The sequence below is a fragment of the Symphalangus syndactylus genome, chromosome 12, assembly GCF_028878055.3.
Source record: "Symphalangus syndactylus isolate Jambi chromosome 12, NHGRI_mSymSyn1-v2.1_pri, whole genome shotgun sequence".
NCBI lineage: Eukaryota > Metazoa > Chordata > Mammalia > Primates > Hylobatidae > Symphalangus > Symphalangus syndactylus.
Genome location: NC_072441.2, coordinates 40,172,827 through 40,238,357, shown reverse-complemented (window position 1 = coordinate 40,238,357; position 65,531 = coordinate 40,172,827). Strand labels below are relative to the sequence as shown.

Here is a 65,531-nt window from a genome sequence, read left to right as displayed (position 1 = left end):
CATTCCCCAGGCTCTGGCCTATGCTGGGCCCTAACAGTCATAAGTAGCATAGCTGGGATCCTAGTAGTGAGCTATTGCTGTCTGTATTGTTGTGGGATATGGATTCAGGTCTCCACCCTATGGTCAAGTATCCCTGCCTGGAGGAGGCCCTCAGCCTAGGGGGTGGAGTGTAAGCGATACAGCTTTAGTCAGGAGTAGGCTGAAGTGGCCTTCCGGTGCAGCATGATTCAGTGGGTTTGGAGTGCAGGTGCACAACCCCACACATTATGTAACCATGCCACATGAGGCACATTAGGGCTCAGAGCCAGTTGTCTGAAAAAGGTATAATTACCCTGCTAACGCTGTACATATGGTTCACTCATGCCCAGAGAGAGAGTAAAGCCATGTTGAAACTGTCTATGATTCCTCGAGTGTTTTTCTAGCTACCTGCCACTCACCCACTGACTCCCCTCATAAGCTGGTATGTTTTAAGGCATTCTTTTACCTCTAACTCGATTTCCAGCTATATTTGAGGGCCTCATAAACCACAATGTAGAAAGCTGTTCAGAAAGGATCAGGAAATACAATGGTCAAGCATGTTTTAAAGTTTAACCTAGGCCCAGCACATCCTCGTCAATTGCTCAGATGGCAAGCTGAGGCAATTAATTGAAGGGAGTAGTGCGAGGGTCCACTTGGGGGTGGTCACTGATGAAAAACACAAGCAGTATCAGATCCACTGTTTTCAGGAAATCCCTGGAAGCCTTGTTGCTGGTTTCCTACATTATTACCAGCAGGAGGGATGTGCCCCCATGATCCAACACTTCCAACACAAGGCCCCACCTCCAACACTGGGGATTACATTTCAACACGAGATTTGGAGAGGACAAACATGCAAACTATATCAACTACTCAGCCCCCCCGACCCCCAAAAAAGAACAAACTACTAAAATATGCAACAACATGGATGAATCTCAATCTCTCTCTCTCGCTATATATATGTATATATATATTCATTCAAATATGTGGGTGTGTATATATATGTATATGTATATACACATATATACATATATACACACACACATGCATATTTGAATGAAAGAAGTCAGACTAGAAGGAATATATATTGTGTGATTCCATTTATATGAACACCAAGAATAGGCAACATTAACCTCTAGTCATATAAATTAGAAAGTAGTAGTCTCTCTGTGTGTGGGCTAGGGGAGAAGGGAGAGGCATGAGGGTAGTTTTGGTGAACTGACAAGCTACAGATACAAATAAACACTTTGGGCTGACATAAATGTTCTAAATTTTGTTTTAGGTATTATTTTCATGAGTGTGTATAATTATATAATTGGCAAAAGTCATACTCTGAACATTTAATACATATGTACTTTATTGAATATAAATTATACAACCATTTAAAAGTGGCCTGTAATCCTCAGGAATTAAGTAGTCACTGAAGGCACACCTTGGTTGGGAATGGCAGGAATGAAGAATACAAAGATTGTGGGGTGATTTTTCTATTTATGACTGTACTAGGATGCTTAAAGAAAAATGTGATAAGCTCAGAGGCCCAGAGAACTTCTATGATTACCTTAAAACTTTATTAATTGCTGGGATGACACATCCAAATCAAGTATCAACGCTGTGAAGAGCTAAATTACAAGGTAAGTTGAATAAACAGACTCCTCAGCTCTCTTATGTAAGAAATTAAGGCATTGATTGGGAAGGAGTTGGATCTTTAGAGTTGTGATAGAGAGGGTGGGTGAATTCGGATAGCTCTATTATCTTAATACACAGACACTACAGAGCTTTTTTCTTTCTGAAGAACTCCTCCCTTCCTGTCTATAGGGCTGGTCTTGTACTCCTTGAAAATTCTGAAGTAACTTAATCTGAGGAATTTACCTTGTGAATCAATTGAGAAGAACTGATTGTTCTCAAAACTCAACTGTTATCACTTCTTTATACCTCTAGACTACATCACCTAGTAGAAATATAATGTGAGCCACATACGTAATTCAAAATCTTCTACTAGCTACTTTTAAAATAGTGAAAAAGAAATAGTTATAGTTAAATTTTGGTAATATATTTTATTTAACTCAACATATACAAAATATCATTTCTGGTGGCATTGGTGGTATAGTGGTGAGTATAGCTGCCTTCCAAAATATCATTTCAACGTAATCAGTATGAAAATCAAGATATTTTATGTTCTTTTTCATATGCAAAATGTGTGTATTTTGCATTTACAACATGTCTCAATTCAGAATCATCACATTTCAACTGTTTGAAATAGCTATAGGTGGCTGGTGGCCTTTGTATTCTCCATATTGGACCAGGGTTTCTTAATGTCAGCACTGTTGACATTTTGTTGTGGAGGATGTCCCATGCATTGTAGGATGTTTAACAGCATCTCTAGCCTCTACTCACTAGATGCCAGTAGGACACTTGCCCCTTCCCCTTTGGCTGTGGCAAAAAAAAGTCAAGAACCACTGGTCTAGATCTAAAGTTAGATCCTAACATGTTCCAGGGTATAATAAAAGATCTGACCTGGGAGAAGGCTTTCATACCAAAAAAGTGCAAGATTTTGCTTATTTATATTGGCAGAAGACTATAGAAAATGATAATGAATTCCAAGTGTGGCAGACCAGGGATGAAGGAATATTTTTGATGAGACCAAGATATTAATATGAATACATTTAGCAGAGACCATAATTCACTGTACTTGCTTTGAACATGTGGGAGTGGCTGTCAAGGTTTGCTCAGTTGGTTGATTGAAACTAAATAAAGTTGAGATGTTAGAAATCTCTTGATTTTAGAGGATGGAATTAAAAGACTTAGGGAAGCAGGTAATGAAGAGAGGTTGATTAATGAGTGCAGACATACAGTTAGAAGAAATAAGACCCAGTGTTTGACAGATAAGTAGGGTGACTATAGTTAACGATAATCTATTGTATATTTCAAAATAACTAGAAGAGAACAATTTGAATGTTCATAGCATAAAGATAAATATTTAAAGTGATGGATATCCTGACTATTCTGATTTGATCTTTACACATTACACATTCATATAAATGTGTCCAATTATCACATGTACCCTGAAAATATGTTCATCTAGTATGTATAATTTTTAAAGAAGACTTAGGGAATAGTACTGTAGGAATGGATTTATCATATGTTACCCAGTCATCTCCTTTCAAAGGTGTTCTGAGAGGGCCAAAGGACCTTCTTTTTACTAAAGCATTGAGAAAATATAGGGAATGCCAGAATCCTTTAAAAGCTCTGTAGCTGCTATTCTATAAGCCTGGGGATAAAGATGCTGCCATTGCATGAAATCCCTAATTCCCTAATGGAAATAGTAAGATCCCAAAGTGATAGAGGCCAAGTGATACCATTGAGCCATCAGAGATGAGATATCTGTTGTTACCATGATACCAGCAGGACGTATCATATTGTTTGACTAAGGGGGATTTTTGGGAGTTCATAATTAATCACTGCCCCTATAATTGAAATGGATAGTCTGCTAAGATTCTATTTAATTTGTACAGCAAAAAATTTACCAGAACCAATAAAGAGACCTGAATGTCATAACCTTAAAGGAGATTTACAGCATCTTGTCATTGGCTTTTTGACTCATGGCTATTGTAATAGGAAGACAAAGTGGAAGCCTTTGGAACTGCCCTTTTCTACTAAAAGATTAAACCAAAGGCAATACCATAGTCCTAGGGGAATTCCAGTGATTAGTGGCACTATTAAAGAGTGCAAAGATGTAAAGGTGGTGATTCTCCATCACACTTTCATTTAACCTTCTGTTTGTCCTCTGCAAACAGAAGGTTATCTAAAACGTTGCTTTTTAATTTTGAAGTATTATTTGTATTCACGTATCTTTATTCTATTTCATTGTCTGCTATTTTTACATTCTAGTCCCTATTTGTTGCCATGAAGGTAGAAATCACAATTTCTACCCAACACTGTAGTGTTGCATCCTACACACAAATGTACTTTAGTGAGCTGATATGTTTATGTTTATGTATCATCTATGGCTTTTCTTGGTACGACAATGGCAGAGTTAAATAGTATCACAGAGACCATATGACCTGCCGAACCTATTAATAAAATACTATCTGGCTGTATGAGCCCATTTTCATACTGCTATAAAGAATTGCCTGAGACTGGGTAATTTATAAAGGAAAGGGGTTTAAGTGACTCACAGTTCAGCGTCGCTGGGGAGGCCTCAGGAAACTTACAATTATGACGGAAGGTGAAGGGGAAGCAGGACACCTTCTTCGTTAAGGAGAAGTGCCCAGTGGAGGGGGAAGAGCCCCTTACAAAACCATCAGATCCCTTGAGAACTCACTAGCATTGGGATAAACTGCCCCCATGATTCAATTACCTTCACCTGGTCGCTCTTTTGACACGTGGGGATTATGGAACTGCCACCATGATTCAATTACCTTCACCTGGTCTCTCTCTTGACACGTGGGGATTATGGGGATTACAATTCAAGATGGGATGTGGTTGGAGACTCAGAGCCTAACCGTATCACTGGCCCTTTACTGAAAATGTATTAATTCTGTCTCCCACTTTAAATTATGAAAGGGACAATTACAGTACTGGTGGAAAAACATTGCTGGAGTGCTTTAGTGAAACCAATTATTTAGGTAGCAGCATGCCACGGTTACGGCTTAGTTGACAGTTACTCTACTTGTGAACTTCATAGGTTGGTGTACGATTCTTAACATGAATATTAAGTAGAGGCATTGAATGAAGATAATTTTCCGATTATAATCTTGCTTTGCTTCTCCAGGACTTTATAAACCAGACCAGCTGGCTGTAGCACAGATACGAAAGACTTTGAGACCTTGAAGGCACCTTGAAGAACATCCTCAGGCTTCCTCATTTAACAGGAAAAAACCTGAGGCCCAGGGAGGCATCTCAGCTAAAAATACAACTATCCATTTAAAAGGAGGTTTCTTCCGGTCGCAGTTGCCTTCACGTTTTCAAATCTTCTCTTTAAAAAGCAAAAGCAGGGCACATCCAGGCCAAGCGCCAGAAAACTCGGAATTGGCTTTATTTCCTTTTTTTCTGGTTGGGCTCGGTTATGATTTTCGGTAACGTACACAAGTGCTGTCCTTTTCCATAAACAAACGCTTAAAACAAATTTTACCCGAGAAACAAGGATAGACACGAAGCTGCCCTCCCTGACCCGTTCCTCACCCTCGCCAATAGCGACAGGCGCTGCCCGCCGTCCCTAACCCGGACCAATCAGCAGCCTGCTGCGGGCCTGACGGGAAGGGCGGGGCCGCCGTTGCCAGAGAAGCCACTAGCCGGTTACTAGCTGCGCTTTTGTTCCACTTGAGCGGGCACTCTTCCGCGGCAAGCAGGTCTAGGAATTCGCCTGCTTCCCACCTCGCGTCCCTTGCCTTCCTTCCTTCCTAGTCTACCCACTGTAGTGCCCCCTGCATCCCGCTCCCTCCTAGCCGACCCAGAGCACAAGAAGAATTGCCAGGGTTTCCATTGCAGCAGCCCTGGTGCCGCTGACCCTTTTTTTATAGCGCGGCGATGGCGGGCTGACGTCACGAAGACGTGCGGACGCAGCAGCGGGGGCGTAAGTACGCCTTTTGGGTTGGGGACGACTTTGTGGGGAGCCTAGCTGCTGCTGAGCGTTTACCGCGGGAGCCGTTAGAGGTCTGGAGGTGAGGCAGTGGTGGGTCCCGGAAGTAACAGGCCCTCGCGCCTACCCAGCCCCCTCCGCGCAAACCCTCCACCTCCCTCAGGCTGACTACCTGGCCTGGGAAAAGGGCGGCGAGACTCACTCTTAGGAAGGTTGTGGTCCCTGGGACATCAGGGCAGATGTTAGCGTGAGGTGGGCTTGTCCAGAACGAAGTCCTGACCGGGCTGTTCCTGGATATGGTTGCGTTTCTTTCAGAAATAGTGACCTCTTAATCATTGGGCTGGCTTTTAAGCGCCCACCATGTGATATATCAGATTGTAGGAAGCCCTGGGGGCTTCGTAAGTGAGGTATATTACAGGAATCCTCAGGAAATAATTCCCTCTCCAGGATTCCTCTAGGTCCCAGCCCCTGTAGGCGACCCCTGTAGTGCGGGATTGACCTAGGGTCGTGGAGAGTACTAAAGGCCGACTTGTGTTCAGTCCCAGCTCTGCCACTGAACCCGCTGTGTGGCCTTGTCTAGGTCACTGAACCTTCCTGGCTTCCTTACTGACAACTGTAAAATGGAGACAATAATCATCACTTTGGGGTGGTTGTAATACGAGATTAAGTAAACGCAGGGCCATTAAGGTGGCACCGAATGTAGGTGGTTAGTGAGTGGTGGTGCTTGTTATTTACTGAGAATAACCATACTGGGGCTGCTGTTGGGGATAAAATCTATTTCGAAGACAGTTTCCTCATCACGCAACGCATAGTACGGTTTCAAGTGTTTTTGAATGAATGAGGTTCTTGGAGTTTTAAGTGCAACTTAGTTATGGTTAAAGAAACAAACCGGGCTGGGCACGGTGGCGCACACCTGTAATCCCAGCACGTTGGGAGGCTGAGGTGGGCGGATCACAGGGTCAGGAGATCGAGACCATCCTGGCCAACACGGTGAAACCCCGTTTCTACTAAAACAAATACAAAAAATTAGCTGGGCGTGGTGGCGGGCGCCTGTAGTCTCAGCTACTCGGGAGGCTGAGGCAGGAGATGGCGTGAACCCAGGAGGCGGAGCTTGCAGTGAGCCGAGATCGCGCCACTGCACTCCAGCCTGGGTGACAGCGAGACTCTGTCTCAAAAAACAAAAAAAAAAGCAGAAAACCTGTCTGCTTTTGAAATTAGTTTGATATTTTGCTTATAGTAAGAATGTCATGATCATGTTTATGATCTGCTTTTTGCTTCTGTTTTTCATCTTCTTATTTCACAATGGATGTGTATTTATAGTGTAGTTTTTCTATCCCAAAAGTTCCTTGTGACAGACTTTAGAACAATGGAATTTAGTGATCTGGTCAGGGTCTGCTCTCTCTCTTTAGAATTGTAGTCTGTGCTTTTAGGTAGCTCAATCTTATTCATTACTCATTTCCTTGTCCAGAACAGTTTTAATCTTTTGAATCTAAATTGAATTTATAAGTATTAAAACCTGACTGAATAAAGGCAAGTTTGTGGGGTACTTTTTGCTTTGTAGATTTTTATATTTATGTTTTCGTATCATGGCCTTTTTTTTTTTTTTTTTTTTTTTTTGAGATGGAGTCTCGCTCTGTCGCAGTGGAGTGCAGTGGCGCGATCTCGGCTCACTGCAACCTCCGCCTCCCAGGTTCAAGCGATTCTCCTGCCTCAGCCTCTCTCGAGTAGCCGGGACTACAGGCACCCACCACCATGCCTGGCTAATTTTTGTATTTTTAGTAGAGACGGGGTTTCACCATCTCATGGCTTTTAATTCAAAACTGAGTTCCACCAATTCCTTACTTGTAATCTTGGACAAGCTGTTTAACTCTTCTAAGATTTAATTTCCTTATTTATAGCTTTTTAGTAGCAACCTTATGAAGCTTTTGTGAGATGATGTTTATAAGGTCAGTCAGTGCTCTGCTCAGTAAATGGCAACAGCTGTCATGTTGAAGGAAAGGAATATGCTTTATGTTTATCTGGTACAGGATGGTGACTTTATTTGGGATTAGACAATATTCTGAACATCTTTGGCCCAGTCTTTTTCCGAGTAATTGGGCTCTATATGGACACTCAAAAGTGTCCGAGTTTAAACAATAAATAATTTAGTCACCCTAACTTATATTTGAGAACCTAATCTATGCTCCCCACTGTGTTAGGTAATTTTTTAGGGCACAGAGTGATGCGTATATTTGTCCTCACAGTTAATGGCAAGTTTAAAAGAAAACTAAAATATGAGCATTTATGGAGCAATTAAATTCTACACTATATGATTCTGAAAATACTTTTGTTTAGAGTTATTGGTGGGCTGGAGAAATCAGGGCAATACTTTGAGAAGGAAATGGGATGTTGGCTTTGAAGTACATGCCGTATTTACAGACCAGTCACTCTTGCTGTCAACTCTTCTGCCTATATTATCCAATCTGCAGCCCATCTTTTAAATATACATCCTTCTTTATTCATTGGAGAGAGGCATTAGCCATTAGTTATCTAAGCTAATCTCTCTGTATCAGAAAATGTTTTTTCCATTTTGGTAGCTTTTACCTATAAAATTTATTTTCCAGCTTTTTGCCATTTTCCAAACTTCCTATACTTTTTTTTTTTCATACAGTTACCTCTCTAGTGAACTTTTGACTAGTGTCCAGAATAGTAGGGGGAAAAAAAGAGCATTCCTACATCTACTTTGTGTTCCTTGCTGAATATTTCATGGTGACTTTTTTCAGTAGAAGCTGTGTTTGAAGCCAGTGGAAGTTAGTTTTCTAAGAATTCATGTTTGGGAAAACAAAATGTGCAGGTTTCATATGCTATTCTCTTCAGAGAGATTATTTTAAAATACGTATTCTTCTGAAGTTAGTTAATTCACTTAGTCTGATCTGCCATGGACCATGATTTTCCTTTTTCTCTGACCATGGCTGGCATCATGATCCCTGAACAGTTATCCCCAAATGCTTGCTGTTGGCCACAATGGAACATAGTTTAGTGAATGTAACTGGATCAGCATAGCCTACAAGCACTCCTGGAAAAAGCTTTAAGTACATGTCCTCTTGGCAGTAGACTGGCAAAATTGTCTCTGTATAGGAAATTTAAATCTTTAAACATTTTAAAATATTTTAAAATTGCTCATCTTTAAGGATTTTTAAATGGTTTTTTAAAATTTTTTATTTCCATAGGTTTTTGGGGAACAGGTAGTATTTGGTTACATGAGTGAGTTCTTGAGTGGTGATTTGTGAGATTTTGGTGCACCCATCCCTGAGCAGTGTACACTGAATCCAATTGATAGTCTTTTATCACTCACCCCCTTTCTTCCCTTTCACCCTGAATCTCCAAAGTCCACTGATTCATTCTTATGCCTTTGCGTCCTCATAGCTTAGCTCCCACTTATGAGTGAGAACATATGATGTTTGGTTTTCTATTGCTGAGTTACTTCACTAAGAGTAATAGTCTCCAATTCCATCCATGTTGCTGTGGATGCCATTAATTTATTCCTTGTTATGGCTGAGTAGTATTTTATCATATATATTATATATATGTATATCACAGTTTTTTTACTCCTTGTTTGATGGACATTGTGTTGATATAAACATGCATGTGCAAGTATCTTTTCTATATAATGACTTTTTTCTTCTGGGTAGATGGCTAGTAGTGGGATTGCTGGATCAAATGGTAGCTCTACTATTAGTTCTTTAAGGAATCTCCACACTGTTTTCCATAGCGGTTGTACTAGTTTATATTCCCACCAACAGTGTAGAAGTGTTCTCTTTTCACTGCATCCATGCCAACATCTATTATTTTTTTTGATTATGGCTGTGCTTGCAGGAGTAAGGTGGTATCACATTGTGGTTTTGATTTGCATTTCCCTGATCATTAGTGATGTTGAGCATTTTTTCATGTTTGTTGGCCATTTGTATATATTCTTTTGAGAATTGTCTATTTATGTCCTTAGCCCACTATTTGATGGGATTGTTTTTTTCTTGCTAATTTGAGTTCATTGTAGGTTTTGGATATTAATCTTTTGTCAGATGTATAGATTGTGAAGATTTTCTCCCACTCTGTGGGTTGTCTGTTTACTCTGCTGACTATTCCTTTTGCCATGCAAAAGCTCTTTAGTTTAATTAAGTCCCAGCTATTTATCTTTATTTTTATTGCATTTATTTTTGGGTTCTTGGTCATGAAATCCTTGCCTAAGCCAATATCTAGAAGGGTTTTTCTGATGTTATCTTCCAGAATTTTTATAGTTTCAGGTCTTAGATTTAAGTCTTTGATCCATCTTGTGTTGATTTTTGTGTAAAGTGAGAGATGAGGATCCAATTTTATTCTCCTACATGTGGCTTGCCAATTATCCCAGCACCATTTGTTGAATAGGGTGTCTTTTCCCCACTTTATGTTTTTGCTTGCTTTGTCAAGTATCAGTTGGCTGTAAGTATTTGGGTTTATATCTGGGTTCTCTATTCTGTTCCATTGGTCCGTGTGCCTATTTCTATACCAGTACCATGCTGTTTTGGTGACTGTGGCCTTAGAGTATAGTTTGAAGTTGGGTAATGTGATGTCTTTTCACCTAGTCTTGCTTTGGCTATGTGGGCTCTTTTTTGGTTCCAAGTGAATTTCAGGATTGTTTTTTCTAGTTCTGTGAAGAGTGGTGATGGTATTTTTATGCGAATTGCATTGAAATTTTAGGTTGCTTTTGGCATTATGGCCCTTTTCACAATATTGATTTGACCCATCCATGAGCATGGGATGTGTTTCCATTTGTTTGTGTCATCTACGATTTCTTTCAGCAGTGTTTTATAGTTTTCCTTGTAGAGGTCTTTCATCTCCTTGGTTAGGTATATTCCTAAGTATTTTGTTTTATTTTGTTTTGTTTTTGCAGCTATTGTAAAAGTGCTTGAGTTCTTGATTTGATTATCAGCTTGGTCACTGTTGGTGTATTGCAGTGCTACTGATTTGTGTACATTAATTTTGTATCTTGAAACTGCTGAATTTATCAGTTCTGGGAGCTTTTTGGAGGAGTCTTTAGGATTCTCTAGGTATAGAGTCATACCATCAGCAAACAGCAACGGTTTGACTTCCTCTTTACCTATTTGGATGCCCTTTATTTCTTTCTCTTCTCTGATTGCTCTGGCTAGGACTTCCATTACTATGTTGAATACAGATGATGAGAGTGGGCATCTTTGTCTTGTTTCAGTTCTCAGAGGGAATGCTTTCAACTTTTCCCCATTCAGTATTATGTTGGCTATGGGTTTGTTATAGATGGCTTTTATTACATTGAGGTATGTCCCTTGTATGCCGATTTTGCTGGGGGTTTTAATCATAAAGGGATGCTCGATTTTGTCAAATGCTTTTTCTGCATCTATTGAGATGATCGCTTGATTTTTTTTAATTCTGTTTATGTGGTGTATCACATTTATTGACTTGTGGATGTTAAACCATCCCTGCATCCCTGGTATGAAACCCACTTGATCATGGTGGATTATCTTTTTGATACGTTGTTGAATTCAGTTAGCTAGTATTTTGTTAATATTTTTTTTTTTTTTTTTTTTTTTTTTTTGAGACGGAGTCTCACTCTGTTGCCAGGCTGGAGTGTAGTGGCATGGTCTTGGCTTACTGCAACCTCCGCCTCCTGGGTTCAAGCATTTCTCTGCCTCAGCCTCCGGAGTAGCTGGGATTACAGGCGCCTGCCACGATGCCCAGCTAATTTTTGTATTTTTAGTAGAGACAGGGTTTCACCATCTTGGCCAGGCTGGTCTTGAACTCCTGACCTCGTGATCCACCTGCCTCAGCCTCCCAAAGTGCTGGGATTACAGGTGTGAGCCACTACGCCCGGCCTTTTAAGAATTCTTGCATCTATGTTCATCAGGGATATTGGTCTATAGTTTTTTTTTTTTTGGTTATGTCCTTTCCTGCTTTTGGTATTAGGGTGATACTGGTTTCATAGAATGATTTAGGGAGGATTCTCTCTTTCTGTATCTTGTAGAGTAGTGTCAATAGGATTGGTACCAGTTGTTCTTTGAACGTCTGGTAGAATTCAGCTGTGAATCTGTCTGGTCCTGGATTTTTGTTGTTGTTGTTGGTAATTTTTAAAATACTATTGCAGTCTCACTGCTTGTTATCGGTCTGTTCAGGGTTTCTCATTCTTCCTGATTTAAGCTAGGAGGGTTGTATCCAGGAATTTATCCATCTCTTCTAGGATTTCTAGTTTATGTGTGTAAAGGTGTTCATAGTAGCCTGAGTGATCTTTTGTATTTCTGTGGTGTCAGTTGTAATATCTCCTGTTTCATTTCTAATTGAGCTTATTTGAATCTTTTCTCTTCTTGATTAATCTTGCTAATGGTCTATCAATTTTATTTATCTTTTCAAAGGACCAGCTTCTTGTTTCATTTATCTTTTGTATTTTTTTTTTTCAGTTTCATTTTGTTCTGCTCTGATCTTGGTTATTTCCTGCCTTCTGTTGGGTTTGGGTTTGTTTTGTTCTTGTTTCTCTAGTTTCTTGAGATGTGACCTTACATTGTCTGTTTGTGTTCTTTCAGACTTTTCAATGTAGGCATTTAAGGCTATGAATCTTTCTCTTAGCACCCAGAGGTTTTGATAGATAGTGTCACTCTTATCATTCAGTTTGAAGAATTTAAAGTTATCTTTAAAATGATTTGATCATTAAACATGTATACAGAATATGTGTCTTTGTTTCACCCACCACTGACAAGTTGTACAAAAGTATATTTGTCAGTTAACAGTATATTCCACATTACTGAAAACATTTTATTGTGAAATGTCTGCTTTTCTATGCAAGAATACATTTGGTCCAATAAAATGATAGCATTTCTTATAAAGTAGGACTTTTTATGCTAAATAAAATTATTACATTTTTGTTCAACACATATTTTTTGTTACACAATTATCACAACACAAAAGCAGTGGAGTGCCTTGGAATCTCTGAACAATATTTATCCTGGAGAAGATGACTGTCGATAATTTTCATGGAAATTCCTGAGACATATAGTTCTCTTCCTTGTGTGTTGAGAAATCAGTAATGTAATGTAGATTCCATTTTAGAATGTTAGGTAGAAAGTCATTCTGAATTCCTAGTTTTACAGTGTATTGATTTTATTTATTTGTTTACCCTTTAAGATAAATGGCAGTTACCAATTATATGTGATGAAGCAGAAAAATTTTATGACTTTATCTTATGATAAAACTTTTAGAAAAGTTGTGTATAAAATACCAATACCAAACTAGTCTTATCTTGTAAAATATTTTCTACAAATTGAAAATTTCTGTCTTCTTACATTGTTTTTTAAACTTTTATTCCAAATATAGAAACCATTTGTCTTTTAATGATCCCTGAAAAGACAAATCAAGGGGTGAATTTAAAAAAAAAGGTAAACAGTCTTTAGTCATTATATTCTTTAAAAGCTCTAAGCCTTATGTGTTTTCCTTCCATTATTGCTTAGCTTTTACGAGGCTTGTAGGTGCTGAGGATTCAAATATAAAAAAGACATTCTTTCTTGAGATTCCAGTCCACAGAGAGACAAATATGACAAATATTTAAACAAGTAAAGGGTTGGTACCAGTTGCTCTCTGTATGGGATAGCTATTGCAACTGAACGAATTAGTAGATGATGGTTCTCTTGATTGCAGTGACTTATCCCGAACATATTCTTCTTAACTTTCAGGTTTGGTTTTTTATTTTATTTTGTTGTAATTACTTGTAATTCTTCTAGTCTATAAATAGCTCAAAATATTGTTATACCATTGTAATAGATGTTGCATATTTGCAGCGTTCAAGGGAATCATCTTAGACTATCTGTTGGTTACTTAGCAGTTCTTTTTGGACTTCACCTTCTGGTATTTAAAAAATATGACCATACTTCTTTGGCCTGTTTCCTAAATATTTGTCTCTATAGTATATAGAACATTCAGATAAAATGTATACATTTTATGGACACTTTGGAAGGTTTCTGAATGGCTAATTTAAATAATCTTCAACCTGTAATTTCACTTCTACTCTAAGTGTTAAAAATTCCTGAATGTAATATGTTTTGTAATACAGACATATAAAACTAAATTACAAGGAGGTAAATATCCAAAAAAAATGTAGAAAACCTTAAATATAACCTTTGATTTTGTGTAAACATAAAATGAAGTCAGGGAACACATTACCACGTATTGTTAGAGTTGGGAAAACAGAGCCTTAATGGTTGCCAGAGCTCTAACTCATTACTTAAATTGGAGTAGTTTTGAAGAAATTAATAAATATTCACATTTTTAAAGTGACATCTACAGGTGTGAGTAAAAACAATTAGTAACATTTGGAAGTAATGTCATCTGTCTGGTCTTTTCATTATCAACAATAATATTCTAGATTGAGTTGGGAATAGGAGTAAGTGAATTTAATTTTGAAAAGTCTACTTGCAATTGAGTATCCTATCCTTTGTAGCTATTGTTGCCAAGTACTTTGGAAAGTTGAATTTCTGCAGATTTAGGCATAAATAACATATATTTCTTATGGCATGGGCCTAATAAGACAGACTATAGGTAACCCATGGTTTTTATATTTGTTTTATAGTCCTGCTGGGTTCAAATATTGTAATACTTCAAGAAATAGACTAATAAAGATTTTTACACTCTTGTGATTATTTAGGAATTATCAGGCCTTTTGAAACAGTGTATGGAAATTGGGAATTGTTGAGTGGTTGTGCTATGCAATTTTGATACAATTTTGAATTAGTATAACAATGAGTAGCAGTTATACCTCTTATTTTGTCTTTGAAATGTTATCCTTTTACACATTCTTATAACCTTTATTTTTTATGAGAGTAATGACAAAAAATCTCTATTGAAATAAATTTAATAACTAAAATATTTCCTAGCTTTCAGCTTATGTGGAGAAGTCTCTGTGAAGCCACCTATAAATCCATTTACTGAATTTATGGAGAAGGCTGTAAATGATGGAAGTCATTCTGAAGAACTCTTTTCCCATCTTAAAACTATATCAGAGAAAGAAGATTTACCACGGTGTACCAGTGAAAGTCATCTCAGCTGGTATTCTCATCAGTATCAGGGGAAATCTAAATTTCTGATTCCAGGATTTCCTGTTTTGTCTATAATATAAATTATTTGAATCAAATACAGCATTCTTTTAAGAATATCTTTTCCAAATCTAGTATTTATTTATTAAAATATATTTAATCTGATTACAAAGGTACTCATCTAGCAGAATTCAGCTAGTTTTTTTTGAATCTTAATGAAAGCAATTAAAAATGAAAACCTGGCCGGGCGCAATGGATCATGCCTGTAATCCTAGCACTTTGGGAGGATGAGGCAGGTGGATCACTTGAGGTCAGGAGTTCAAGATCAGCCTGGCCAACATGGTGAAACCCCATCTCTACTGAAAAAATGCAAAAATTATCCAGATGTAGCATGTGCCTGTTGTCCCAGCTACTCGGAAGGCTGCGGTAGAAGAATCACTTGAACCCGGGAGGCGAAGGTCGCAGTGAGCCGAGATAACGCCACTGTACTCCTGGGTGACAGAGCCTGGGTGACAGAGCGAGACTCCATCTCGAAAAAGAAAAAAAAGTGAAAACCTCATCTGTTAAGAATTTGTAAAATAAAGCTATTTAAGATAAATGAAAATATAATATATGATATTAGAAATGTAGTTAATGAATGTGAAATCACTGTCATTTGGTATATTACTATATAGCAAATACTTGTCATACTTCTTTAGAGTGGGGAATACACTTGTTATTTACATGGAATATTGCCCCCCGTCAAATGGCAATCTTAGTATACCATTACTGCCAGTATGGATAGCTTAGTCCAGCTTCTGGTTTAACTTGTTATGAATGAAAATAATATTTTATCATCTATAATCACACTTGACTTTCTGCCCATGGTTTTTAATAAGGGACAGGTGTCATTTATAGATAGAATGTTCTTAGGCTCATTACTTTAAGCCAGTTGTGCTTAAGAACACAGATATTTTTGACATAGCCTGTAAGATGCCGTCAGTTGTTAATGAGCCGTTATGTTTTACAAAGAAAGAGAAAAGCTGCCAATTAAAGAGTTTCCATATCACTTGGAATTTTATTTATAAATATTGAAAATGCTCCTTCAAACTTAACTATACGCACATCTTTAATCCAAATAACTTTTGTGATTACATACAAGTAAAATATAAGTAAAATATTCTTAAAATTTGCTTACACTCAAAGTACAAGTTTCGAGCTACTTTTGAACTAAAAGTTGTCCTTGCTATTAAGAGTACTGTATAGGTGATATGGCATTTCTGAGGAGCATCTTTAAATGAAGTGGATTTAACTTAAATTTTGTATGTGCATTTGTAATTAGCCTGAAGCAGGACATTCTAAATGAAAAGACTGAATTGGAAGCAACACTTAAGGAAGCGGAGTTGGTAACTCGTTCTATAGAATTGCTTTTGCCACTGTTTAAGGACACCATTGAAAAGATTAATTTTGAAAATGTGAGTGACTTCTGAATATATAATAAAATGAAAAGCTAGTATAATACTCAGAATGCATTAACTGAGGTCTCATATCTTATATAGGTATGCTCACATATGAGTATTTAATACCAAAAATGAGGGTTTATCAGAATTCTTTATTCCCGTGTCATTAACTACAATTCTTTTCCTGAAAGATAATCTCAGCATACACCTGATAAGAGGCTAAGCTAGAAACAATATATTTTGGATGTTTGAATTACCTGGAGTTCAACTAGAAAATCAGCTTTTCTTAAGAGTGAATTTTAAACTAAAATCTTCTGAGAGATGAAATATATGTTTCTATAGTATTATTTGGAGTAGAGAACTATTTTTAAGTTTCAGCATATTAAAGTTTAAATTAGGGACAAACAATAGATTATCTTCTATAACTTTTATTTAAATAAAAGCCTAAAATGCTTTTAAAATTTAAGCTCTTATTTTGATTTCATTTTATTTTAATGTACTGTATAACAGATCCAATTTACTATTAACAAATTTTGTAACATTTATTATTACTATGCACAAAAGAATGATTTTGTTTAGTAGGAAAAAATGTCGTTTGATAATATCATATTTTAGAGGGTTTTACTTAATGCTGTCTTAAAATGTGTATGTGGTTCTTATAATTTGTCAGGTGAATCTTTCTGCATCGAATTTGAAGATTTCCGAACAGAAGGAAATATTAACAAAAGAATTAGACACCTTCAAAAGTGTAAAACTAGCTTTAGAACATCTTCTTAGAAAGAGAGACTACAAACAAGTAAGGCATCAACACTAAGCACTCATTTTAATAGTGATAGTTCTCATTTGAAGGATACATTATTTTTAAACTGTAGAAATTATTGGTATATTTGAAATGGAAATAATTATTTGAATTTTGTCAGTCATTAATCCATACCTTTAATGTTTCTTAAGTAGTTGTATATGAAAACCACGTTTTTATAGAAAATGTATTTTCATTTTTCATCTCAAAAACTTTGTTATACTTAGCTGATTCGAATAAAATACACACTTTTTGAGTTTAAGCTCTTTGTACGTTATATTTATACATATCTATATATTCTTCATCTGGTAAAAGCTTTATTGAAATAGAATTCACATACCATACAGTTCTTGCATTTAAATTATAAAATTCAGTGGTTTTCATTGTATTCACAGAGTTGTGCAGCCATCACCACAGTCAATTTTAAAGCATTTTTATCACTCCAAAAAGAAAGCTTATACCCTTTAAATCACCTAAATTATTCTTCTGACTCCCTTTTGGCTTTTTCCTATGATAAAAATTATTTCAGAATTATAAAAACTATCTAATATTAGGTAATAGCTTTTGTAATTAAAAGGTTACATGCTGATAGAAAATTGTGATAAGCAGAGAAATATTCTCTTGATCTCAGCACTTAGCGAAACATCACTATTAAGGACTGTTAATTTTATGTTGTGTACGTTTTGCAGTATTTTGTTTCTTTATGTTATGTGTGCATATATACGTGGTGTTTTAGAAAAATGGAGTAAAACTACTATCTTTGTTTTGTAATTGGACTTTTATACTTAACACTGTATCATCAATATTTTCTCATGTATTGAATATTTTTTGAATAGAAAGGAATCTTAACTCGAGCTCTTTGGACACTTATGGATCCAAGAATGGCCTTTATGAAATCCATGAGCCCTGTGAAATTCCGTGTACAATTTTGCATTATATGTACATATATATGTGGTTTTGGGTGAAAAGAATTGATAGCTTTTTCACATTCTAAAGCAGAAGTATGACTCTCAAAAATGAATAAATAGTCGTCTATGGTCTCATTTAAAATGGCTATATAGAATTCTGTTACTGATTTGCTGTAATTCTTTAAGAGATTTCTTATTGCTAGAATTTAGATTGTTGATAATTTTTGCCTATTTGTAAACAGCACTGTGTTGCATTCTATACTCTATACAAACTCTGTACCAACTTCTTTTGTATAGAGGGTTTTTGTGATTTTAGTGTCATTGGCCTATACTTTCTGAGGCATTCTTTTGAGATCAATTTAGTAAATTAACTAATTTCATAAATTGCAGACCAAAAATAATTTGGAATACTTGGGCAAAAATCTTTTCAATGGTTAACTCTTTTAAAAATCTGAATTAAAAGTCATATTAATTTATTGAGTAATGCTTATTTCACTTCCTACTTTTTATATAGAGAAATATAATTTGCGATCACTGATTTATAACATTCTTTTCTCAGACAGGAGACAATTTACCCAGCATGTTGCTAGAAAATCTAACTGATAATGAAAGTGAAAATACTGTAAGTCTTTCCACACTTACTTTGTGTCCATTCTTCCTGTCATTGTTATTTGCATGCTGCTTGGTTTTATAAATTAGCCAGTATTATCCAAGTTGTGAAATTTCTAATTCTTATTTTATATTTGCTCAAGAATCTTAAGAAGAAGGTATTTGAAAAGGAGGCCCACATCCAAGAACTTTCTTGTTTGTTTCAGAGTGAAAAGGTAAGCAAAATTTGAGCTTTTGAGCTGAATTCATTATATTAATATTGACCCCCTTTTTTTTCTCACCCTGGCTTCAACTCCTCAGAAATAAACACAGAAAAGTGTTTTGAAATTCTAGATTATTTGGATATTTTACAGGTTTTACCTATCAAATATAACATCTTAATTTTATTAAGTATTTTTAGAGTTTTACGGTGTTAGGATACTTGGCATAAATCACTTCATATAGGAACTGTTTTAAATTTGTATTGTATTTCAATTGGGGGACAAATTAAGGAATTTTAGTGTTTGTAGGAGCATTTTAGGTATATCCATACCTTTATTTAGAAAGATAGATGAGAATTTTAAAAAAGAGATGATTATCAGGAGCCATTAAATAAAAAAGGTTGGGGAAAAAAACTTAGCCCTGGTTGGGCATGAAATACATTTGTAATAGGGGCGGCAGTTTATGTAAAGTAGTGCTTTGCTTTTTATCAGCTGTTTAGATTGTGCCTCAATCAGGGTAAAATTAAAGATATTGGGCTGGGGATACAGCAAATAATATGGATTTTTTTTTGGTTTTCTCTTTCTCTTTGTTACAGACAAACACTTTGAAAGCAAACCGTTTTTCCCAATCAGTACAAGTAGTACATGAACGACTACAGATTCAAATTCATAAAAAGGAAGCCGAGAACGATAAGTTGAAAGAATATGTAAAGGTTATATATAAATATGTATCCATTTTTATAGCTTAAGTGATAAAAGTAATGAAAGGCTATAAAGCCTTCCTTAGTTCTAGAATTTGGTGGTTTTAAAATACACAATTGTTGACATGGGAAATACATATTTAAAGTAAATCTTAATATTTGTGGCCTAACTAAAGGTTTGGGTCCAAATTTCAATATAAGAATGCTGTCTCTGTTTAATACCGATCTAGGAAGGATTTATGGAATTGAATTACTTTAAAAATCATTTCTACTTTATAGTTAATTTATATTTACTGTGGAAAATTTATAGAAAATAAATTTAAATACACCAAAATCGTTGTTAACATTTCGGTGTACATTATTTCAATCTTTTTTCTCCGTCTATACATATATACATACATACTTTCACATGTTTAACAGTCAATACAATGTTTGTTTTTTGTTACTAATCGTAATAATTTTAAAATCAGCCCAACTTTGGTGTTCACAAAATTAAGTAATTCCCTTATTAAACAACTTTGTAGAAGTATAATTAAGGGGAATTTTTTTGGTTTAATTATTCTTTTGGAGCCAAAGTCACTTTGAGATAAGAATTTGAGGTGGCATATCATACAATATAAGGTAACTCTTTTTTTTTCCGTCAAAGGCAAAGAAGCAATATTCCCACCTTGAGAGGTTACAGAGACTCAAACTCCATTGAGTGTGAGGACTTCTGAGTTAGATTTCTGTTTGGTTTTGCACTCCTGAATCATAGCAGATGTCTGCAACCTGTAGCATGTTTCAAAACCATACTCGAGTTTGTGTGTGTGTGTGTGTGTGTGTGTATGTGTGTTCCTTTAAAGGGACATTAAGCGGGTTTATGGGGGATATAAATTTTGTATGCTAGGGCACTGCAGATGAACTGGACTTGGTATTGCAGTGGTCTGTCATAGTAAATACAGGAGAACACGTGATTGAATACATCTGATGTGTGATTGAACATATTAGATAATCATCTTTCCCAATTTATCTTAAAGCATAGTGGTTATTTTTTATAACCATGATAATTTGGAGAAAGAACGTAAGGCTAAAATCCTAAAATTTTGCTGTGAAATTCTACTATAATTTGAATTCAAATTCTTTTACCAAAATGCTACTGTTAAGAAATGATTAAAAGAAACTGAGTCTACGGATTTTTCTACATTTTCTCTCACACACTTTTGGATTTAAGCCATTAAGTAATTAAGCGGTTCAGAATTTAGTTCTTTTTGACTTAGGTTTGACAGTGTTTTTTTTGTTTTGTTGTTGTGTTTTTTTTTTTTAAAGAGTATGAATCCAGTGAACTCAATTTGGCAACATCAATCTCAACTTTTTAGCGTTGAGTAATTTGTTTTATTGGGTCTTTTAAAAATTTACATTGTAAATCTCTGGGAACTATCCCACAGATGCCTTGCACCAATTTTTCTTTCTAGATCTTTGTGATGTAGCAATTAGAACATTTTCATATTTTCAGAAGAGACTGAGAATAATTGTCTGTATAAAATGTAACATGTATATACAGACACTGCTTTGAAGATAGAAAAAGAAGATAATCAGCTTTATGTGTTCATTTGGCAAATGACTTGAGAGGTTATTTTGAAATTATAAAAATAATTTGTCGTTTCAGTATACTCCTTGATAGTGCGTAAGTGTGGGATTTGATAAATCTGGTGAGAAAATCGTGTCTGGAACCGTGTTCAAAAAGAAAATTTAGTTTCTATGTTTAGAAGTTTTTTAACCTAAGACAGCAACTATTCATGGTGTGATGATGACACCGTGTGGACTTTTAGAGGAATGACAGCAGTGTTTCCTGTGGGATGTTCCTTTGTCTTATGTCGACTTACTGTACTGCTGTTTTTCCCCAGCTACTTATGTTTTATGAGATTTTGTTTTTTAAAAACAATTTAAGAATGTATTGCTCCTTCTCTTAGTTTATTTAGTCACTCTTCAAAGAAATCAAATCTAAATCTTAATATATACTTCTTAATCTCAATTTTAGAGGCAGTTAAGAAGCTTAGATTTTGATGATTGTAGAGTTAAGTTGAAAAGTCCTAGGTTTAGCTTTTACTGTGACTCCTTTGCAATTTTTAAAAATTAAAATGGCTGTCTAAGGAATGGAAGACTAAAACTTAAATTCTGTAATAATTTCGGCCGGGCGCGGTGGCTCACGCTTGTAATCCCAGCACTTTGGGAGGCCGAGGCGGGCGGATCACGAGGTCAGGAGATCGAGACCACGGTGAAACCCCGTCTCTACTAAAAATACAAAAAAATTAGCCGGGCGTGGTGGCAGGCGCCTGTAGTCCCAGCTACTCGGAGAGGCTGAGGCAGGAGAATAGCGTGAACCCGGGAGGCGGAGCTTGCAGTGAGCTGAGATTGCGCCACTGCACTCCAGCCTGGGTGACAGAGCGAGACTCTGTCTCAAAAAAAAAAAAAAAAAAAAAAAAAAATTCTGTAATAATTTCACATTCATTTCAATATTACACAGGTTTCAAAAATGTAAAAACATTAAAATCATAAGTCTTTAAATTAATAGATACTTAATACTCAAATACTTTAAATACACAGTCTTAAAATAATTTGAAATAAAAGCATTTGAGTTATCACATTAAATCACATCCGTCATCTAGCCAGCCTAATATTCTGTCTCTCATCATGTCACGAAGAGGTATGCCAAAGAGATAGTCATGCCAATTAGTTACAATCACATTTAATGATAGAAACATGTCCTCAATAATACTAATCTTATGACTCTTATAGTCATTAATTTATCTAAACCTGTGTTTGGTCTTGGAATAATGACTTCCATAAATTTACTTTATTGGGTAAAGAAGTATTTTATTATCTTTAATGTAACTCTAGTGTCAGGGCATGCCCCCTAATTCTAGTAAATTAAAATTTGGTAAATAAATCTGTTTATCTCATCTATAGCCTTCTTAAAGATTATAATCATATCTTTAAGATTTTATCTTTCAAAGTGAAGAGTCCTAATATATTTGGGGAGCTACCAATTCCTTTGAACATTGGTACATATTTGGATTGTTTTTAGCTCAATTATGTTTTTTTAAACTAGTTTTTAAAAGTAGTATGATGTATAATGTTCTAGATGTGAACTAAAAAACTATTTGAGTTAATCACAGAAGTTTTAAGGAAGTTAGTGTTTGTACTGTAATCACTAATATTAGTATCTTTAATAATGGGAGCATTAGTTTGATATAGGATTATATGTTTTAAATTTGCATCCTTTAACAGGTTATAGAGAAGCATTGGTCCCCAATGTGTAGAGGATTATTGTATTAGGCCACTTTAACATTGTTATAAAGAAATACCTGAGACTGCATAGTTTATAAAGAAAAGAAGTTTAATTGGCCCACAGTTCCACAGGCTGTATAGGAAGCATGATTCTAGCATCTGCTCAGCTTCTGGGGAGGCCTCAGGAAACTTACAATTATGGTGGAAGACAAGCGGGGAGTGAGGCATCTCACATGGTGGGAGCAGAAGCAAGAGAGAGAGCAAGTAGGGAGGTGCTGCACACTTTTAAACAACCTGATTTCGCAAGAACTCACTCACTATCAGGAGAACAGCACCAAGAAGATGCTGTAAACCATTCATAAGAAACAACCCCCATGATCCAACCACCTCCCACCAGGCCCCAGCTCCAACACGGGGGGTTACAGTTTGACATGAAATTTGGGTAGGGACACAGATCCTAAAGGATATAGTTTGGCTGTGTCCCCACCCAAATCTCATCTTGAATTGTAATCTTCAGAATCCCCATGTGTCTAGGGAGAGATCTGGTGGGAGGTGATTGGATCATGGGGGTGGGTCCCCCATCCTGTTCTCATGATAGTGAGTGAGATCTGATGGTTTTATAAGGGGCTTTGCCCCTTGGCTCTTCACTCTTTTCCTTCCTGCTGCCACATGAAGAAGTTCCCTGCTTCCCCGTCACCTTCTGCCATGATTGAAGTTTCCTGAGGCCTCCCTAGCCATGTGGAACTGTGAGTCAATTAAAACTTGTCCCTTTGTAAATCACCCAGTCTCAGGTATTTCTTTATAGCAGCATGAGAATGGACTAATACAGTTAATTGCTACTGCAGAGAGTGGGGTATTGCTATAAAGATACCTGAAAATGTGGAAGTGACTTTGGAACTAAGTAATGGGCAGAGATTAGAACAGTTTGGACAGCTCAGAAGAAGACAGGAAGATGTGGGGAAGCTTGGAACTTCCTAGAGGCTTGTTGAATGGTGTTGAGCAAAATGCTGATAGTGATATGGACAATGAAGTCCTGGCTGAGGTAGTCTCAGACAGAGATGAGGAACTTCTTGGGAACTGGAATAAAGGTTACTCTTGCTATGCTTTAGCAAAGAGACTGACGGTATTTTGCCCCTGCCCTAGAGATCTGTGAACTTTGAACTTGAGAGAGATGATTTAGGGTATCTGGTAGAAGAAATTTCTAAGCAGAAAAACATTCAAGATATGACCTGGTTGATTCTGAAAGCTTTCACTTTTATGCATTCACAGAGAGATGGTTTGAAATTGGAACATACGTTTAAAAGGGAAACAGACCATAAAAGTTTGGAAAATTTGCAGCCTGACCATGCGATAGAAAAGAAACACCCATTTCCTGGGGAGAAATTCAAGCAGTTTGCAGAAATTGGCATAAATAATGAGAAGCCAAATATTAATGGGGAAAATGTTTCTGGGGCATGTCAGAGGTCTTCATGGCAGTCCCTCCCATCATAGGCCCAGAGGCCTAGGAGGAAAAAGTGGTTTTATGGGCTGGGCCCAGAGCCTTGCTGCTTTGTACAGTCTTGGGACTTGGTGCCCTGCATTCTAGTTGTGGCTAAAAGGGGCCAATGCATAGCTCAGGCCATTTCTTCAGAGGGTTGATGCCCCAAGCCTTGGTGACTTCCATGTGGTGTTGGGCCTGCAGATGCACACAAGTCAAGAATTGAGGCTTGGGAACCTCTGCCTAGATTTCAGGGGTTGTGTGGAAGTACCTGGATGTCCAGGCAGAAGTTTGCTCTGGGGGTGGAGCCCTTATGGGGAACCTCTGCTGGGGCAGTGTGGAAGAGAAATATGGGATTGGAGACCCCACATAGAATCCCCATTGGAGCACTGCCTAGTAGAGCTGTGAGAAGAGGGCCACAGTCCTCCAGACCCCAGAATGGTAGATCCACCGACAGCTTGCACCATGTGCCTGGAAGAGCCACAGATAGTCAATGCCAGCCTGGGAAAGCAGCTAGGAAGGGGACTGTACCCTGCAGGCCATGGGGCTGGAGCTGCCAAAGACCATGGGAGCCCACTCCTTGCATCAGCATGACCTAGATATGAAACATGGAGTCAAGGGAGATTATTTAGGAGATTTAAGATTTAATGACTACACTGCTGGATTTTGGACTTGCATGCGTCATGTAGCCCCCCCTTTTTTTTGGCCAATTTCTTTCATTTGAAATGGGAACATTTACCTAATACCTGTGCCCCATTGTTTCTTGGAAGTAATTAACTTGCTTTTTATTTTGCAGGCTCCTAGGCAGAAGGGACTTGCCTTGTCTCAGATGAGACTTTAGACTTGGGCTTTTGGGTTAATGCTGGAATGAATTAAGACTTTGAAGGACTGTTGGAAAGGCATAATTGTGTTTTGAAATGTGAGGACATGAAATTTAGGAGGGGCAAGGGGCAGAATGCTATGGTTTGGCTGTGTCCCCACCCAAATCTCATTTTGAATTGTAATCCTTATAATCTCCACATGTCTAGGGAGAGACCTGGTGGGAGGTGATTGGATCATGGGGGTGGTTTTCCCCATGCTGTTCTCATGATAGTGAGTGAGTTCTCGTGAGACCTGATGGTTTTATAAGGGGCTCTTCCCCCTTTGCTCCTCACTCTTCTCTCTCCTGCCACCATGTGAAGAAGGTCCTTTTGTCCTCTTTGCCTTCTACCATGATTGTAAGTTTCCTGAGATCTTCCCAGCCATGTGGAACTGTGAGTCAATTAAACTTCTTTCCTTTATAAATTACTCAGTCTAGGGTATTTCTTTATGGCAGTGTGAGAATGGAGTAATACACAAACCATATCAGTTATGTACATATTTTTACAGTGTTTACATAAACATTGGAGTTCTGAAATAATTTAATTGTTGCTAATTTTTTTTTTTTAGAGCTTACAAACCAAGATAGCCAAGTGGAACCTGCAATTGACAATGAATAAGAATGAGGCTGTAGTGATGAAAGAAGCAAGTAGGCAAAAAACTATAGCTTTAAAAAAGGCATCTAAAGTTTACAAACAAAGGCTTGACCATTTTACAGGAGCTATTGAAAAGCTTACTTCCCAAATTAGAGATCAGGTATGTAAATGCATTCTTTTTAAAATTAAAAGATATATTATGTGCTTAGTTTATATAATTAATATCATGATGCTTAATGTAGTAATTTTATTCTTAATGCTGTTAATACCGGAAAAAACTTACACTTTTTGCTTTAATCTTTTATTTTGAAATATTACATAAAATGTCAAATTTTCATATTGAAATATATCAGCATTTCCTTGGGAACTTTACTTAAAGGAAATATTAAGTGTGTCCCCCCCCCACACACAAAAAAAGGTTCTATTGGCCAACTAACTAAGGGTAATACTTCATACACATTTCCCCTTGGGACATTGTGTTCTATGTTAGCAAATTAAAGGTTCTGAGAAGGCTTTCAGAAACAGTGGAATGAAGGGTATTGAACTAAGAGTTTCCCACACTTTTTTAACCACAGAGCTATTCTTTTACACACAAAGCGACTCCTGGAACTGGTTCTGAGGAACGCTAGTTTGAGAAATGCTGATTTATGTTATTACACCCTATGACTTTATTCAGTAATTAACCTCATTTAATCTATGTAATACATTTAAAACCATGTGCTGACATAAACACACTATGTAAAATATATCTTTGGTATAGTACACATTTGAAAATGGCCTTAGTGCTTTGTTGTTTTTGATAAATTGTATTTATTCAATTACTAATTAATAATTTTTTTTAAAAAGTCTCACTGGTATCCTATCTCTTAAGAACTTATGTTAAGGCTTATAGAATTATTAGAGGCTTTTAGAAATGAAAACAGACTTGTGTAAAAAGCTTATTGCAAACAAAATAGTATTTTGTTAACCTTGTGACTTGGAATAAGGAACTTAACCTCTTTAAGCTTCAATTTCCTCATATATAAAATAGGGGATCATAATACTCCCTAGCTCATGTATTTGTAGGGAGAGATAAATGAGAAAATATATTTTTGCACTGTCCTTCTTTCTGTTCCTATAATGCATGAAGTTTTTTTCTTTGTTTTGTTGTTTTTCTTGTTTGTTGCTGCATCTGGCTTTAATGTTCTTCCCTGGCTCACAATAGCTCTTTCTTTTTTAATCACTCAGGTATCTTTTCAATTGACATCTCTTCAGAGAGGCCTTTCTTGACCATTCCTTTTGAAGTAGTCCTAAAACAATCATATCAATGTCTTAATTTTTTTCATAGCATTCACTATAATCTGAAACTGTATCATTTATTTTTTCATTTATCACTGCTGTTGTGTTTTGTTTTATTTTTAACTGTTTCCTTCTACTTGAATATAAGTCTCAGAAGGCAGGAGCTTGCTATCCTATTCACCTAAGGTAAGGGTACCATTATTTAAAATAGTACCTTAAGTCTAAAATATGAACAGTTCAGCAATAAGAGCTAAATAATAGTTTAACAAAATGTTATCACATATCTACACAATGCATAAATTTTGCCAAGTACTACAGAGGGAGATCAAGGACAAGGAGGATTTGTAAAGGTCTGTGGTCTTTGGTAATTAGGTCACTAGTTACTAATTCAGATGCGGTTTCAATGCAGTGGAAGGAAAGGTGAAAAGGGGGATTTTGCTTTATCTGCATGTTATAAGGAGAGATGAAAGAAGAAACGGGGATTTGGAAAGTACTAGAGACAACTGATTCTGACTTTTAGTACCTAGGGGCCAGGATGTTAAATGCTCTATAATTCTGCACACTGAAGAATTAACCCATTTCCTTCTTTGAAAATTAGACAGATCCTAATTTTTCTTCTCGTGGCTTAGATGTGCCATTTCTCTAAAGCAAAGAGAAAAGGTAGGCCAACTCAAAAAATCTCTAGGAAGGTGATTCCATCACTGACTAGTTTCAACATCTAGGAATGCCATACTGATGAAGTAGGTAATAATTATATTGCTAACACATAAATTCTTTTCTTACTGATAAAACTTCTAAATATCTTAATTTATATTATAAACTTACACTTCATAATTTATATTAAAGCTTATTTTATACAACATATGAAAGCAATACTAGTCTCCAATATATCAAAAATATTACTGTGAAAATATTTAAACAAAAAAGTGTTGTGCGTACTACATGCTCAGTAAATACTTGCTCAGTAAATGGATGAATGATGAAAGAAAGAAGTACCCAATAAATGTTAATTGTTGTCATTACTGTTTCTAAGCTTTTTGATTTGTAATTACTGGCATTGTGGCCTTCCAGTGTGTTTTTATGTAGAATGTAGATAGGAGGCATAGTGGCTACAGCTCTTTAGGTGGACCTGCAGAGAATTATTTTGAGCTATTTATTGCGTGTTTGCTGTGCTCCAGGCACTATCAAGGCCCTAGAAATATAGCCATGAACAAAAGCATATAAAAATCCCTACCTCATGGGAGTTCACATTCAAAATGAATAAGTCACTACTACCACTTGTATCTCTTTGTGGACAGTAGCAGTGTTTGAAGGCTGATGGGGTGACCTCTACAAAATAGATCTTGGCATCATTATAGCAAAGATAAGTAAGGTACATCACTAAATGTTATGGAGCTGTGGAATTGGGGGTAGTTTCTGTGTATATCACAGGGGCTTTCTCCTCTGATGCTTATGTGGTTGTTACCATCTTCTGTATATAGAGCATGAAATTAATTCAAGACCAGCCTGGGCAACATAGCAAGATGCTGTCTCTACTATATATATATATATAATATATACACCATATATATAGGGTAGTTATATATATCAATATATATGTATAATAGATGTATATATAGTATATACATATGTATCCAGATATATTTTATATATGTGTGTGTGTATATATATGGTGGCTGTGGTGGCACACATTTGTAGCCCTAGCTACTAGGGAGGCTAAGGCAGGAGGATCCCTTGCAATCAGGAGTTGGAGGCTGCAGTGAACCATCATGACCATGCCACTGCACTTCAGCCAGGGCAAAAAAAAAAAAAAAAAAGTAAAATGGAAAGTTCAGTAAAAAGAAAAGAAATTATCTTAATTGTGAAATATTGTTTAAAAATAGTTGCAACATCTTTTAAAATGTTAAGTTGAAACTTCCACTATGTGTATATAAAATAATAGCAATATAGATATTTGCTTTAAAATTTTTCTATTCAAAGTTGTACAGTGACTTTATTTATTTCAATAGTTTTTGGGGGACAGGTTGTTTCTGGTTACCTGGACAACCTCTTTAGTGGTTATTTCTGACATTTTGGTGTACCTATCACCCGAGCATTGTACACTGTACCCAATGTGTAGTCTTTTACCCCTCACCTCCCTCCCTCCCTTCCCCCCAGTTCCTAAAGTCCTTTATATCAATCTTATGCTTTTGCATTTTCATAGGTTAGCTCCCACTTATGAGTGAGAACATACAATATTTGGTTTTCCATTCCTGAGTTACTTAGAATGGTGGTCTCCAACTTCATCTGGGTTGCTGCAAATGTTCCTTTTAATGGCTGAGTAGTATTCCATGATGGATATATACCATATTTTCTTTATCCACTCATTGGTTGATGGGCATTTAGGCTGGTTCCATATTTTTGCAATTATGAATTGCACTGTTATAAACATGCATGTACAGTTTTCTATATTTGAAGTTCCATACTTTTTGGAAGATTGCTTCCCTGTTTATAATGTATTTGTGTTTAGAGATCTGAACAAAACAAAAATGTTTTAAAATTATAGTATGAATACTTCTATGTATTTTTTAGGAAGCCAAGTTGTCTGAAACAATTTCAGCTTCCAATGCCTGGAAAAGTCATTATGAGAAAATTGTAATAGAAAAAACTGAATTGGAAGTACAGATTGAAACAATGAAAAAGTAAGAAAAAATTTACAATCTTTTATTATTTAGTAAGAGTTTTCACTTTTAAAAAAATTCTTTGAGTTGTTTGTATTTTTATTTTTTTAGATTACATATGGTAAAGGTGCTACTTATATGATTTGATATTTTTGCTATTTATAATTCTATAAAGTTTTCTTACTCTACTATTAAAAATAATTAAAATGATTGCTCATTAAAAGTGAATTGGTGTTCACATTTTGAAATTTTTTTTTTTTTTGAGATGGAGTCTCACTTTGTTGCCCAGGCTGGAGTGCAGTGGTGCGATCTCAGCTCACTACAACCTCCACCTCCTGGGTTCAAGCGATTCTCCTGTTTCAGCCTCCCTAGTAGCTGGGACTACAGGCATGCACCACCATGCACAGCTGTTTTTTTTTTTTTTTTTTTTTTTTTTTTTTTTTTGTATTTTTAGTAGAGACAGGGTTTCACCATGTTGGTCACGATGGTCTTGATCTCCTGACCTTGTGATCCGTCCACCTCAGCCTCCCAAAGTGCTGGGATTACAGGCGTGAGCCACCACGCCTGGCCCACATTTTAAAATTTTAAAGTTGTAGATTATCATTCAGTATTTCAGTATGCCATCTATTATTTGTAGTAAATGTTAATATTTACTTAAATGGAGGTGATGTTTTTCTTTTAAACAAGAACGTGTAAAAATATATTTAAAAGTTTATAATAACTGCTTTGAAAATCCTAAAAATTATTGTTCCTTAATTAAAGTGACTTAAATGCATAACAAAGAAAATGAAAAATAAAAATACATATATTTTATTATTTGAAATGTATTACTGATAACACTATAATGAACCCTGAATATTTGATTTTAAATGTTTTCTGTGTCTTCAGTTTTGTCATTGAAAACTACCATATATAATTCATTTCTAAAGTTTAGTTTTATTGCCTCACTTAATTCTTTTCTTTAACCTTGTCCCTAAAATTGTGTATATATGTGTGCATGGGTATGAATGAGAGGAAGAGAGAGATGTGCATACTTGTGGATAATAGTTTAGAAGTTTTATTGAACAGCAAAGAGCATGTTGTATAATTTTTTGTTGGTGTCATCAGTGGGTAATTGTTTCTAATCAGAGTTACTTTGGTTGTACCCTTTTAGATTACTTCTTCCTATTTTTCTTGTTCTATGAGTTCTATTTATTTTTTGTTATTCCCTATTTGAAACAATGCACCCTGCCAAAGTGATTTCAGAAACACACTTAAAATGTGTTATTTGAATAAAAATTTTTGTGACTTTTATAAAATGTGTCATTGATTTTATAAAGGCAAATCATTAATCTTTTGGAAGATCTGAAGAAAATGGAAGACCATGGAAAAAATTCATGTGAAGAAATTCTTAGAAAAGTTCATTCAATTGAATATGAAAATGAAACTCTGAATCTTGAGAATACAAAATTAAAGGTACTATGTATGAGTGTTTGTGCAGGCGTGTATTGTATAATGACCATAATCTACTTAGTAGAAATAGCTTGAAGAAAGAGTATGTTTAGAGCAGTGCTCTTGTATAATTTTGTCGTCTATGCTTGTCAGGATATTATGTTTTCAGCAGTACAAAATAATATTTATGAAGTTGACTGTCTCTTTGCCTCAACTTTTAAAATAAACTACTATGCATTTTTTGCAGTTAAGTGAATCACCCAAATTACATTAACTTTAGTACATAAGATTATTTCTAGGTGTCATGGTTACAATAGGATATAACGTCAGGCCTGGTCTGTTTGAAACCAGAAAGTATGTTTTTGGCTGCTTCATAACCAGAAAGAATTTTCCAACTTACTCATCTCCAAGGGGTAATTGCTTTCCATAGGTACCAGAGGACAGACAGGGCAGAAGCTTTTAAATTTTCTGAGAAAAAAAGATACTTGAGTTCCCAGTCAACCAGAGATACATACAACCAGATGGAACTTGAAAGATGATGGCATGATTTTCACTTCCATAATAATACTTTTAGAGGACAGAAAATAGAAGACAGAAAAGAACCTTTTTAAACCATGAAATAAAGTTTATGTGCACAGGATAAATAATATATTAGTAGCATAGAGTACATTTTAGAGAAACTTGTCAAATAAGCATCTAACATTGTTTTGTTGTATTTATAACAGTTTAATTCTATCACTGTATTTAGAATTAACTAAATGATAATACATTTATTCTGTGTATTAAGATGTCCTTAAGACATGTTAAATTCCTAAGAGATATTGCAGATATATTTTGTGGTCCTTGAGAGAAAAGATCTTTAATGTTAAAAGAGAAGTGAAGGTCTAAGGCTTTTTTTTTTCTTGATTTAAGGTTTGTTTTTGTTTGTTTGTTTTGCATTAGAAATGCACTTGTTTCTTGGAAACATAATTACTGGCTGTTTAAAATTATGCATTATATAAAACTTGCAGTGGGTTTTTAAAAATGAGTATGTTTATGAGAAAAAATATACACAATTTAAAAATCATCACCAATGGAAATTATTTTAATAAAATGATAGCATTCCAGGCTTTAGGCTTCTGAATTGTTATTTTAAAAGATTATTTTTCTGATGGAAACTGGAGATACATCCATATCTCTTTTACCCTTTCTAAACCCTTCTTTCACTATATGTCTAAAATGTCGTTGCTGAAAGGAGAATTTTATCCATTGTAGGTCTTAGCATATTTTCCCAGGAGCCAATCTGTTTGCTACGTACCGATCTGTCTTTGTGGGAGATACATAGTGTTATGCAGTACAGTGTATAGTAATGAAAGCTTGTTTATTATATATTACAGAAGGCAACAGATTGCCCAAGCCAAAAAGATTCTTTCCCTTTGTGGGTTTATAAAGTTGTAACTTTTCTCATCTTGATGTTGAGTTTCAGTCTCCTTTAGGCCAATGGGACAAAGCCAGGCTCACAAATCTCAAGTCTGTTTTGTTCCGGGTGGAAAGACTCGATTAGTTTCAAGTGCAGGACTTGAAATAGCCAGTCCTGTTGGCTGTGGTCATTCAGAGTGAGTGGAGGAAATAGGAATCTAAGTGATATACATTATAGGAAGTAGCAAGGTCTTCTTTTCTCACCTTTAATGTATTTAGTAATACAGTTATTTCGGCTACTTTTTGTTAGGAAAGATTTTAAAAAATCAAAATTGCAATGTACCTTAATACCATTTTTTTTTTAGCAGCGACATTATGATATTCTGAATTAGAATTTTTTCCTTCAAGAAATTTTGTAAGTCCTTTATGGTTCTTCAAGCAATATGAACTTCTCATGTTTTCTTAATAAAAGAAGTTCAGTTATTCAGTGAACATAGTTCCTCCAACTTCTGACAATTTATTCAGTATTATCTTTTGAGTGAAGAATATATACTCATTACAGTAAAAGTGGAAACTATAGAAATATAGAAAGAAAAGAACAGAGTGATCATTGATCCCACATTCCTTGGAGATAACTGTATTTTGTAATATTTCTGTTTTTTCATAGTTGTTATTAAAATAATGTCTTGCTTTGTTCACTTTAAAATGGAAACATGTATATAACATATAAACTCTTCATAAGCATCCTTTTAAATTACTCTGTAATATATATTCAACGTAGAAGTGTTAGGTGATTCCCTATTTGTTGGACATTCAGGTTATTCCCAATGTTTTTAACATTTAATAATAATAATGCTGTGATGAACATTTTCATACATAAACTTTTTGTTGTATTGTCTTTAGCTTAGATTCCCATGTAGAATTACTGAGTCAAAGCATATGAACATTTTGAATGTTCTTGATATGCTTTGCTACATTTCTTCTGAAAAGGTATTTTATTACCCATACTGCCATTAGTTTTCTATACCTCATCAGCACAGGAAATAAAATGTTTTTTTTATTTGTAGTGTTTGCTAATTTGGCAGGTAAAAATGTTATCTATGGTTTTAATTTGTAACTCTTTGAGGAGCTAGTTTTAAATTTCTAAACAATTTCTATTTTTATTCTTTCGATGGTTATCTGCATATCTGTAAATTATATATTATACTATTCCTTGGTTTATCAAATTTAGTCGATTATATTAACCTTCTAATTAGTAGAGCACCAACATAATTGATAATATAAATATAATACAACTAAAAGACATGTTAAATTCCTAGTAAATACTACAACAAACATATAACTTTATGCTTTCAAAAAAATAAGTGAAGGTAGTTTGATACAGGAAGCTAAAAGAGTTAAGGATTTTATGGACATAAGATATGAACATAAGGGCAATATACAATAAGCACTTCCAAGATAGGGCTCATGACCAAAGAGAAGAAAGAGGAGGAGGAACATGGAGTATATGGGCTTTATGTAGAGTGCTGTGTACCTCTGTGGCTTGCCATGTTCAGCTGTGTTTGTGCACTTTGTATTCAGCTGATGTTTTTTACATGGTTCAGACAATTAATGAGCTAGAAAAAATTGCATCTGAGCAGAAGTTACTTCTTTGTTATACATCATTCCCCTACTTACCAATACTGTAAGATGAGGTTCACTTGACAGAAATGTGAAACATAGGACAGATTATATATCTTCACCTTTTGTTTGGAAAATAAGGATATTTTCCAACTACCTGTTCTCTGTCTGTTCTCTGCATGTTCACTTTGCCAGTGTTGTTAAATTGACAATTTGTTATGTAACCTGAAGTGCTCTTTTTACAGATTGATTCTAAACATTAATAGCAATGACTTATAATTGTTCTTTCACTACACAGTCAAGTAATATGTTTATAAATTTTTTTTCTTGTACAACTTTTAAATTTTTCCTGGAGTTTCCAAAAACCCTGCTTGTTTTACTCTTTGCCCTTATCATTGTCTTGTTTTTGTTGTTGTTGTTTTGTTTTCCCTTCTTGAAATTCTTCATCCTATCTCTATTCTCTGAAGAACCTATTTTCCCCAGATTTCTTCTACTTGGGGCCTTCTGTCTTCTTGTTTCAATCTGAATGGGTTGATCTCTAGGCCTGCTGCCCAGATGCCATGCTGGAATTTTCTTGACTGCTACCCTGGTTCCACTGTTTCCTTGAACCCACATTGTGTTTCCTGTTCCTTTAACTGGAATATATCTGCAAATAATATGCCCTTAAGGAAGAGAAAATTAGAAGTAAACATTAAAATGGTCTTACATGTCTAAAAATGCCTTTATTCTGTCCTCATTATGATCAATGGTTTCAGCTGGGTATAGCAACCTAGCTTGAAAGTAATTTTTACTGAGAACTTTGAAGGCTTTGCTCCATGGTCTTCCATAAGTCAGAGTTGCTAGTAGAGAAAATCTGCCACCAGTCTGATACTTATTCCTCTGTAGTGACATTTTTTATTTTTCTTGAAATTTTCAAGAAATTCCCCTTATTCTTGGTGTTTTGAAACTTCATACACATTTAGTTGTGTCTTCCAGTCCTTTGTGCTAAGTACTTTGTAGACCTTGTAAATCCAAAGATTCATGTCCTTTACCTCTGGAAAATTCTGTTGTATTATTTCTTTGGTAATGCTCTCTCCTGCCCCTTTCCATTTTCTCCAGTCTCTCTGTCTGGGTGTACTGCCGATTGTATTGTTGATTTGTTGGACCTCCTAGATTGATACTCTGTCTTCAATTTCTGGGTTTTGTTCAATTTTGGGGGCAGATTTATTTGGTTTTTATCTTATAATCCTTTGTTTAAAAGTTTAATTTTCAAGAATTTTAAAAAGTATTCCCCAAGTGTTCCTATCATCAAATATCTGAAAATACCTATAAGAATTTTTTCTTTTTTTTTTTTTTCAGCATTTCAATTTATTGTTTCCAACTGGCACTTTTTTTTTTTTTTTTTTTTTTGCGACAAGAGTCTTGCTCTGTTGCTGATTCTGGAGTGCAGTGGCACGATCAGAACTCACTGCAGCCTCGACCTCCTAGGCTTAAGCAATCTCCCATCTCAGCCTCCCAAGTAGCTGGGACCACAGCCGATAGCCAATTTGTGTGTGTATGTGTGTGTAGGTGGGATCTCACTATGCTGTCTAGGCTCCCTGGGCTTTTGAACTCCTGGACTCAAGCGATCCTCCCACCTTGTCCTCCTAAAGTACTGGGGTTACAGGTGTGAGCCACTGCGCCCCACCCAATTTTTTTCTTCCTTTTTTTTATATAAAAAAATTTAGATCTGTCTCATGATACTCTTTTTCCAAAAGTCTGGTGACATTTAAGAATTTACAAATGAGACAATAAAAAGACTAACGAAACAGTAGAAAACTAAATGGATATGTGGATGGTTCTTGCCACTAGATTGGTTTCACTTCACTTTTCTCAACTGTTGGGAAACTAGCGTTTACCGGTGGCTCCTAAAAATGCCAAAATACATGCGTCTTTGCTCTGGGTCGCCAGCACCATCCCTCTGTCATTCCCAAACAGTTCATTCAATTTCTTTAGAGAAGGACTTTTCTTATCTTTGTTGGGAAGTAAACTCCTAGTTCCAGGTATTCTGCCTTGAGTGTGAGCAGGGGTTGGAGGGTAGTGGTAGTAGCTGTTCTATTCACAGACTTTGAATTAATCCTTTTCAAACCCAGGTCTCACTCTTGCCCTTAGCCCTGTGCCTCTCTAGATTCTACAGATAGATGAACTTCCTCCTTAGCTAAATCCACTCCTGATTCATAAGTCAGTCATTAGTTTTCCAGAAGCATTAAAAATATTTTGTCCTTTGATAGCCACTGGTATGTTATTTTTATTAAGTTGACTTACATTCTTTTTCCTTTATATTAGTTTGGTCTTGGGAATGAAGGGAGATTTTACAATGTGGTTAGTTCTCCAGCAGAAGACTCCTTAAACCTAGGAAATTCTCTCTGATAGGGCACATTACTAATCTTCCCATTTTTCACTCTGTTTTATTCTCTGTATATTAATATTGCAGGTAGAATTTCATTATACTTACTTGTTTGTATAATTTATCTCCCTCTGAGGGCTGTTCTTCTCTCCATCCATCCATATCAGGGCCAGGGATTGTTTTATCCTTCCATTACTTCTAGTGTCTAGTACTGTGCCTGGAATACATCAGTCATTTAATAAATGACTCTGGAGAGTAGCAACCGTAATGGCTACTATTTTATCAATTAACTATTAATGTAGGAGGCACTTGATAAGTACTTTACTTTTTTTACTTCTAATTCTCTTGTCAATACTATCATAAAGATACTTTTCTTAATTGTGGATGAATACATTGAAGCTCAGAGAGATTAAATAACTTGGCCAAGATCATACAACTAGATTAGTGGCAGAGCCAGGATAGAATTTGGAAGAAGACAGGAAAAAATACAAGACACAATCTTGTTCATATTTTATAATTAGAAATTTGATTTGTCTCAATTTGGAAGAAGACAGGAAAAAATACAAGACACAATCTTGTTCATATTTTATAATTAGAAATTTGATTTGTCTCACGTTTTAAGTTACGTAAAGTTTGCCAGAAATTGTATTGGAAAATTCCAGAAAACAAAATACACTAGCAACACTAGGGAAGTTTCTTTTATATTTCAGCAAGTCTTATATTAGTTAAGATTCAACTTCACCATATATAACAGAAAATCCAAATTAAATGGCTTAAGTAAGATAGAGACGTGTGTTTATTATGTAGAAGAAGTATAGAGTTGGCACTTCAAAGCTGATGTGGCTCTTTAGCTTTTTAGCTTTCTGTTCTGCCATCCCTAGGTCATGACTGTCATTCTCATGATCTAGAATAGAGGCTGGAGCTTCAGCCATTATAGTCAAGTTTCAAGTAACAAGATGCAGGAAAAAAAGATGCACTACCTCCCTTTTTAAAAATTTCCTCCCCTTTAAGGAGCCTTTCCAAAATTCCCATATAACTTGATTCTTTTACTTATTTAGGCACATGACCCCCACCTAGCTGCAAAGGAGACTAGGGAATGTAGTCTTCTAGTTATTCTGAGCTCTAGCCAAATATGAATACTCATTTTCTGCAATTGTTTTATGTTTTCTGCATCTAGTCCTATAGTCCTCCTATTCTTACACATTGGAATGCCATTTTTCTCAGTATCTAAATCCTACCTTTCCTTTAAAGTTTAGCTCAAATGCTACTTCCTCCCAGAGTCTTCTCAATGAATTTCTCCTTGTAAACTCCTATCTTTGTGTACATACAGGTTGCCCAGGGAAGGTGTGACATACTTAACTCTCAATGAATATTTATTGAATGAATGCTTAAATTGCTCTATTTGGAAAGAGAAAGCAATTTCATTATGTTTATTTTCTTATTTTCTTGAAATCCTTCAGAGAGAAAGGATTAGAAAGATACTATAAACTAGTTTTTGATAAAATGATGAATTTTAAATTATATAGACTATAAAAGTCATTAAGTTAAAGTTTATATCTTAGCATATTCTATTAATAGTTAAGAAATGTATTTTTAATGCATTATTTTCTGGATTTTTAAGGAAAACATTTAAATAAGTTTGGCATATGTTATTTGCAGTGTAAATGCAGTTTTTTTGCAGCCTAGATGTTTGTGTTTTATTACTTTTAATTACTTTAGAATAGTTTTAGATTTTAAAGTTGCAAATGAAAAATAAACTGAATACTGCTTCCAAGGCTGAGTAACCTCCTCTATTAGACACAACAGGAAGTTTATTTGGAAGGTTAAAAAGTTGTATTTGTTTCTTATAGAAAGTTAGAAAAACAGAAAAGTACAAAAGGAAAAAAATTTAAGTCACCTGTAATCTCGTAACTGAAAGATAACTGGAGTTAATATTTTAGCATATATATAATTTTTTATTTTATATGTAATATATATGCTACTTCCAATAGCTACTTCCAGTTTTTTTACTATTGTAAATAAAAACAAAGTTTCTTTGAGTCTTTTTTGCTTATCTGTTTTCTTAAGATATATTTAATTGTATGGTCAAAAGAGAGACTCATTTTTAATATTGTTCTGTATTTCCAAATTACCTATCATAAATGTGTCTACTATAAGTAAAATAGTCCCTATACATTTTCCAATACTAGGTAATTAAAAGTGCTAATTTTAAAACAAATCTCTCCAAATTTTATAAATAATCTCATTTATTCTTGTGGCTTTACATACCATCTATGTGCTTGAGGCTTTCAAATTTTTACCTCTAATCTAGACCTAGTCCCTGAATTCCAGACATATATTCTGCTGCCTGGTTGACATCTCCACTTTGATATTTAATAGGTGTCTCAAAGTTGTCATGTCCAAAATGGAGCTCTTGATGTTTCCCGAAATAGTAAATCCTACAGTTTTCCTCATTCCAGTTAATGGAAAATCATCATTTCTCTCATACGCTGCTTCCAGTCTGTCATCAAATCTACCTCAAGTATATTCAAAATTGGACCACTTCTCACCAGCACCACGGTCATTACGCTGATTCAAGCCTCCATCATCTCTCATCGTTACTATGACCTCCTGAACATTCTCCTTGCTTCAGCCCTGGCCCCTGCAGGCAGCATTCAGTATAGCAGTAGAGTTGTTTCTATAAAAATGTAGTCAGATGATGTCACTGCCCTGCTCAGAACCCCCCAGAGATATCTTGGTTCATAAATACCTACAAGGCATTATACCATCTCATTTTCTATTACCTCTCTTCTTCTTCCACTCTCATCTCCTTCCACTCTTCCCCTTTTTTTCTCTATTTCTACCTCACTGGCTTTCTTGTTGTGTTCCCCTAACTTGCTAGGCCTCCTGCTGTTGCCTTTTTCCCTTAAACAGACACACTTCCTATCAGTTTTACTCAAAAGTCTCTTTCTCAGGAGGCCTTTGCCTACATGTCATTCCTAGCTGCTTTTGTGTTTGATGTATTTTACTGCTTATTTTTTGTCTGTCTGCCCCTCCAGTATGTAAGCTTCATGGAGGAAGGGAATTTCGTCTGTTTTGTTCACTAATAGAACCTTCAGTGCCTACAGCATTTTTAAGAATAACTAGTGAACATATTGGCTCATGTATTCATAAATTATTCACATTTCTGCCTTTTTGAATTACCTATTCAGTTTTTATATTTGTCTTTTGTCCTAATTAATATATAATAACTATGTATTAAGGATATTAATCTTATACTTGTTTTATTTTTCTAATGACAAATGTTATTTGACAAGACATCAAATTTGTCATTTGCTAATAACTTTTTCATATTTTGTTTGCCATTTAAACTGTATTGGAAAGCTATGAAATTTTGGAGAGATACATGCACACGTTTTTTTAAATGGCTTCTCTTGAGAGTGCTCTCACAGCTCTGCACATCTTGTAATCAAAGACATTGTCCATGTAGACTGTCTTTTCAAGGATGTTTGTATACTAGATATCCTTGGAATATGATAACCGTGTCTCCCTTAGGAGTATGGGTAGGCATCTCACTGCCTGCTGTAAGAAATTTGGGTTCCCTAAACTCAGGTTTGTTCTTCCGTAATGCATTTGACTGCATATACATTTGCCACCTGGCCTCTTTGGGTTGCTGTGTGGGAATTGGGGCTCAGCAAACTGATACAAATGCTGACAGTCTTGCTGCTCTTATTGCTGTGAGTAATAAGTCCCCTGTCTGACCTAGGAATCTTGTAACTTCTGTTATCATCCATGAAATTGCAGTAGGCTAACTAGTAAGCTTGCAAGGAAGATAAAATCTCAGACTTTTACATTTCTACGTATCTTCTTTTAATTTTATGCTCTTTAGGACTTTTGCTATCCTGAAATGAAATACAGTTTTATCTGAATTGTCTTTGAAAATTTTTAAAGTTTTTATTTAATTCATTTGATGCTTCTTTAGTGTTGGGCTGAGGCAGGTAGTTAACCTGTTTTTTTTTTCCTAATAGTTAAACGGTTGTCTTATTGCCATTTATTTAGTTGTCCATGTTTCCTCCATTGATTTAAAAATCTAACCTTTATCATGTACTAAGTATGATTTTTGTGTATTTTTCTTTTCTAGTAACCTCTATATTCTATTGATTTCTCATATCTAGGAACATTTCCAAGTTTTTTTGTCAGTAAATTTAAAAAGTTTTAAAAATCATATGTCCTGTGTAAATCTTAATAAGGTTGTTGATAAGTATTAGTCACTAACTGTGAAATTCCTAAATTTTAGATGGTATTGCATGCAATAAAAAATATTTTATCAACTTTGTTAATACATGAGTTATGTTTTTATAATAATTCTGTAGCACTGGAGTATAAACGTATTCTAATGATTTATAAAATCTGTATGTTTTTTGCTAGACTACACTTGCTGCTTTGAAGGATGAAGTTGTCTCTGTTGAAAATGAACTGTTAGAATTGCAAGAAGTAGAAAAAAAACAGAAAACCCTTATTGAAATGTATAAAACTCAGGTGACTACTGCATTTATTTTAGTGTTTACTAAAATTGGTAGACAATTTAAAACACTATTGTTTGTAATCTAAATAAACAGAACTGAAGAGAGGTGGGGCTATCATTGTGGGTTATAATATGGTGTGTCTCAAATATTTTTTAAGGTCCCACACATCTTTATAAATAGATGATTCTGCTGATTCCTGATTCAAACACTGCATATGGATATACTGGATATTCCTAAAAATATATTTAAAATTAATTACATAGGTATAATGTGACCTTTAATGTATTCTTGTTAATCTTGGTTTTATTTGTTTGTCATCATGTATATTTAATGGTATTGATTTAGATTAATGACTCCCTTCTAGGGTCATTAAAGTTCCTTATGCCTCCTTTCTCAAGAAATAAAGTATAATTCAGATTATTCACGTGAAAGACCAAGAAAAGAACATATGACAATATATATGAAATAGACCATGTGTTCAATGGTAATTTATAGAAAACCTTTATTTTTTGGAAATGTAGTATTCAAGAAAAAACTTCATAAGATGGGACTTATGCAGGTCCTTGCATGATGGTTAACACACTGGTCAGAGAGACTTTGAATTAAGGAATAATGAACTGGCTGGGCGTAGTGGCTTACACCTGTAATCTACTGGGAGGCCGAGGTGGGCGGATCATTTGAAGTCAGGAGTTCGAGAGTAGCCTGGCCACCATGGTGAAACCCTGTCTCTACTAAAAATACAAAAATTAGCCAGGTGTGGTGACATGCACCTGTAGTCTCAGCTATTCAGGAGTCTGAGACAGGAGAATTGCTTGAATCCAGGACGTGGAGGTTGCAGTGAGCGGAGACTGCACCAATGTGCTCCCAGCCTGGGCAACAGGGCAAGACTTCATGTCAGAAAAAAAAAGAAAGAAGAATGAACTAAGGATGAAAGCTTTAGGGGGGCAAAGTGTGGGCAAGTAGGAAGGGACTGCATCTTGATGGATTAGATAGGAAAATTAGAGTTGAGACATCCAGTTAGAATATTTCAGTCGTCCAGATCTGAGGTAGGAATGGAGGTTGTGGTGGACTGTGGGACCTGTTATTCATCAGGGTCTTCCAGCTGGTTATTTGGGTTTAATCCCTCAGCAGAAATACTGTTATTTTTTATATTGGTATTTGGTTGAGTGACCATATTCTGGGTGCAGGGCCTAGAATCTTTTCTTTTCTTTTTTTTTTTTAGTAGATTTTGATTTGGTGGGAAAAATAATTTAAGTGGAAGCTAGTTTGGACCAGAGACTGATTCTTTGAAGTGACAGTGATCTGCAAATGAAAATCTTTGTAGTCTTCAAAGCTCAAGTGGAGAGTTTAGAAGTATTGATGAGAGAAGACAGGTAAATCAGACAAAGATTGTGGGTTAGAGTAGAGCACTGAGTGATTCCATATTTAAAGAAGGAATAACATTAGATGAACCAATCAAGGATATCGATAGGAAAATAATGACTTGTGGCCAGGCGCGGTGGCTCACGCTTGTAATCCCAGCACTTTGGGAGGCCAAGGCGGGCGGATCACGAGGTCAGGAGATCGAGACCACGGTGAAACGCCGTCTCTACTAAAAATACAAAAAATTAGCCGGGCGTGGTGGCGGGCACCTGTAGTCCCAGCTACTCGGAGAGACTGAGGCAGGAGAATGGCGTGAACCCGGGAGGCGGAGCTTGCAGTGAGCCGAGATTGCGCCACTGCACTCCAGCCTGGGCGACAGAGCAAGACTCTGTCTCAAAAAAAAAAGAAAAGAAAATAATGGCTTGTTTAAAATGAAATTTTTAATTTTAGATTTTTTTTTTTTTTTTTTGAGACGGAATCTCGCTCTGTGGCCCAGGGTGGAGTGCAGTCGCGCGATCTCGGCTCACTGCAAACTCTGCCTCCCGGGTTCACGCCATTCTCCTGCCTCAGCCTCTCTGAGTAGCTGGGACTACAGGCGCCCGCCACCACACCCGGCTATTTTTTTGTATTTTTAGTAGAGACGGGGTTTCACCGTGTTATCCAGGATGGTCTTGATCTCCTGACCTCGTGATCTGCCAGCCTCGGCTTCCCAAAGTGCTGGGATTACAGGCGTGAGCCACCGCGCCCGGCCAAATTTTAGATTTTTATCTCATGTTATGATTCTAAAAATAATACGTTTCTCTCATACTTTATTTTCAGGTACAAAAGTTGCAAGAAGCAGCTGAAATAATAAAAAGCAGATGCGAAAATTTGCTACATAAAAATAACCAAATAACAAAAACCAAAAATAAAAATGTAGCGAAGGTACGTTTGGAATTCAAATAAAATAATTAATATTTTATATATTTTTTACTTTATGAATAGTACACAAATTCATTCATTTTGGTCATTTTCTCTAGTTCATACTTAGGCTAAGGACTAGTCTGAACCTAAGAGTTTGTTTTCCAAGGAAATAATGTTTCTTCCAGGCTGGGAATGTTGTTTGTTTATGTGAATGTTTTTTCACTTTTTTGTTAATATTTGGAAAATAGCATAAATGTTTAATTTTTCTGATGCAAGAGCGGACTTTAAATAGCTCAAAAAATGGTTATCAATCATAAGTATACAAACCTAAGTACCTCTCATTTTTAATCTCACTCTTTTTTTCTGGTTATAAATCTTTTACGTCTGAAAAAGCAAAGCCAATATCTGCTAAATGCATTTTTAAAGAAAAATAATATCTTTTAAAAAACCATCATTTCCTATTATTTGTTCTGTTGCAACAGAATGAAGGGAAGGCCAGTGTTGGCAAGTTATGATGTTTTTGTGAATGTTTTAAAGTTTTTAAATGAAACCGCATCTCTGTTTGGGTTTTTTGTTGTTTTGGTAAAGAAGCAGTGAAAGTTGTAGGATGCTGACTCCTGGCAGCAGAGGTCATGCGATGTTAGTGGTCGCTTCCATCTGAATCTAATAAGGTTACTCTCTCTGGGTTGCTCCCCTATCTTAGGATTGAGAAGTCAGAGCAAGGCAATAATGTGAAGAAGAGGTCAGCCAGAGCAAGCATCCTCCAGTTATACAGAAATAAAGATAGCCCACTGAATGCACAACTTACTGCTTTCATGGAATTACTTTTCACCTATTTTTAGCAGGCCAGCGAATAAACCATTTCATGTCTTTTGGTCTCATTTGCTCATGAAACATACTAGTGCAAATGTCTCCTTTTCTGCTAGGCAGCACTGTAAATAAAAGCATATTTTACAATCCTGTTCAAATGACAGAAAGGGCTGGAGCCTGTCTTTTTCAGATACTGTGAGGTCACAGTGTTTTCTTACTGGTATTTAACAAGACAACTATTTTTTTTAAATGAAATTTTTCTTTTTCTTACTTCACTGTTTTAAGTCTCCTGGTTTTCTCATGGCCTCTAAGATGTTTTAGAGACACTAAGGGATCCTTTGTTCTGGTTTTATATTTCCTGATCAAGAATGCCAGATACTACACAGAAACTATTAGATGTTCCTGTCTCAGGGAAAGAGTCTGGCTATTTTTTGTAGTTAGCAGTGCAAACATTTCTTAAGGTTGCTGCTTTTCACATCTCCACAAAAGTGCTGCAGTGAGGAACTGCAGTAGCCAAAACAGATTAATGTAGATGAAATTAGAGAGATTTGTTGATAGTAACATTAATGGCCAAATTAAAGGCAAGTGAGAACTGATGATACTGGCTATTTTTAAATAATATACAGTAAACCCTATCAGTTTTGGCTAAGATGAGTGAAGCAAGCTGCTCTAATTTAGGTAAGTATCTGAGTTATAAGATTGAATGACTAAAAGTGACAGTTCCTTTAGAACCTATAGCTGGACAGTAGACAACTACAGCTTTATTAGTAATGATTATTAGTGATAATCTATGCTTGAATATAATGCCAGGATTTAAAAAATTTGCTTTTAAAAATTAGTTAAACATCCACCCTGTCAGCTAATTTACCCTATTTATGTGCTCAACAAACTTTTTGAAAACTAAAGTCTACCCCGCTTTTTAGTTATACATTCTTATTTAACAGAGTTTAAATTAACATTTATTCAGTTGTGTTCTTATTTAAAGCTATTATACCTAAAATACTTATGTTACAAGCATATCTAGTATTTAAGATAATAAAAATGTTAATGCTGAATGTGTGATCTTGCACTTATTTCCCTACTGCCACAACTCAGATGAGAGGCCAGATGGAGTCTCATCTGAAGGAGTTAGAGCGTGTCTGCGATTCCTTGACGGCGGCGGAACGGAGGCTTCACGAGTGTCAGGAGAGTCTGCAGTGCTGCAAGGGGAAGTGTGCAGACCAGGAACATACCATTAGGGAGCTTCAGGGACAGGTGTCCAGCCGTCCTTCTGAGTTTTGCTAAATGCGTTAAAAGAATGCTTTGGAATGATTTCACCAGTTGAGGGCACTCATGTCAGGGCTTGATTTTTAAATTCTCATCCACTTAGTTCGTAAAACATCATTTTCATGCAGATACTATAATACTGTTTTGCAAGGTATTTTTTTAGTATTTTATGGTGAAAAATTGGTAATTAAAATTCCTATTTTAGTTTATTCTTGCCAATCTATAGACATTTGAAGACATGGTAATGGAATGAGAGAAGGAGCAAAGTTATACTTACATATATGTTCCTTGATGTAAGGATAAGGTAAATTATTGAAACTTACATTACAAAAATTGAATTTATTTTAATTAGAATTGTACGTCAAGTTTTTTGGGATATTTTTCAGTCTGTTTTTTTTCCTGTTTTACATTTTATACCATCAGAATGTGGATCAGGTGTATCCTGTTAGTAGCCACATAGCCTTGTCCTAGCTCAATGCCTAGCACATAGCAAGCACTCAATATTTTTTCAATTAATGAATTTTTTTTTAAAGGAGCAGTCCAAGGATGGCAACAAGTCTTTTTTCTTTTACTTTCAAGACAGTTTTAGGAAGCATTCCCTGTCTATCTTCCAAATATAATCGGGATTCTAATTTTGCAAAAAACCAAATACTGCCTTTTCTCACTTAGTAAGTGGGAACTAAATGATGAGAACACGTGGACACATGGAGAAGAACAACACACACTGGGGCCTTTCAGAGGGTGGAGAGTGGGAGGAGGGGGAGGGTCAGGAAAAATAACTAACAGGTACTAGGCTTAATACCTGGTCAATGAAATAATGTGTACAACAAACCCCCATGACACAAGCTGACCTGTGTAGCAAACCTGCATTTGTACCCCTGAACTTAAAAGTTAGATAAAAATATGCAGACAAAATTTTAGAGTTTAAATTCCTGAGAAGAGATTTTTCTAGTAAAATATCAAATGACATAGATTAGCCTAAATTACCAATTCAAATTATGAGAAAAAAATTTTTTCCTTAAAGCTTCTTACATTATTTAGAGCAGATTTTGAAGCAGTGGGAAGAATATTCTATCTTGGCATGGGTGAGTGTGTCTTTGGTTGATTTGTTTACTTCACTTTGCTTCTCAAAAAAATATGTATTTTACTTACAGTTTTGGCCTCACATATACTCAATTATTAATCGGTATTTTTAGGTGAAACAGAAAACCATAAGAGAAACCCTAGGTATCAAAAAATAGGAGATTAATACTGCTTAAAATTTTCCTATTTCAACTTAACAAAATAAATATCTTTCTTTAATAAGGTGTTGTTCAAAGTGTTTTAACTGCCGTCATCCTGAATTTTTTTTAGCTGGTTATTTTCCAATACAGGCAACATAGCCAGGAATTTAAAACTTCATTTTAACAATATAACATTTTCTTGGTGTCTTTCTGTGTAAGAGTAGTAACATTTATACCTTCTCGTTGCTTGTGGTTGTTCTAACAATAAATTATGTGGATTTCTTTGGAAGTTGATTGTGAAGAAAGTGACTAAGAAAACTTTTTCTTTTTCTTTTAGGTTGATGGAAATCACAATCTTCTGACAAAGCTTTCTCTGGAAGAGGAAAACTATCTTATTCAGTTGAAGTGTGAAAACCTTCAACAGTAAGTATTAAATTACTTAACATTGCTGCTGCGTACTTCTCTGCACACTAAAATTTTAAAATATATGTTTTCTGTAAAAAGAAAATTAGAACAGATGGACGCAGAAAATAAAGAACTTGAGAAGAAGCTGGCAAATCAAGAAGAATGTCTTAAGCACAGCAATCTTAAGTTTAAAGAGAAATCTGCAGAATATACAGCTTTGGCCAGACAACTGGAAGCCGCTTTAGAAGAAGGAAGACAAAAGGTATGCATGACCTTTATTTAGAAACTTTTTAATTCATTTACCGAAGAGTCATCTTTTTAAACATCTTGCCGAACCTGTAGTTATTGTTTTTGTCCTGATGACAGGGTGAAGGGAGCAATTACATTTTTGTTATTTAACTATCTTCCCTTTCAAGCAAAACAGATATATTGCTAGGCTAGAGTTACTTCACTAGATAAATGGTAATGTGGCTGGGGAAAGGGCAGAGATGGAAAACACTTTGAAGACATAATCTCCTCCCATACCTTTTTTATATACAACCAAATTGAATCTGCAAATAATTGAAAATTTTTGTTTTGATCAGGATTCAGTGAGCTGTAAAGTTCAAGTCCCTTTTGACAAATATTGTTGCATAGATAAATACATACAATATTAAATTTCAGTTACATCCATTAGGTTAGCATTCAATGAATACTTCAGTATCAGGCAATCTGCTAGTGCTTGAGATGCAAAGATGAATAAGACCTGGCCTTAGCTCTCAGCACTCTCATAGTCTGGTAGGGTTCAGCCTAAGTGCATTTTGGAAATGCCAGGTATGCTCTCAGATTCCTTCCTGAATGGAAGAGTTCAGAGTCCCAGAGGTATGTCTGCCCCCTCCTTTCTCTCCTGCTACAGTGGAATATGGGGCTATCTGTAGTTTCTGCCCACGTGAGAGTGCCATCACTGCCCTGTTACCATTGCCCACACTGAGGGGACGGCGCCAAGGGCATCAATGTTTGTCCTAAGGGCCCTTTCTCCCATAGCTTCAGATCACACTGGCATCTCTCATGCATAATTGTGCTTGGAATATGTACAGAAGAAATCTTTATAATAACTTAGAACCAAGTTCATAGGAATTAGGTTGGAGGACAGTCCTTTCCACTGGCTCCTTGTTTGGATCAGTCCCTGCCTCTACTCTCATTCTAGTGGCTCCAGCCCAGCATTCTTACAAATAGGCTTCCACATATCTGATTCCTTAGATGAACATAACTAAGCTAGACTTCCTGCTAAAATAAGTAATCGGAGAAATATGAAAATTCAAATTCAGACGAGTTTGGAAGTGAATAGGTGAAGAACCAGTCTCTGTGTTTGTGTGTGTGTGTTTGTAGGCAGTGTGTATACCAATTCCTACTCCCAATTCTATTAATCCAAGTGTATAATGAGTATTTAACAAGAAATTTCTATGTTCCGTCACTGCTCTTAACACCCTGGTGAATATAAAAGCTATAAAAATGGTAACTGGTCTCAGTCTGTTTTTAAAATATATTGTTGGAGGAAACACCTACCTAAGTCACGGAGCAGTGAAAATGTATACATCTCTTCCATCTCAAGCCAATTTTGCAGATATTTAATGCTGCGAAGATAAGTATAGTACATACTTACACTATAAGTGCTTCTTCAAGATAGAACATCTTTAAACTTGGATATAACATACAAGTAATATCTGTTTAGAAAAAAGGTACAATATAATTGTCAAGGCTTTAAATCATATTTTAAAGAAAGCACTTTATTTTACTCTCGATAAAAATTATAGGTTGCTGAAGAAATAGAGAAAATGTCATCTAGAGAGAGTGCTTTACAAATTAAAATATTAGATCTGGAAACTGAGCTTAGAAAGAAAAATGAAGAACAAAATCAACTTGTTTGCAAAATGAACAGTGTAAGTATAAGCATGGCTTAACATATTATAAAAGATAACATTTAACATTCTTACCATGTAGAAAATACAAAGTGAGTGAATCAAGGCTATTGTTTTACTGATAATATTAGAAATGACAAGCAATATAAGACATAAAAAATAAAAATGTTATGCCAAATAATTTATTATTCTGCCTCCTTGGATAGCATGTATTGCATTGTCCTCAAATCTTATCAAATCTCATCAGGCCCTTTCCCTACATATTACTTTTGCAATGACAACTGCTTAATGAAAATTACAGATATAATCTACTTGATTTCATCCTGATATGAATTTTTCATTTTTTAAAGATAAACACAATTTAAACTGTTATTACAAGTGAGTTTTATATCTGTCTTGAATAATTAATATTTTGTTTTAGAAAGTTATAATTTTGTATTAAACATTCAGTATTGTTAGATATACATGTGAGATGGATGCTTTAGTCCACGCAGCCATGAAATGAAAATACCAAATTGACTGTGTTTAATTATTCTTCTGTTTTTTTTTTTTCCTGAATACTCATGAAACGGTCAATTGGCATAGAATATTCTGAAAGCTAGCATTACTCATGGTTAAATTACGTAATAACTGTCTACTAGATAATGACATAGAGAATAATGATACTGTGTTTTTTCCAGGATCCAAAGACTCCATGAAATCTATTTTTTTTATTCCCAAGTGTCTAAAAAGTTGAAAACCTAAAAGATTCAAGAGTTAAATGATTTTTGACATGCACAATTTGATTTTATTGCCATCAAAAGTTTCTTGACAACTTAATCAGAACAAAACATTGATCACCTTTAATTTAGCACAGGTCTTCCATTTATTTCTAAACTTTTTTTTAACTCACCGTTTGACTTTCTGATATTGTAAAATATGTGAGCTATTTTTTGTGTAATTGAAGCATCTGAAAAAATAAATGAGGTGGGTTTTGCTGTAATGTCCCTAGTACTTGGCTAAAGCTAGTAAAATAAATAGATCCCATTCACAATTGCTACAAAGAGAATAAAATACCTAGGAATCCAACTTACAAGGGATGTGAAGGACCTCTTCAAGGAGAACTACAAACCACTGCTTAAGGAAATAAGAGAGGACACAAACAAATGGAAAAACATTCCATGCTTATGAATAAGACGAATCAAGATCATGAAAATGGCCATACTCCCCAAAGTAATTGATAGATTCAATGCTATCCCCATCAAGCTACCATTGACTTTCTTTACAGAATTAGAAAAAAATACTTCAAATTTCACATGGAACCAAAAAAGAGCCCACATAACCAAGACAATCCTAAGCAAAAAGAACAAAGCTATAGGCATCACGCTACCTGACTTCAAACTATACTACAAGGCTACAGTAACCAAAATAGCATGCTACTGGTGCCAAAACAGATATATAGACCAATGGAACAGAACAGAGGCCTCAGAAGTAACACCACAAATCTACAACCATCTGATGTTTGACAAACCTGACAAAAACAAGCAATGGGGAAAGGATTCCCTATTTAATAAATGGTGTTGGGAAACCTGGCTAGCCATATGGAGTAAACTGAAACTGGATCCCTTGCTTACACCTTATACAAAGATTAACTCAAGATGGATTAAAGACTTAAATGTAAGACTAAAAACCCTAGAAGAAAACCTAGGCAATACCATTCAGGACATAGGCATGGACAAAGACCTCATGACTAAAACACCAAAAGTAATGGCAATAAAAGCCAAAATTGTCAAATGGGATCTAATTAAACTAAAGAGCTTCTGCACAGCAAAAGAAACTATCATCAGAATGAACATGCAACCGACAGAATGGGAGAAAATTTTTGCAATCTATCTATCTGACAAAGGGCCAATATCCAGAATCTACAAAGAACTTAAATTTACAAGAAAAAAAAACCCCATCAAAAAGTGGGCAAAAAATATGAGCAGACACTTCTCAACAGAAGACATTTAGGCAGCCAAAAAACATATGAAAAAAAGCTCATCATCACTGGTCATTTAGAGAAATGCAAATCAAAACTACAGTGAGATACCATCTCACACCAATTAGAATGGCAATCATTAAAAAGTCAGGAAACAACAGATGCTGGAGAGGATGTGGAGAAATAGGATGCTTTTACACTGTTGGTGGGAGTGTAAATTAGTTCAGCCACTGTGGAAGACAGTGGCGATTCCTCAAGGATCTAGAACCAGAAATACCATTTAACCCAGCAATCCTATTACTGGGTATATACCCAAAGGATTATAAATCATTCTACTATAAAAACACATGCACACATATGTTTATTGTGGCACTATTCACAATAGCAAAGACTTGGAGCCAACCCAAATGCCCATCAATGATAGACTGAATAAAGAAAATGTGGCACATACACACCATGGAATACTATGCAGCCATAAAAAAGGATGAGTTCACGTCCTTTGCAGGGACGTGGACGAAGCTGGAAACCATCATTCTCAGCAAACTAACACAAGAACAGAAAACCAAACACCACATGTTCTCATAAGTGGGAGTTGAACAATGAGAACACATGGATACAGGGCAGGGAACATCACACACCAGGGCCTGTCAGGGCGTGGGGGGCTGGGGGAGGGATAGCATTAGTAGAAATACCTAATGTAGATGACGGGTTGATGAGTGCAGCGAACCACCATGGCACGTGTATACCTATGTAACCAACCTGTACGTTCTATACATGTATCCCGGAACTTAAAGTATAATAAAGAAAAATTTAAAAAAAAGATCTGATGTTTTGTTAAACCTGATAATTTTTGTACTAGTAAAATTCTAGAATTCTAAGCATAGATTTAAACATTGCTGAAAAATGAGTTTGTGTGTTATGCCTTCCAGGGAACAGTTAAGTGGGCAGTATTTATTTAATATACCTGCTTCAGCCCCATTTGAATTGTAAGCACTCTGAAAGCATAGTCGTCTATATCCCTGGTGTCTCTCACAGTGCCCTGCTCACCTGCAGGCCTTTTTGTATTTTCTGTCCAAGTACCCTAATGGGGTGGTGCAGAATGGATGTACAGATCTGAGGATGACCTCAGCAGCTTAATCCAAGGCACCCCTCCTGAAGCCTGAAATGTCTTTGAAGTCTTATGTATTATGCTAAAATCCATTGACATTTTACATTCTACCCTACAAAATAAGTATGTGTTACGATTTTTCTTTCCAAATTGTTGAGTAAAATTCATTGTATTCATCCTGTGACTTTGTACTGCCCAGCCTAGCTCATTGTTTTTTACCTGCCCCATTTGCTGAGCTGGGCATTGCTCAGTTTCAGAAGGTATCAGGTGTCATTGAACACCTGATATGAAGGATGTAAAATTTCTCTCTTTTCTATCTAGGTGTCTATATTTTAATTGGAAGCTAGATGATATTTGCAACCTGTCTTTATCTAAAGCATTGTCAGTGAACTCACCTACTCAGGAATTCATATGCACCTTAGTTAAAAAAAAATGTATTGCGGTTTTAAATTTTTTCCTCAAAGAACCACTGTAATATGAAGAATTCTTTTTATTTTTTAAGGGATTCTAAAAATAAAATGTTCACATTATCAAAACTAGAATTCTATCAACTTTTAAGGCATTTAATTATTTTGGAATAAAATGTGAATTTTTAGACAGAAAATGGCAAAAACTAGTATGAAAATATATCATGTTACATGTGAAATTATGACAGTTGTTAAAGAACCTATTAAGTTAATCATGTTAAATATGTAATAATTTGGGGCTAAATGAATGTGTATTATAAATTATATCAGTGAAGATCAACCGTGTGTGCTTTAATTATTAATTTTAAAGAAGAGTGAGCTCTAAGAATAAACACATCAGATGTGAGTATTCTTTTAAAAAATCAAAAAATTATCTAGTTATTGTATATTTGTTTTTAGTATTATGATTCTGGTCCTTTGGAATGAATGCTATTATTACTTATCTGTATTTTTTTCCTTTTTTCTTTAGAAAGCACAACATCAGGAAGTGTGTTTGAAAGAAGTACAAAATAGTCTTGAGAAGTCGGAAAATCAAAATGAGAGTATTAAGAATTATTTACAGTTTCTTAAAACTTCTTATGTAACAATGTTTGAATAAATTGTCAAACTTATTTTCTCTAGGAGATTTTTATTATGAGTCTAAAATGTGATTAGGTAAAAAAATAAATATACTACCAGTTACATCTAATACTACCAGGTAGTAGTATTAGAGGTTTTTATCTAAAGATTTTTGAAACATAATTTATCTAACTGAAACTTTAAAATAGGATAGTTGTTACTATTCCTGTTTGCCGGATAATTCTTATTTATCTCTGGTTTAATTTATTTTAAAATTAAATTGGTTAGAATATTTTTCTCACACATACACATGGAAGTCAGATTCATTCTTTGTGATGTTTGTAGCCACCATTCAATCAAGTGAATTTGTGGTAAGTCTTGGTCAATATGATTTTAAATAATGTATATAATTGTTTTGTATTGTGATATATAAATATAATGTAAAATATTCTGAATTTTAATTTTTAATAATGGTGTAATTACATACTTTCTAAAGCTACTAAATGTCTCAATATACTACACTTAATATTGTTTCAAGTATATGCTGAGTTGCCATTATAATTTCTGTTAGGTTTTAAGTATACAATTTTAAGTCATCGCTATTAAGTACCAGCTGCTAATGACAGATGAAAATGTGGTCATACGTTCTTTCTTTATAAAGAATAGACATTCAGGCCGTCTTCAATTTGTAGTCTCTTTTATTCATTTTATACTAATGATTATCTGATATTATTATTATTATTTTAGACATTCTAGAGCCCCTTAGTTAAATAAAAGATTAAAGGGGAACAGCTTATCCCACCCTTTCCATGGCCAACTCACATGGGGATGATCAAAATAAGCACTCTTAACATCAAGAAGGTTTAAAATAAGGTCTTTAGTATTGGGATGAAGTTTTCCAAGTTGAAAAAGAACTTGTTTGCTATAATCTCCCACTGTGTGTGCCAAGGCAGGATACTCTAAAAGGGGATGACGTGGTTTACAAAGGATCAAGTAATAGTGACTCCTCTTGGACAATGACTTGAGAGCTGTTGATTCAGAGGAACACTCAGGTCTTAAAAGATCACTAAAAAAGTCAGGTTGTGAACTACACAGTTCCAGCCTATGAACCGAAGTATCTCTTTAAGATGTTTTATGCTCTTTTTCTGATCAGAGATGGGGGCCTGGTCCCCTCTGATCCCCTCACTTTTAAGACTGTTATATCATCCACAGATGCTTACTTTCTAGTGACCCAATTTCTTTGTAGTATTTTTCTTAAAATAGCAAAATACAGAGTGTCAGAACTGGCCACACTTTTTACCCAACAATTGCTAACAAGATTAGTGTCACTTTTTAAAAAATCTTAATACTCATGGTACTAAAAACGTACTTGACCCTTGCAGCCCTTTCTTTATCTCCTAACGCAAAGGGAGCCTTAAATGCCCACATGAAAGCAAAGCTCTTGAGTTTTACTCACTAAACTGTGAGCTCCTTAAGGGCCGAAATGTATCTTAGTCATATAAATATCTGGGCACTCAGTTGATGTTTGTGGATAGATGGACAGATGTTGAAAGAGGCAGGTATTCATATTCCTGTTTTAGATATGAAAAATGTAAGCAAAAAGGATTAATTACCATGGCTGTGGTATGAAACTTAAGTTTAAAGTTGGCATTTAAATTCAAGTCTGCAACATTAAAGTTCTGTGTACAGTGCTATTTTCCCACTATAGCAGCAGCCCAGCAGCAGTGCTGCTATGATTGATTAAGCACTTGCTATGTGCCAGAGTTAATAATTGTGATAATATATTAACTCATTTAATTTTCAGGAAACTAAGACATGGAAAGCTTAGGTAACTTGCCCAAGGTCGCACAGCTAGTAAGTGGCAGACATCCGGAGTCTCTGCTCTGCTCTTAACTCACCATACTACCTCTGTATCCATTTCATAAATAAAGATAGTAGTTTCTTTTAACAGTAATGCATTTGTCTTACCCATAAATACCTCCTTTCTCATATTTTTAATTTTTTATTGTTACCCAAGTAATTTGTGCTTATGGCATTTAAAAATTGGTGCCTGCAGCTTTAGACAGACTGTGGAAGGAAAAGACTACCACAAAGTTCCTAAGGTTGGTATTTAGCTCCTAGTGACAACGTGGCAAAAGAAAGTTGTTGAATGCTAGAGTTTAACAGTCTCTGCTTAATACTGTTTCCATGTGAAGCATTAGGTACACACATTGGGCCTACCTGGTATGTGACCTAAATCCAATGTCAGCAAGGCCCTTCAGCCAGAAAGCCAATTTCCCCAGAGTACTAAAAGATCTGCAGGATTTTCCCTTTATCTTTGATATTCAGGCCCTCAGTACTTTCTAAGTTGTAAATATTTTCTTCCATTATCTATGTTATTATTACTTCTCATGTTCCTTTCCTCCTCTTTAGTTGGCTCCTGGATCTGACCTCCCTGCAGCTTGGTCTTTTCCCTCAGGTTATCTGCACTGGGTCTCTTATGAGGTATTTCCTCCAGCGATTTTTCTGACCACTAATGTTATTTTCAAAGTCAGTCATTCTCTTTTTCTGTTGGATATTGAACTTTTAATTAAGAAATCATGTGGTAGTTTTTAGTTTCTGAAAATCTTTTTTTAGTTCTATGATTCCATGATATTTTTCATTAAAATTATCTTGTCTCTTCCATTGGTTCTGCTTCAGTAGACATCTGTCTTATTTCTGTTCTGCTGGTCATCTTTCTTCCCATGCTCCATAAATTAATTTAACTTTTCCTGGCCTACTCAAGCTGTGGTTTCCTCAGCATCTGCCAGCACCCTGTTGTGCACATCTCTTGGGCAGTAGCAAACTAAGTGGTAAGAGATGTGGTGGCTTCATTTCTCATGGGCCTGTGAGACCTCTTACCATCTGATAACTTTCTATGAGGAGCTGTTTTACTCCCAGACCTTTTCAGTCTCAAGCAGCAGTTCTTTCCCAACTACAAAGATTGGAAAGCCCTTCACTAGAGAGCCCCTTCAAGGTTTTCTGAGGTCAGCAGGTCTGTTGCAGCAAATGGCAAATGAAGTCCTCTTAGGAAGTGAGTCACAGCAGGGTCTGTAGCTGGAAAAATATACAGCAATTTAAAGAATGAATTTGATCTATCTCTGTTGGCTTGCAGTTTATTCGTTATATTTAGGTGAAAAAAAGTCACAAAATCATGTTTATTTTTGTAATTAAACACTTCTCTGTATATAGGTTCACATATGTTGGTATGCACATGGAGAAAGGAATAGAAACCCACACACCTGATACGGTTTGGTTCTGTGTCCCCAACCAAATCTCATCTCAAATTGTAATCCCCACGTGTTGGGGGAGGGGCCTGGTGGGAGGTGATTGGATCATGGGGTGCATTTCCCCCTTGCTGTTCTCTGGATAGTGAGTTCTCATGAGATTCAATGATTTAAAAGTGTGTGGCAGTTCCCCCCCTCACTCAGTCCTCCTGCTCTGCCATGGTAAGATGTGCTTGCTTCCCCTTTGCCTTCCACTGTAATTGTAAGTTTCCTGAGGCCTCCCAGTCATGCTTCCTGTTAAGCCTGTGAAACTGACTCAAACTCAAATCAGCAAGATAAAAATAATCCCATTAAAAAGTGGACAAAGGATATGAATAGACAAATTCTCAAAAGAAGAAATACAAGTGACCGACAAACATGCAAAAAATGCTCAATATCACTAATTGTCAGGGAAATGCAAATTAAAACCACAATGAGATACCACCTTACTGCTGCAAGAATGGCCATAATCAAAAAATCAGAAAAGAATAGATGTTGGCATGGATGTAGTGAAAAGGGAACACTTCTACACTGCTGGCGGGAATGTAAACTAGTACAACCACTATGGAAAATAGGATGGAGAGTCCTTAAAGAACTAAAAGTAAAACTACCATTTGATCCAGCAATCCCACTACTGGGTATCTAAAGGAAAAGAAGTCGTTCTGTGAAAAATAACTTGCATATGCATGTTTATAGCAGCACAATTTGCAATTGCAAAAATATGGAACCAGCCTAAATGCCTGTCAACCAATGAGCGGATAAAGAAAATGTGGTACATATACATTGTGGAATACTACTCAGCCACAAAAAGGAAAAAAATCACAGCGTTCACAGCAAACTGGATGGAGTGGGAGACCATTATTCTAAGTGAAGTAACTCAGAAATGGGAAACCAAATATTATATGTTCTCATTCATAAGTGGGAGCTAAGCTATGAGGATACAAAGGCATAAGAATGATACAATGGACTTTGAGGACTCCGGGAAAGGGTTGTGGGGAGGGGAGGGATAAAAGACTACACAATGGGTATAGTGTAAACTGCTTGGGTGATGGGTGCACCAAAATCTCAGAAATCACCACTGACGAACTTATCCATGTAACCAAACACCACCTGTTCCCCAAAAACTATTGAAATTTTTTTAAAAAAAATAATTTCATTGTAATAATGCCAAGGAAAACTTCTAGAATGTCACCCGAATGTAATCCTAAAACTCGTTTTTGTCTATATTTATAAAATTTGCTTTAACTTCTATAGACAAACAGTTAATTACCTTAAAACTTCATAAATTTGCATTTCCAGGCTAGAAGTATAACTTGATTTCACTATTTTGAGCTTGTTTAATTTGAAATTTTTTATTTAAGCCTTTCTGATAGTATACATATGGTAGTGTAAACATTTCAAGAAATAAGAATTTTAATTTCAAATGACTCATGTTAAAATACCAAGCAAAATACTGTATGGTATATTCGATACTCAAAGACTTCTTTTTCCTGCGTGACATAGAAAGAACTTTTAGAAATTAATAAAAATGTGATTTCCAACAATAAAATATCAAAAGATAAGAACAGACAAATCACAAGAGAAGAATTACCAATGGCCAATAAACATGTTTACAACATATTCAGATTAATTAGTAAGGGAATGTAAAGTAAAACTAATCTTTTTATTATTTTTGCCTACAATAATTTTAAATCATTAATTCATAGGATTGAAAAGATGAGATAAAATGAAGATTCTCTCGTATTACCAATGGAGCTTATTGTTTCATTATCTGGGTACCACACAATATATTAACTATAGCTCTATTGTTAAATAATTGCATTTCCCAAGATTGGCAAAAAAAATCTCCAAATGTTGGGATATTAGAAAGATAATTAGGAAAAAGGCTGGGCTCAGTGGCTCGCGCCTGTAATCCTAGCACTTTGGGAGGCCAAGGTGGGTAGATCACCTGAGGTCAGGAGTTCAAGATCAACCTGGCCAAAATGGTGAAACCCCATCTCTACTAAAAATATAAAAATTAGCTGGGCATGGTGGCAGGCTCCTGTAATCCCAGCTACTTAGGAGGCTGAGACAGGAGAATCACTTGAACCCGGGAGACAGAGGTTGCAGTGAGCAGAGATCATGCCACTCCAACCTGGGTGACAGAACAAGACTCTATTAAAAAAAAAAAAAAGATATTTAGGAAAAAAACCCAACTGACTAGAAATTAAAAATACTTATAAATAATATTTAATAGATAAAAATAGATTTTTGGAGGGAGAAAATGGCAGATAGGAGGCAGGACTAACTTGCAGCTCCCACTTGGGCGGACGGAGCAATGTGGAGTCCCATATCATGAGCTTTTGCTCCAATAACTACCACAGGAACATACCAGGAATGCTGAGAGAATCCACAGACCCTTTGAAGGAGGTTTCCTGGGTTGCTGCTGCAAGCTCCATGGGACAGCTGAGGAACTGTGAGTAGGCTTTTTTTTCTCAGCTGGGAGGCTTGTAGCCTGAGGCAAGTTCTCAACCTTGCTCACTGGCTGCCTGGAAATAAACTTGGTGCTATTGTGGGGGCAAAGTGGGAGTGAGACTGGCCTTTCAGGCTGTGGGCTGCATGGAAGTTGGGTGAGGCTGTGGCTGCTGGCTTTCCCCCACTTCCCTGGTGATCTATGTGACACAGCAGAGGCAGCCATAATTCTCCAGAGAACATAACTCCATTGGCCTGTGAACCACACTCCCAACCCCTACAACAGCAGCAGCAAGCCCTGCCAAGGAGACTCTGAGCTCAGACGCGCCCAACCCTGCCCCTACCCCCAACCCCATGGTCTTTCTCTACTTGCCCTGGTAGCCAAAGACAAAGGACATAATCTCTTAGGAGCTCTATGGCCCTGCCCACTGCTTGATCCTCCCTATACTACTGCAGCTGATGCGCTCTTGAAAGTGCCACCTTCTGACTGGAGGCCAACCAACAAAACCAGCACACTTAACAAAAATACAACCAAGGACCCTCACAGAGTCCACTCCCTTGCTACCTCCACCAGTGCAGGTGTTGGTATCTACAGCTAAGAGACTTGAAGATGGATCACATCACAGGACTCCTTGCAGACACTCCCCAGTACCAGCCCGAAGCCTGGTAGCTCCACTGGGTGGCTAGATCCAGAAGAGAAATAACAATCGCTGTAGTTTGGCTCTCAGGAAGCCACATCCCTAGGGGAAAAGGGAGAGCACCACATCAAGGGGGCACCCCCGTGGAACAAAAGAATCTGAATAGCAGCCCTTGAGTCACAGATCTTCCCTCTGATGTAGTCTACCCAAATAAGAAGGAACCAGAAAAACGATTCTGGAAATAAGACAAAATAAGATTCTTTAACACCCCCAAAGATCACACTAGCTCACCAGCAATGGATCCAAACGAGGATAAAAATCTCTAAATTGCCAGAAAAAGAATTCAGAAGGTCGACTGTTAAGCCAATAAAGGAGGCACCAGAGAAAGGTGAAATCCAACTTAAGTAAATAAAAAAAAAGATACAGAATACAAACGGAAAAATATCTAGTGAAATAGCATAAATAAAAAACAACCACAACTTCTGGAAATGAGGGATATACTCAGAATTGTGAAATGCACTGGAAAGTTTCAGCAACAGAATTGAACAAGTAGAAGAAAAAACTTCAGAGCTCGAAGACAAGGCTTTGAATTTATCTAATCCACAAAGAAAAAGAAAAAAGAACTTAAAAAAATGAGCAAGCCTCCAAGAAGTTTGGGATTATTTTAAATGACCAAACCTAAGAATAATTGGTGTTCTTGAGGAAGAAGAGAACTCTAAAAGTTTGGAAAACATATTTGAGGGTATAGTTGAGGAAAACTTCCCTGGCCTTGCTAGAGATGTAGACATCCAAATACAAGAAGCTCAAAGAACACCTGGGAAATTCATTGCAAAAAGATTATCACCTAGGCACATAGTCATCAGGTTATCTAAATCAAGAGGAAATAAAGAATCTTAAGAGCTGTGAGGCAAAAACATCAAGTAACCTATAAATGAAAACCTATCAGATTAACAGCATATTTCCAAGTAGAAACCCTGCAAGCTAGAAGAGATTGGGGTCCTATCTTTAGCATCCTTAAACAAATGAATTGTCAGTCAAGAATTTTGTATCTAGCAAAACTAAGCTTCATAAATAAGGAAAGATATGGTCTTTTTCAGACAAACAAATGCTGAGAGAATTGCCACTACCAAGCCAGCACTGCAAGAACGGCTAAAAGGAGCTTTAAATCTTGAAACAAATCTCTAAAATACACCAAAATAGAATCTCCTTAAGCATAAATCTCACAGAACCTATTAAACAACAACACAATGAAAAAAAACTCAAGGTGTTCAGGAAACAAATAGCACAATGAGTAGAATAGTACCTCACATCTCAATACTAATGTTGAATGTAAATGGCCTAAATGCTCCACTTAAAAGATAGAGGATGGCAGCAGACTGGATAAGAATTCATCATCCAACTATATGCTATCTTCAAAAGACTCACCTGACACATAAGGACTCACATAAACTTAAGGTTAAGGGGTGGAAAAAGGTATTCCATGCAAATGGACACCAAAAGTGAGCAGGAGTAGCTATTATATCAGACAAAACAAACTTGAAAGCAACAGCAGTTAAAAAAAAAGTGACATCATGTAATGATAAAAGGATTAGTCCAACAGGAAAATATCATAATCCTAAATATATATGCACTGAACACCAGAGCTCCTAAATTTATAAAACAATTACTATTAGACCTAAGAAATGAGATAGACAGCAACACAATAATAGTGGGGGATGTCAATATTCCACTGATAGCACTAGACAGGCCCTCAAGAGAGAAGGTCAACAAAAAAACAACGGACTTAAATTATACCCTACAACAAATGGACTTAACAGATATTTACAGAACATTCTACCCAACAACTGAAAAATGTACATTCTATTCATCAGCACATGGGACATTCTCCAAGACAGACCACATGACAGGCCACAAAACAAGTCTCAACCAATTTAAGAAAATTGAAATTATAGCAAGTACTCTTTCAGACCACAGTGAAATAAAACTGGATATCAAATCTAAAAGGAACTCTCAGTACCATGAAAATACATGGACATTAAATAACCTGCTCCCAAACGATCATTGGGTCAACAATGAAATCAAGATGGAAATTTAAAAAAGTATTTGAACTGAACGACAATAGTGACACAACCTATCTAAACCTCTGGGATGCAGCAAAGGTGGTACTAAGAGGAAAGTTCATAGCATTAAGTGCCTACATCAAAAAGTCTGAAAGAGCATAAATAGACAATCTAAGGTCACTCCTCAATGAGCTAGAGACACTTCTTTTCCCAGAGGAAGTCATTATATGAAAAAGATACCTGCACACACGTTTATAGCAGCACAATTTGCAATTGCAAAAATATGGAACCAGCCCAAATGCCTATCAATCAACGACTGGATGAAGAAAATGTGATGTGTGTATATATATATATATATATATATATATATATATATATATACACACACACACACACATATATATCTATACACATATGTGTGTGTGTGTGTGTGTGTGTGTAGATAGATAGATGATAGATAGATAGACAGTGGAATACTACTCAGCCATAAAAAGGAACAAAATAATGCTTTTGCAGCAACCTGGATGGAATTGGAGACCATTATTCTAAGTGAAGTAACTCAGGGATGGAAAACCAAACATCATGTGTTCTCACTCATAAGTGGGAGCTAAGCTATGAGGATGCAAAGGCGTAAGAATGATACAATGGAATGTGGGGACTCTGGGGAAAGGGTGGGAGGGGGGTGAGGGATAGAAGACTATACATTGGGCACAGTGTACACTGCTCAGGTGATAGGTGCCCCAAAATCTCAGTAATCACCATTAAAGGACTTACTCATGTAACCAAACACCACTTGTTCCACAAAAACCTATTGAAATAAAAAATAATAAATTTTAGAACCAGGAACTATAAAATAAATCTAAAAATATTTTGAACTAAATTATAATGAAAATATGACACATTAAAGCTTATAAGATAGAATTAATCAATGGTTAGAGGGAAATTTATATAAATATATATGAGAAGGAAAATGGCTATAAATCAATATTCTACAATTCCACCTTAAGAAACTAGAAAAGCTACTTAAGAGGCTGAGGCAGGAGAATGGTGTGAACCCAGGAGGTGGAGCTTGCAGTGAGCAGAGGTCATGCCACTGCACTCCAGCCTGGGTGACAGCGTGAGACTCCACCTCAAAAAAAAAAAAAAGAAACTAGAAAAGAATCCCCCAAAGCCAGATTAGAAGAAAGAAAATATTAAAGATAACACAAACTAATAAATGTAAAAGCATACACAGAGAAACTTAGGTCAAAAGTTAATTCTTTGAAGATAATTCATTAAGGAAAACAGAAAAATTATTGATATTCCAAATGAAAAGGAGGATGTCGCTGCTGATCTTATATTGATAAGAGGAAGTTTTGAACATTATGCCAATAACTTTGAAAACATAGATGAAACTGGAAAATTCCTGAAAGAACACAGCATACCAAAACTCATAGAAGAAATAACATTGGAATAGTGTAATATTAATTGAATAAATAAAAAGTATTAAAGAGACCTGTAAGATTGTTGTATCAGTTCGAACCCTGAGAGTGCGCCAACAGAAAACACGAGGCGGTGTGGAGCAACATGCTGTTTTAATGAGCGCCTGGGTGCAGGAGGGCTGAGGCCTAAAATGGTGTCAGCCCCAAGTGAGGACAGGGCAAAGGTTTTATGGTCTCCTGTAAACAGGAAGTGTCCTAGTCTGATGAAACTGCTACGTTGTACCCGGATATCCTCTTTCTCGATCTTCAGGGGTACGTGTCTTCCGGCCAGGGTAGGTGTCTTCTGGCAGGCTCTCTTCCTGCTTCTGCTATCTTGCTGATGCCCGCTGCTGACACAAGTGGCCTTGTGCCTTGGGACTGGGCCTGAGAAGGGAGGAGCTCCTTAAGCTTTCAGGCCCCAGGGAGAATCTTACATTCCTATTTGGCTATAGAAAAGGGAAAAGGGATGACTTTCTCAATAACTACTTCAGGCATGACATAGGGGTGGCATGGCCACCTTAGAAAAAGAAAAACTTAATTTTGGGGGTATTCTTGAGAGACGGGTTGGTATCTATTGTGTCGTAGTAGCAGGAGCATCGTCTGGATTGCTGGTGCTTAACTGTAGTTTCAACAAGAGTTTTAATGGCTTTTATTATCAGTGGGATAACACAAGGGAGAAACAGGAGGAGCCCAGTGATGAAGATTATTGTCCCTACCAGCATTTTAAATTCTCCTAAATTAGAGAACCACCCTCCTAGAGGGTTTGTTAGGCCCCGTCCCTTCCAGGTTTGGACTGGTACATGGGCTACTTTTCTGATGTTTGAAGCGATTTCTAGAACCATTTTTTTGTTATCGTCTATGTTAAGACAGCAATTAGAGATATTAAACTTACCACAGACTCCACCCTCTTCTGCTAATAAGTAGTCTAGTGCTAGCCTGTTTTGATAAATTTTCACGAGGTTGCGCGAGCATTTCCAGGGCTGAGGCGGTTTGGTTATTGATTAGTTCTAGAACAGCATGTAGTCTAATTATTCTATTTAGCATATATATATAGGAGTGCGATAACCCCAAGAACCATCCTCAGCCCAAGTGGCAGGACCATAAAATTTGATGATTCATCGAGGAGGCCATTTGTTCCCTTGCCATCTTTGGCTTCCTCCTACCTTTAAGGATCGTTTTTTTTTGTTTAGGTTATTATATACATGGACTCCGAGGGTGTCGCCTGCTGTTAATGTTTTGGAGGAGGGAGTAGCCTTGGGGGTGAGCTTGACCCTGGTGCGATGGATCCAGTGGGGGTGTCCTTGGACTCTCACTGTAGTTGGCATGCTGAGTATCACAGTGTAGGGGCCTGTCCACTTAGGTTGTAGCTTTTGGTGAGGGCTGGGTTGGCAGATAAACACATCTGTGCCTGCAAAACAGTTATGTTGAGAGGACAAGGAGGTGTCAACAGGGAGAGGCATGGCCTTATTTGCTGCTTCACGAATGAAAGACTGTGTCTGGATTAAGGAGGGGAAGTAATTCCCGAGTGGCTTAGAGTTTGGTAAGGGTGGAGGCCCCAAGGCAAAAGTTCAGCCATACACGATTTCAAAGGGACTCTAAAAAGATGGTGGTTTTGGTGTTGTGCGGTCTCATGAGGGCGAAAGGGAGATTTTTTGTCCACAACTGGCAGGTTTCTAGAGCCAGCTTGCTGAGTTGGGCTTTAAGGACAGAGTTAATTTTTTCAACTTCGCCTGAAGACTGAGGCCTGTAGGGTGTATGGAGAATCTACTTTATTCTTAAGGATGTAGAGACGCCTTGGGTAATTTGGCTGATGAAGGCAGGCCCATTATTGGACTGGATGGATGTTGGGAGCCTGAAACGGGGAATTATATGCATGGTGAGTTTGTGTGATGACATTTGCACCTTCTGAAGTTGTTGGGAACGCTTCTACTTACCCAAGGAAAGTACAGGAAAGAGTAGAAGATAGTGGAGCTGTTTTATCGGGTAGCATGTGAGTGAAGTCTACTTGCCAACCTTGCCTGGGTACCTGACCCCGGGCTTGGTGGATAGGAAAAGGTGGCGGCCGGAGGGACCCCTGGGGTGACACTGCGTGGCAGATAGAGCAGGACTGGGTAATCTCTCAACACGGCTGGAAAGGTGAGGACAAGTGAGAATAGGGCAGAGAAATTGCAAGACAGGTTTGTAACCAACATGGAAATCATTGTGGAGGCTTTGGAGTTGAGGAAGATTTTGAGAGTGAGGAAGAACAGAGTATCCTTCCTTGACATACCATGGTCCTTGCTTTTGCAGGTTTGGGGCTCGGAAGTCCTCCTTTTCTTCTCAGGAGTAAAGAAACTGGCCTTGCATGGGTTGTAGGGCTACTTGTTTGGCTACCTGATCTGCTAGCACATTTCCAGCCGATATAGGATTGTCTGGGGTTTGGTGGCCCCTGCAATGAATGATGGCAACTTTCTGTGGGAGCCTGGCAGCTTGAAGGAGCTTGCTGATGAAAGAGCCATTTATGACAGGAGTGTTTTTTGCAGTTAGGAAACCCCGTTCTTTTCAGATGGACGAGTGTGAGTGCACTATGTGGAACGCATAACGAGAATTTGAATATATGTTGATCTGTTGTCTGGTTGCTAGAGTGAGAGCTTGAGTGAGGGTGATGAGTTCAGCTTTTTGGGAGGTGGTTCCTAGGGGGAGCAGATGTGTGTGGGGGGGGTGACACTATAGCATAGCCAGCATGCCAGCGTCCTGGATGTAGGAAGGAGCTGCCATTTAGAAACCAAGTACATCTGGAAGGGGTTGGTCTGTTAGGTTTGGAAAAGGTATAAGAAAGGTTTGAACAGTGTCCACACAGAAGTGTGTAGGGTCTCGGGTGGTTGTAGCTTGAGGTAAGAGCATGGCCGGGTTTAGAAAGGAGCTGGTTAGCA

General features: G+C 36.3%; 1 protein-coding gene across 40 annotated transcripts; it reads left to right on the top strand.

The window, feature by feature from the left end:
- Nucleotides 1-5,259: 5,259 nt before the first annotated feature.
- Nucleotides 5,260-53,411, top strand: ODF2L (outer dense fiber of sperm tails 2 like). Of its 40 annotated transcripts, none has more exons than XM_063624270.1 (19): nt 5,296-5,587; nt 12,944-13,005; nt 14,497-14,668; nt 15,977-16,109; nt 16,765-16,890; nt 18,361-18,423; nt 18,554-18,625; nt 19,207-19,323; nt 25,484-25,669; nt 29,359-29,468; nt 30,767-30,902; nt 40,669-40,779; nt 42,948-43,052; nt 44,937-45,095; nt 46,154-46,192; nt 46,668-46,753; nt 46,835-46,997; nt 48,529-48,654; nt 52,638-53,411. In XM_063624270.1, the coding sequence occupies exons 3-19, from the start codon at nt 14,556-14,558 to the stop codon at nt 52,764-52,766; spliced, it is 1,974 nt and encodes a 657-aa protein (XP_063480340.1). In that variant the 5' UTR covers nt 5,296-5,587; nt 12,944-13,005; nt 14,497-14,555; the 3' UTR covers nt 52,767-53,411. The 40 variants fall into 40 exon arrangements, with proteins under 40 accessions (XP_063480341.1, XP_063480349.1, XP_063480346.1 ...); XM_063624272.1 differs by having other exon boundaries at nt 5,570-5,675; XM_063624302.1 differs by having other exon boundaries at nt 5,570-5,675; nt 14,497-15,202.
- The last annotated feature ends 12,120 nt before the right edge of the window (nt 53,412-65,531 follow it).

Bases quoted from the DNA above. Each gene is read 5' to 3' on its own strand.
- ODF2L (XM_063624271.1), top strand. From the start codon at position 14,556: ATGGAGAAGGCTGTAAATGATGGAAGTCATTCTGAAGAACTCTTTTCC. The intron at 25,670-29,358 runs GTATGTAAATGC...TGTATTTTTTAG, and splicing joins CTTCCCAAATTAGAGATCAG to GAAGCCAAGTTGTCTGAAAC. The intron at 30,903-40,668 runs GTACTATGTATG...GTTTTTTGCTAG, and splicing joins TTGAGAATACAAAATTAAAG to ACTACACTTGCTGCTTTGAA.